The following is a 68,012-nucleotide window of genomic DNA, read 5'->3' as shown; positions in this document are numbered from 1 at the left end:
CTGTCAAAAAAAGGAGATAAGATTGGTCTGGCATGACTTTTTCTTGATAAACCCATGCTGGCTACTACCAATTAACTCATTCTGTTCAAGGTGCTCACAGACAGAGCGTTTAATAATCTGCTCTAGAATCTTCACAGGTATTGATGTCAAGCTGACAGGCCTGTAATTTCCCGGGTCTGTCTTTTTTCCCTTCTTGAAGATCGGGACAACATTTGCTCTTTTCCAGTCTTCTAGCACAACACCAGTACTCCAGGGCATCTCAAAGATTAGAGCCAGAGGCTCTGAAATAACATCTGCAATTTCTTTTAGCACCCTGGGATGCAAGCCATCTGGCCCTGGAGATTTGAAAGTATTTAAGGCAGCTAGTCACCTTGCTTATTTAATATATATGCAGAGTACATCATGCGAAATGCTGGTCTGGATGAATCACAAGCGGGAATTAAGATTGCTGGGAAAAAGATCAACAACCTCAGATATGCAGATGATACCACTCTAATGGCAGAAAGTGAAGAGGACCTAAAGAGCCTCTTGCTCAGGGTAAAAGAGGAGAGCACAAAAGTGGGCTTGAAGCTCAACATCAAAAAAACTAAGATCATGGCATCCGGCCCCATCACTCCTTGGCAAATAGAAGGGGAAGTCATGGAAGTAGTGACAGACTTCACGTTCCTGGGATCCCAGATCACCGCAGACTGTGACAGCAGCCATGAAATTAAAAGATGCCTGCTCCTTGGGAGGAAAGCGATGGCGAACCTAAACAGCATGATAAAAAGTAGAGACATCTCCCTGCAACAAAAAAACGCAGCTAGATGTTCTCTAACCATTTTCTTACTTACTCTGGACTGGCAGTTCCTCCTTCCTTCATATATCCTGCATTCTTCAGTTTGCATACAGCTCGCCTCACGGTTAAAGACTGAAGCAAAGTGAGAGTTGAGTAATTCCACTTTGTTTTCATTCCTTGTTAAGGCTTGACCGTCTTCCCCTAGCAATGAGCTTACTCCATCCCTGTTCCTCTTTTTGCTCCGAACATAGGCATATAAATTTTTCTTGTTGTTTTTAGCATCCCTTGCAAGCCTCAGCTCCATCTGCGCTTTAGCCTTTCTGATACCATCCCTACAGATTCGATCCTGCTTCTTGTACTCATCCTCAGTAATCTGACCCTCCTTCCATATCCTGTAAATTTCCCTTTTTAGTCTCAGCTCTTCAGAGAGTTCCTTGTTCAGCCACCTCAGCTTCATTACCCGTCTCCCACCTTTATTTCTTACCGGTGTCACGATTGCCCTGGTGGGGTGGGCTAGGCAAGGCACAGAGTATCCAAAAACACAGGCTGAGGTCAGAGCACCAGATAGGCAGAGAAACAAAAGCGTTATCCAAAATATCAGGTCACTTGCACAGTAAGGGTTACCGGAGATTGGCAGTCCAAGATGTAAAGCCGAAAGCCGTTGTTCAGAGTCAGGTTACACATTCCAAGGTCAGGGAGCCAGAAGAACGATGTCACGCAGTCTGGAGTCAAAAAGCCGAGGGAGTCAAGCAGAAAGTCAGGAAACAAGATGCAAGGTCCGAGGTGCAGCGATTCAATCATGTGATCAGTTGCCAGCATGAGGTAGGTAGTGAAGAGGGCTTACTTAAAAGCCCATTCTCTGTGTTCCTAATTGCCGACTGATTACAGAGTCCTGGCTCCAGTTAATACTCTGGACTCAGAGGACGCCTCCCATGCATGTGTGCTTCCCTGCACCGGGTTGTCAAATCCTGTCTCCTTTGGTCTCTTAAATGAGCTACAGGTGGAGGGGAATCAGGGGGTGTGGAGCTTACGCTTGGCTCTGCAGGAGCGGCTCCAGGTGTGTACCCTTCTGGCAGTCGGTGCTCATCCTCCGCAAAACTTATGTCCAGGGGTGCAGGGAGCTCTTCCTTGGATGTGGAAGGTGCAGAGTCCCCGGGATCAGGGTTCACTGGGTCGGGCGGCACGGTGGGCATGACAACCGGAACAGTTTGCGATTGTGCCTTAAGCACTTCATTTTTCAGCATCACTCATCCTTCCTGTGCAGATTTCCCCCTCAGCATTTTCAGCTATGGGATCCTACCTATTATTTCTCTGAGTTTTTTGAAATCAGCTTTCCTGAAGTCCAGGACACGAGTCCTACTATGTCCTGGTTTTACATCCTTCTCTATGTCAAATTTCAAGCTGACATGGTCACTATTCAAAGATCCCACAACATTCACTTCATCAAACAGTTCTTCCCTGTTAGTCAGGATTAAATCTAGGATAGCAGATCCTCTGGTTCCCATCTCCACCTTCTGAGAGATGAAGTTGTCTGCAAGATTATTCAAGAATCTGCGGGATGCCCCATGTCTCGCAGTTAGATTTCCAGCAAATATCTGGATAGTTGAAATCTCCCATAAGCACTACATCCTGTCTCTGAAAGTTTAGCAAGCTGTTCGACAAATGCATCATCCAGTTCCTCCGGTTGGTTTGGAGGTCTGTAGTATAAACAGAGGGTGTTTATACTGTAGTATAAACAGTATTTGATACTGTTGATTAGCTCTTTATGAATTGGTTTTATATTTATTTTGTTTTATGTATTTTAACCTTTTGTGTAAACTGCCCTAAGCCTGTTTTGGCGGGGAGGGTGGGGTATAAATTGAATAAACAAACAAATTATTGGCAGATCTTATATGCTGCTATGCTGTGGTTTTCCCTGAGGCAGAGAAGGCAGATGGAGTGCTTGTCAATATAAGTCATCTTCGCAGAGCAAGAGGAACATTTTTTTGAAGAAAGACATCCTTTTTTAAAAAACAAAGGACAAGAGCTAACTAGGAACGTTCTCAAGGTGGCAGCAAAGAGAGAATTGAGGGAGGGAGAGGGGCTCCTCCCAGGAGCACAAGACCGTTAAGCAGGAAAATAGCCCAAAGAGCTCTGATTGGAAGGGGCCCCTCCTGTTCTGCACAGAACAACAACAATGAATTAGTTGTTAGTTTTTAAGGTACCAGAAGACTCAAGTTTATTTTTGCTACCTCACTAGGTTGTTTGGGGGGTGGGGATATGAACACCATCCCACATTCCTGGAAAGGTGGGTTACTGAATTGGAATACAAATAAAATTCTTCATGATCTGGAAATTGTCCCTTAACCTATACAGACCAGGGGTCCCACTCCCAACCATTTTTGAACCTGCGGGCACCTTTGGAATTCTGACACAGTATGGTGGCCAGCACAGCGCTAAAATGGCTGCTGCTTACCTTCAATAACACCGTGAAGGTTTCTTGTCCTGTGGTGGCAGCTGCTGCCAAAGCAACATTTTTAAAAATCGGCACAGCCAATCAAATCTCCAGTGGCCATTCAGAAGCCCTGCTGGGCAAAAGCCCCACCTGGCCCTGCCCGCTTTCCAAGAACACTTGACGGGGTACCATTGCACCCTCAGGCACCACCTTGGGGAATCCTGGTATAGACTATCCCATGCTCTGCAGTTGTTTTTTAGGGATGGGCCTTGACTCAGTGGTAGAGCACCTGTTTTGCATGCAGAAGGCTCCAGGTTTAATCCTTCATCTCTCCGGTTAAAAGGAACAGGGAAGAGGTGATGTGAAAGACTGCTGGCTGAAACCCTGGAAAGCGGCTGCCAGTCTGAGTAGACAATACTGATGGTGACAGAACAATGGTCTGATTCGGTATAAGCCAGCTTCCTGCGCGTCAGAGGTTCTGCTTTGCAGTCCTCTTGTTCTGAGGTTAAGTGGGCACTACAGACCGGATCAAGCTCTGAATGTCCACCCACAGTAACTTGCCTAACACTATATTTGCAAACTGTGTTTGTGTGTTTGTCACAAGCCTCTGAGATCCTCTCCCTTGTGGACTTTTAGGAGTTATCTTGCTTTTATTCTGTTTTTTAAGGCACAATCTGGTTTTATGTTGGCTTTAATGCTTGAAATTATTCTATTTTAGAATCGCTGATTTGTTACTTGCCTTTTTTTTTTTGGCAATGATTGCTTTGCTGCTGTTTCTAGCTCATTTTTTATTTGTATCCATTTGCTAGTATAAAAGTGCTCTGTGGCCATTTACACAGAGAGGCAGGATGTTAATATTTTAAATAAGGGAAATAAGCAATTGTTACTTTTCCAGGGCAGGCACAGCAATTCACTGGCAATTGGACCTAGTTTCAAAATTATTTTCAGCCTGCAAGAGGGAAGTTAGGGGAGAGGTAGTAACTTTAGACCATGGTGGAATACCAGCATGAGGCTGCAAATACAGTAAAGTTGTTGTGTGTCTCTTCTGGATTTGTGCTGGTTAAAGAACTGTAATTTGACAATCGATTCTCAGTGCACTTGTAGCACAAATGCATCACAGTAGGTCCTCCTCTGGAGGTTTGTGTCTCAATGCCTGGTGTCTGCATTACTCAGACATGGTTTTATAACAGGAGACATGGTTTTGCTGCTCCAGAAGCTCATGATTTGAGGTCACGGAGAGATACGTCAGGGTTGTTCTTGCATCTGCTTCCTGCACCAAGAGCCGCCGGGCTCTAATACTGGACTGACAGTGCTGAGGGGAATAAGCAGGCCCTTGCTCTCCTGCCACAGACAAGAACAAGCTCAGAGAGCGAGGATGAAGTACCAGTTTAACAAATCCATACGCCTTCCTCAATTTTGAGTCCTCAGTGGTGGCTTAAGGGTTGGTGTGCCCAGAGAACATCAGGCTGTTGTGCTTTAGGCTGACTGAGGCTCCTGGGAGACCCGTAAGAGCCGACTGGATCTGCTGTAAGAGAAATCCCTCCAAAGCACCTCCAACTGAAATGAAGCAGTTGGGGCTCTACTCTGCTGTGCGATGCCCCCAGAGCAGAGTGGAAGGCGCATGTGGGATTGCACCCTTACCTCTGGAAACACCCTTGCAAATAAGGAAGGGCTTCTGCAAACACTGAGCCCTGTTGCGGAAACAGCAAGATCAGAGTCCAGTAGCACCTTTAGAGATCAAGAAGATCTCCAGGGTATAAGCTTTTGAAAGGCAAAATTCTCTTGGCCGGATACTTGTATCTAATGAAGGGAGCTTTAAAAGGCTTATTACCCTGGAAAACCTTGTTGTTCTTTAAGGTGCTACCGGACCCTCGGGTCTTGCTCTTCTAGCGCAGACCAGCACGGCTACCCACCTGAAACCACCCTCTTGGGGAAAGACACCGTCGCTTTGCCATTTCTCCTCCAGAGCTCCTGCCTTTCTGAAAAGGGTGCACCGTAGATCTCCATCCTCTGCCCTTTATACATGGCTCTCCCCATCTCCTAATTCCCTTTCCGTTACCTTCAAGAAGTCCAATTCAGGTGGGTAGCTGTGTCGGTCTGAAGCAAAAGAACAAAGTTCGAGTCCAGTGGGACCTTTAAGACCAACAAAGTTTAACTCTGGAATGTAAGCTTTCGTGTGCCTGCACACTAGAAATAAACTCTGTTGGTCTTAAAGGTGCCATTGGACCCAAACTTTGTTCTTCAAGAAGTCCTTTACTCACGAGGAGCTGGTGTTTAGCCAGTTGCCTCCTTAACACTGATCCCTCCGTGGCTCCGCTCTGTCCTCCACCGCTTTCATCTTCTGCCCCCCCTCTCCCCAGCTGCTTCCGCTCCTCGGGATCTGGCCAGATGGGGACAGCCCTGACACCCCACCCCGGTAACATGTTCAACTCTCTATTTGGCAAAACGTTCATTTAATTTACAGTGTAGTAAAGGTTACAGGTAAAAAGCCAAACAGTGTGAAAAGGCCTATTACACAAATGTACAAACTTCTGTACAGAGAGCCCCCACAGCTTTCATACCTCCCACCCTCCCCACCCCTCCCTGTGCCCCCTTACCAGCCAAGACTGGCTTCAGAAATCTGAAAGTTAAAAGTCTGCACAACCCCTAGGGAAGCTGAGCGACCAAGACCAGCAAGGGATAGAATCCTGCAAAATCACTTAGAACGTCTTTCTTTTGAAATCTTGCAAGAGGGAAATGAACCAAAGCTGAACTGCTGTCAACCCCAGTTGTTATCCTGAAGAGGCAGTGTGGCTCCTCTGTGAGCCTGGGACAGGTAAAATTAAAAATAAAATAACCAAGATTATAGAGGTTGTGAATGATACCACGGGAGGATCGAGTACTAAAGCTCACGAGCCACTGGCTACCACAACCTAAAAAAATAAAAACATTATATGACCGTACAAAGAAGAAATAGCTCCAACTTCACAAAGGGGCCTTTATGTACACCATAGGAAGAAATAGACAAGAGCAGACCTGGGAAGGGGAGACTTTGAGACTTCATCCATTCCAGATCTCAATATAATAGAAAATGCTGTCTCCATCTGGGGAGACAGCAGGTGTGTCGTATTAAACCCCCCTCCCAAATATCTGTTCAGCTTGACAGTATAAGTGACAAGAGGTATAAGAGACAAGGGTAGCTGCTATGCTGCTGAAACCCAGGGCACAACCTGGCTGGGTTAATGCTGTTAAGTTCCATGGATTTCCACTGGAGAGGAGTGGAGCGCACTGAATTCTCCTGCTGGAATCAACCAAGCAAAGAGCTCAGCTTCTGCATCTGCCAGGGCGGCAAACTGCCAGAGATGCTGGTGGCATCGTGTACGTAACTATAAAGGAAGAGCAAGGCAACCAGACAGCGTGGTTAACAGGAGGGGCCAAGTCCAGATACGGAGACACCTTTAACAGGATGGTAACACAGGACTCCGGGACCAAAAGAGCACTGATTTCATATGTACTTACACAATATACAGGTCTGGAACAGCTGCACAGTCTACGTTTTGGATTTGGAATGCGTCCCCCAAGTTGAGCCTTCTTCCTACTTGGCTGATAAGGAAAGTGAAAACCGTAGCACAGTGCCCGTGAAGGAGCTGCTTTAGCCTTAGCAATGTTCCCACCTGACAAAATTGTGTGTGTTATGAATAGCGGTCACCTGACCCACTTTTCTGTAGGGGGCTGGCTTTGAGATTAGCAGAGAGAGGTTGCTACCACACAAAGGTTTGGTTCTGCACCCCCCCCAAAAAAAAAAAAACCCACAAAACCCCCACAACCCTGCAACTTTTTTTTTTTTTTTGGTTGTCAGCCCGATATTGTTTTGTGGTTCTTCACTGTCTGTGTCTTCCCATGCCTTGCCATGTGTTTCCCTAAGCCTGCTTTGGTATGATAGATCCAGAAAGATCATGTGTGAAGCAGGGCTTGGTCACCAGTATGGGCAAGAAGATGCAGACTGCTCTGCACCCTGCCGTCCGCAGCCGGCACCGTTTCTCCTCAAGCTCGCCCCTCCCACCTCTGGGCTTTTGGATCCCTTTGTAAACTGGTGATAGGTGTATTGTCATAGTGTTATTACACTACGGTGAAACGCCTACAACTGATTTTTAAACCGGCAAGAGCTCTGGCCACTGGGGATGGCAGGCACAAGGGGAAAGCACGGAGAGCCCCTGGGATGGGACCGCCACTCCTGCCCGTGCCTCTATGTGCACACTGGCAACGAATGCCCAGATGGGAAGCCATCCTCGGGTGGAAGCAGCCAGCAGCCTGAATTCTTCTGTGGAAAACCAAAGGCAGAGCCAAATTTGTTATCGAGCCAAAGCAGCCGGCTGGTCCCGTCTGCATCCCAAAGCGTAAACCCCTCCAAAAAGCTGAGGGCTGCTGCTGTGGCATCTTTTGCCTGTAAAGGAATGCTCTCAGGATCTCACATTAACACATCTGACAGGTACGCTCAAAAGTGAAATTCCTTCGCTTATCCCTTTTGGTGCTTTCAGTCCAGGACACCTGAGTAGTGGTTAATCTGTTCCATCCTCACATCCTGTTTCACCGTGCCTCCTGTCATTCAGCAGCTGCAGCATGTACCTTGGCTACAAGAAGGTAGACTAAAATGCATTTTGCTGATCCTGAGATAAAAAAGGAATTTGCTTTCTCTGACTTAAAGGAAGCTGATTCAATCACAGGCCTGTTTTCAATATTGGCCTGCTCTACGCCTTCTCCGGAGGAAGGGAGCTTTGCTTGAGAGCGGGGAGGTGGAATGTGGCCTGGATGCTCACACATTCTATCCACAATCAAATCACGAATGCTCTTAACGGTGCATCGTCACCCAACGGAGCGCCCCTCGAACCCGCAGAGAACCTCAGAGCAAAACTAACCATGGAACTAGAAAGGCTGGGCTAAAGAAGAGAAAAGGGCTGAAAGCGAGGCATTGAGGTTCCACAGGCAGTGAGAGATATATTTGTGGACTCCTTTGCTTCTTTTGTAGACATCTGTAGAACAGTTTTGAAGGTCGATCTTGAAGGGAAACTCAGCCCCGTCTCTTGGCTACAGCGCAGTTAGGTCCCGAGCCTGAAAGATGCCTGCGGCACGTGCACAGTTCGGTTTGCTGCTCCCTTAACTCACCCCCCGGACACGCACGCACACACCCACCCACCCAAGCTCTCTCTCCGCACTTCAGATCAAAAGAGAAGGGGTGGGCTTCTTGCCTGGCCATGCCTCTTTCGCATACTTCTTTTTCTTGGGCTCGTTCACAACTTCGGGATTAAAGACGGCTGGGTTGGGAGCCGGGTTCATGGCGACTGTGGACGGCGCAACCGGAGTCAAGTCCACATCGGGGGCGAGGTTAGGGTAGGGCATGGGCAGGCCCCCGATGAGCGCCGTGCCGTGGATGCTGTGGGCCTGGGCGCCCGTCTCGTTGTGAGTCGGAGGCAGACCGCCGTACAATCCTCCGCTGTAGGGGAAGTTCTGCATGCGCCGTGTCATGGACTCATCCGTGCTCAGGGAGCCCGAGCTGTCCAGTCGTTTTTTCTGTAGTCAGAACAAACATTGATTTAATAGAAATGATCTAATATCAGAGGCATCCTTGCTTAGCCCCACCCACAAGTAAAACCTGCCAACAGGGTTTGAAAGCAAAGACTTGGCTCTGCCACAGAGTTTCTGTGGACGGGAGGGTTTTTGTGCACAGAGTTTAACTTGCTCGCCTCCCCTCCTGTCCTGCTGTGGTCCAGAACACCCCCCCCCCTCGCCCTTGAAATGCTGTTTCGGGAAATCCTCAGAAATGTGCTCCAATGGATCCAAGCTAATTGGCTACCTGCGCTATCGGACCCCCTCAGAGGTTTGTTGCCTCTGAGCATGGAGATTTCATCCCCTCGTCACCCAACTGGCCCCCGCATTCACCTAATCCGATCTCCCATGCATTCACCAAATCCCCTTTGAACACTGGGGCCATCGTCCTGCGACAGAAAATTCTGTAAGACAATGATGCACTGTGTGGAGAAACACTCGGCCTTTCTGTCCTGAATCTCCTGCCATAAACTACGTTGAGTTCAAGCAGTCCTGAACCAGCATGGTGTACAGTAGAGGTTAAGAGGGGCGGACTCTAATCTGGAGAGCTGGGTTTGACTCCCCACTCCTCCTCCATGTGAAGCCTGATGGGTGACCCCAGGCCAGTCACAGTTCTTCCAGAGCTCTCTCAGTCCCACCTACCTAACACGGTGCCAGTTGTGGGGAGAGGAAGGGAAGAAGATTGTAAGCCGCTTTGAGACTCCTTAAGGGAGAGAAAAGCAGGGTACAAAAACCAGCTCTTCTTCCTCACCACTAAAACCATATTTTGTCCTTCTGTAGCAGCAAATCTTTCCCCTCCCCTCTACTTAGCAAAGGTTTGTTCCTTTCCATTAAAACAAAAGGTAGTGATGACTGATGAGACACTTTGCAGAAGGAAGCGTAGGGCTGAGTAACACCCAAAGAACTAAAAGCCCCTTCTTCTGAACTTATCTCTGTGTGCTGCAATGCATTAAGGGGGATTTTCCAAGGGCTGATCTTTCCTCTGTGTCACACTCGGATCTCTGCTTTGCAAGAACAAGAACCACTTCTGTCAAATTGGGTCCCCTCCACCCCAAAACTGCCAGAACTCAATGGAAACTCAGACTAAGGAAGTTGTTTAACAACAGCCCCGCCGTGCTATTAAAATCTTTCCACCCAGTTATATTTTTACTTTCACAAGTGCTCTCTGCAAGGTTCTCGTTGCTTAGGGAACTGATGGCTCATTTGCAGTGGTGCAAGAGATCCTTAGAGCGCCAACTGCATTACCATCGTAAACCAACACTTTGCATTAGAGGCAGAAGAGAAAGAGCAGTGGGAATGTTAGTGGGGTAGTTGCACAAAATGCAATTTAAGGGGGGGCTGCAGGTCAGTGGTCCAACACCAGCTTTGCATGTGAGACAGCCCCAGGTTCAATCTCTGGCGTCTCCAATTAAAAAGGCTGCAGGTAATAGGTGCTGGGAAAGAACTTTCTCCTCCTGAGACCCTGGGGAGTGGCTGCCAGCCTGAGTGGGCAATTCAGGGCTCAACACGGAAAGGGCCATGGCTCAGCGGCAAAGCATCTGCTTGGCATGCAGAAGGTCCCAACTTCAATCCCTGGCATCTCCAGTTAAAAGGATCAGTGACAGGCAATGGAAAAGATCTTTGCCAGAGACCCTGGACAGTGGCTGCCAGTGAGAGTAGTCAATACTCAGGTAGGTGAACCAATGGTCGGACTCAGTGTAAGGAAATTGCAGATACTCATAAAGGAGAGGAGTTAACACCCAGTTGCAGAGAACGTTTTATATGCAAAAAATCCCAGGTTCCGTCCAATGGTAAACTCAACTGGATCATGTAGCTGCATGAAATTGTAAAATTAAAACAACAAAAACAAAAAAACTCTACACAACAACATGTTCCCCGCAGAGCTCGACAGAACAACATTTACTGGTAATCGTCGGCCCAAAAGACAGCTGCTTAGCCTCGGCCAGAGACAGAGTTTTTTCAGCTCTGGCTCCAGCCTGGTGGAACACGCTCCCAAGTGAGATCAGGGCCCTGGCGGGACTTACTACAATTCTGCAGGCCCTGCAAAATGGAGCTGTTCCACCAAGCCTTTGATTGAGGCAGCAGTTGTCTAATTACATCAGCCTCCTCTGCTCTAACCCACCTACGCTGTGCACCACATCAACCTGTACAACAGGTTGGGTATTGGGCCCATTTACTAATACGCCAGTCCTCTCGCCATCATGTAGAAATTAGCTGGGTTTTAGATTTTAATTGGAACTATATGGAAATTGCTTTTATTTGTTTTACTGGCTTCCTGAAACCCACCCTGAGCCCGCTTGCAGGGGAGGGTAGAATAGAAATCCCATAAATAAACAAACAACAAAACCATGCTAAGACAATCCAATGGTGTCTCTGGGTTCTGGATGGCACAACTAGATATTTATTTCCTTCATTTATGCCCCCACCTTTCTCCCCAGTGGGGACTCAAAGCAGCTGACATCATTTTCCTTTCCCCAATTCTATCATCACAACAAACATGTGAAGTAGGTTAGGTTCGAAGCGTGTGACTGGTCTGAAGTCACTGAGCAAGTTTCAATGGCATGCTGGGGATTCGAACCTGTGTTGCCCAGATCCTAGTCTGACATTCTAAATCATTCTAGACACCAAAATGAACCCAGCTGTCCCAGTGAAGCTGGGATTTTTAAAGTCCTTAGTGTGTAATTTGCAGCTGGACCCCCCCAACTCCTCCCAAACATCTTTCCTCAAGGGAAATCTAGTGGGGATGGGGAAGTCAGAAAACTGGCTCCCAGAAGAGGAGGGTGGGTGGGGATCCCAACTCCTTCCCTTCCAGGAACTTCGTCTCTGGGTCCCAGCAAGACTATGGCAAGGAGTTGGAGGCGGGGTCAGAATGCCAAGAGGCAATGTTCCGAACCTTCCACTCCCCACAACTTCTCACTGCATTCCAGGTACCTGGTGAAAGACTGCAGAAGGTCGTCGCCCCCACCAAGATGCCCTAAACCTGCTTTGGCAGGGAGGGCAAAGAAAGAAAGAAAGAAAGAAAGAAAGAAAGAAAGAAAGAAAGAAAGAAAGAAAGAGAGAGAGTGAGAGAGAGAGAGAGAGAGAGAGAGAGATCCCAGTTGGATTACAGAGGCTTGCATTTGCAAACACTAAGACCTTTCTCCATGACATCCCAAGAGCTTGCAAACACAACTCTAAGCCCCTGGGGTGCAACAGAAATATTTCCTGTGGAGGAGGAGAGGAGAGGAGATTGGATTCCTACCCCACCCTTCACTACCCAAAGGTGTCTCAGAGCGGCTTACAAACTTCTTTCCCTTCCCCTCCCCACAACAGACACCCTGTGATGTAAGTGGGGCTGAGAGAGCTCTTGACAGAAACTGCTCTTTTTCAAGAACAGCTCTTATCAGAACTACAGCTTGCCCAAGGTCATCCAGCCAGGTGCAAGTGGAGGAGTGGAGTCTGTGCACTTAACCACTACACCAAACTGGCTCTCAGGAACCGAACTGGGGCGGGAAGAGACAGAATGCCACCTCTCAGCCCAGAGAACAACTGTGAAGATGCAGTCTGATCCACCAGCCCCCTGGTTATGTGGGCCATAATGGAGCCAGGCACCATCATTGGGGTAGCCCATTTAGCAGCAGTCAAGATTCCTTATGGTCCACCTATGTATTGTGCATCCCTGATTTGGGGTAAAGTAACAACACAGGACAAACCATTCCTTCCTCGTAAAAATAAATAAAATTCTCTAAACATCTGTCCACTTTGTTTGGTGGCTCTGGCATTTCACATACATTTCCCAGTTCAACTGCAATCCTTAACACATGTCTTTACCACATTTAATTGAAGTATGTTCCAAGAAAAAAAATGCGTATTCCTAAGTAAATGTGAATGGTCCAGGCTAACCCGATCTCATCAGATCTTGGAAGCTAAGCAAGGTCAGCCCTGGTTGGTACTTGGATGGAACACCACAGAGCCAGGCAATGGCAAACCACCACTGTTCATCTCTTGCCTTGAAAGACCCACGAGGGGTGGTCGTAAGTCAGCTGTGACTTGATGGCACTTCCCACCACCAAATTAGGACTAGGCTGCAGATCTCCAGTTTACACTGATCTAGCAACAGCAGAATCCAAACGCAAAGCACAAACTATCCAGATTTTCAGTCTTGATGGCTTTCTAAAACACCAGCGTACCTTCACTGGAACAACTGCAGTCTGTACCATGTTTCTGAAACGTCCAACAGAAGGGTCCACGTCCTCTGTATGGGTAAAGCGCATTAAAGCACAATAGTTACTTTGTGAAATGGGTTATGAAATGTGCATTCAGCCCTGAAGAAGTTTTTAAGGCAAGGGGGGAGGTCAGAAAAAGGGAAGTTTACTACCAACAACTGACTTATTCAGCAACACTTCTGTGTATTGACACCTTCAGCATTGACTCTGACACTGCCTGACCCATACAGACACCTTACGGCAGTCTCAGTGCAAAGGAGAAGAGGCTCTCTCCCTATTCTCAGCTTGTATTTTTAAAACGTCCTCGAGGAAGCTGAAAGTAGCCAGAGCTCGGCAAAAGAGGTTGCAGTTCTCAAAGCCCACAGACCCCACCTCCCACCTCCCCTTCCTGCCATCTTCATAATCCTCCCTCATCCTCTTCCCTTTTGCCTCCGTGGAAATCTCGCCCTACGTGCCAAGCAAAATGGTCTGGCATGCCACTTTTGACACACGTGCCCAGGGCTGCCCACCTCTGCTCTGTATCAAACATGACTTTGTCTAAGGACCTGACAGGATAGGAAGAGGAATACTGGCGGAGGGGCACCACCATTTTCTAGCACTGGGGTCCCCAATGTTGTGCTCACGGCCGCCATGGCACCAGCCAATACCTTTTGCTAGTGCACACCAAGAGTTTTTAGGGAGTGAGTGGGGCCCGATGGGGCTTTTGCTCAGCAAGGCTTCTGACTGAGCACTGGAGACTGAATTGGCTCCGCAGATTTTTAAATATGTTGCTTCGGCAGCAGCTGCCCCCACACCACCAGGATCTTCACTGTGTGACTGAAGGTAAGCTGCAGCAGTCATTTTGTGGCTCTGCCCACCACACTGTGTCAGAATTCCCACAGGCTCAAAAAGGTTGGGGACCCCTGCTCTAGCTGGTGAAGTTACTGGTTTATGCAGGGAGGTGCCTTAGAAAAGATGGGGTTTTGAAAAGTAAGTAGACAGGCTTGATGGAAACCTTCATGTATGACTGACTGTAGTCAATACCTGGAAGAAGAATCAAGAATGGATCTAAAGTGTTAACCTGGATTGATGATCTCATCGTCATCACTGAACGATACTCTTGAGCTCTTCCGTTTTCGTTTTGGTCTCTGGATATCCAAGTTCCCTTCTTCTATGGTTAACGTGGAGATCCTCTTGTTGTGGGCTGTGTTGAACTCCGTCAGGTTCTACAGACACAAAAGATGGACTGTCAGTACACAGTACCACCTTAAGGCTACATTCCGTTTTTCCTGAATCCCACAAAAAGAACCGAGAATTATGTTAAAAGGACAAAGGTGGTTACAATGCTGGGAGAAGGCCAGGAGGGCAGTTAGCAGCCGGTGTCCCCTGGCTTTGCTGAGGGCAAGAGGCCCATCTGTAACTAGACACAGTTTCACCCAGAGGGATCTAGAAGAGTTTGGCCATTCTTGTCAATCTCTTGGGGAGTGGCTGTGGCTCACTGTGGAACATGTGCTTCACATGTAGAAGGTCCCAGGTTCAATCCCTGGTATCTCCACTTAAAAGAACGATACAGTAGGTGGTATGAACGACCTCTACCTGAGACCTTGAAGAGCTGCTGCCAGTTAAAGTAAACGATACTGACCTTGATGAACCCATGGTCTGATTGTCTGTATAAGGCAGCTTCATTTAAACACAGGTTGCATGCTGCACAAAAGCATGTGCAACATTTTAAAGGCCAAGTTACCTCCCTTCTGGTGCTGCTGATGCTGCAGCTTGATGCTGCAGCTTGATCTAAGGAAATCTTCCCATTTCCTTCTCGAGACAGATCTGAGAAATGGCATTAGTCAGGCAGGAGCCAGTGGAATGAACTCTGTGTGCATAAGGTCTCAGGTTCAATCCCCAGCACTTCCAGTTAATGGACTGTACAAGATCAGAGTCAAGATAAGCACACTTGGTATGTTCATGAGAGAACGCTCAAGGTTAAGGAAGGGAGGGGTTGAAACTAGCATATATTTTGCTCATAAAATGTACCAGGTTCAGTTCCTGTCATCTCCAGTGAAAGCGATCTCAGGTAGTGGGAGCTGGGAAAGATCCTTCACTGCCTGAGATTCTAGAGAATTTTTGCCAGTCAGAGGAGACAACATACAGGGCTATCTGCACCAGCCATCTGCACCTGGATTAGGGAGGTTTCAAGGCCCGTTTAGGTACTCACGTCTAACTCTGTCTCCTCTTCAGGTAGGCCAAGCAATCCCTTGAGCTCATCGTCCTCGGTGGACATTTTCTCATCTCCTTTCACTGCGGAGGGCAACGTCTGAGGCTTTTCTCTCAGAGTGTAGGCCCGCGTAGAGGCGCCGAATGAAACCGTCGAGTCAATGGGAATCTGCTGTGGCTTGTGAGGTTCCAAACGAATGTGACCCAAGAACGTGCCATGTGCTGGACATTTTGGGGAACGAAAAAACAACAACACACACAGAGAAAAACCATTAGCTATCAACATGCTTCTTTAAGCTTCATGGAGAGTTGTTTTACTTTACTTGATTGGGAGGAGGGGAGATTCTTTTGAGCCACTGCGGTTGAAGTGTTGGATGTGAATCCCGGAGACCCAAGTCTAAAGGCCCATTCTGCCATGGAAGCTCGCTGGGTGATCATGGGCCAGTCACTCTCTCCCTCTCTATCTAACCTATCTCACAAGGTTGGCTGTTGTAAGGATAAAATGGAGGGGGGCAGAATGACATTGGAAGCCCCGCATTTGATCCCCACAGGGGAGAAAAGACGGATATAAAGACCTAAATAAATAAAGGTTACTGTCTCTCTCGCTGTAGCACCCCTTCAAAGACATTGCTCTGTTACCTACGGGACAGGCCCTTAAAGTAATCCACTTTATTCTCCACCTTGGGCCATCCTACAGTGTGGTGTTCATTACTGTGTCTGCCCCACTCCTCCAAGGCCAAGGTGGCCCTCTGATAGGAGAAAAAAGGACAAGAATATACAGAAATACGCACAAGCAAATACAGCAGTGGTGACACTTGCTTGGCAGCTTTAAGCCCTGTTAGGCTTTGCACCTTCCTTTGAAAAGCTGCAAGGTGGTGTCGCGAGCCCCCAGCCCGGGAGCTCAAAGTATCTGAAATGTACCCAAGTCATGTAACTGTGGCCCTAGTGATAAAAGCCTACAGTCCCCCAGAAGCCTGGAGGAGCTTGGAGATGTTGCAACAACGGTTGCCATGGGGAAGGAAGATGTCACTTGGAAATGATGCACAGCAGGGAGCTACCTCAAGGGCATCACCTCTCCCTCCAACTCCCATCCTCCTCAGCCATGGGAGGTGGGAGGTGTGTGTTTAAGGCTTTTTAAAGAAGTGAAACGCTGGCCCGTGTTTGTTCGTTACTTGAATGCAAAGAGAAAAGACACATGCTCCTCAGAGATACAATTTTAACAATCCCCTCTACTGCTCTACCCCCCCCCCAAGTTGATTATCGACCAACTTACTGCTGTTGAGATCTAGAAGAAAAACCCTTTTCAGATGTTTGTGGTAGACCAAGGCAGCGTGGACTCGGGAGCAGGATTGGTGGTCGATGGTGAAGTCACACAGGTCAGGGTTTCTTCCAAAGAGATAGTATTTCTTCTCGTCAATTATCAGTTTCTGAGACAAGACATCAGATGACAGATGGCAACGTTAAGACTCCTGCATTTTTGCTGAAACCCAGTAAAAGTGTGGAGCCAAAAACCTGAAAGAACCTGGTACCAAACTGTAGCATATCACCCAGAGGAGGAGAACAGAGAGAGACTGCATCCTACCCCAGAAGTCTGAGGATACCCCAAATGGATTAGATGAAGCTGGAAGTGAAACAGAATCCAGCTAGTTTGATGGATGGAACTATCTTTGGTACAATTTCTGCATTTCATACCACATATACTATTCAAACCAAGAACGGAAACACTAGTTGGAAAACACCTTCAGTAGCACAAATGAAAACAAATGCTTTGATTCAGTAAGGGCAATGAAGCCTGAGTTCCTATGTCTCCCTTGGCACAACCCTGGAAAGCCCAAGCCAAGCCAAACATTTTATTTATTTATTTACTTCTTTACCTCTCACCCTTCTCCCCACTGAAGACCCAAGGCGGCTTACAGCATTCTCTTCTCCATTTTATCTTCACAACACCCCTATCAGGTAGGTTAGGCTGAGAGGGTGTGACTGCCCCAAGGCCACCCGGCAAACTTCCATGACGGTGGGGATTTGAACCTGGCTCTCCCAGATCCTGGTCGAAAACACTCTAACTGCTACACTGGCTCAAATATGGATGTGCAGCTGTCTAGACAGGATCCATCTTTGTTTGCATAATACTATTTTAGGTCCTTGCAGTGGCAGAATATCAGGCTTTCATCGGAGTCTCACAGAAAAGCAGTAACATGAATCTTTCTGGGCCTTACAAAGAATAGTAACAGGACCACTGTAAACTCTGCTCAACTGAGACTAAACATCATGGGACTAAACCTAACCCTGCTTATGGGCTTAAATGGCCCTGTCTTTTGCAAGACTTGCAGGTGGCTCCCCCCAACCCACCCCATCACAATTTATTCTGCCTTCTCCTTTCACAGCTGCATGTTTTCTTCATTAGATTCCTGTAAGGCAAATATTCCCTTCCATTATAACCAAGGCACTGGCATCCTACAATGGCTACATTGCAATTTATAGTATGAAATTGATGGCTTAGGCTACACAGAATCACACTGCAACTCTATTTTATTTATTATTTATTTATTATTTACATTTATATCCCGCCCTCCCCGGAGACTCTAACAGTGCAATCCTATACAGAGTTACTCCAGATAAAGCCCGATGATTTAAACTGGTTTTGACCAGGGTAACTGCAGAGGAATGGGCTGTCAACTACTCATGCAAGGCTGTAAGCCTACATACTTGGAATGAAGTCCCGTTCAAAGAGAAGGGAGTATGAGTCGATTACTGTGCAAAGAGATGGAAATTCATTTCCTGCTAGGAAGAGAGAAAGGGCCATTGGTACTTACCAAGAAGGGTCCTTCTCCTCTGAGATAAGGAGGACATCTTGCTGGGTGTTTAGGGAGGCAGGAACTAAACTTCACTTCCTGTCCTCTTGGTGGGACACGCCCCTTCAACTCAGTTTGGGAACTCCAAGCAGCAGTAATAACTGAAACAAACTTTAAACAACTGAATCAACACGTCTTAATTGCAAAATTGCAACCTGTTGGCATAGAAGGAGCAAAGAAGACAGGAAGGACTTCTTTACATAAGAGAGAACAGTGTTAGAGAAAGGAATGAGAAAAGGGGAAGAGTGACGATGACGTGGGAGGGGCCAAGATGTCTTCCTTATCTCAGAGGAGAAGGACCCTTCTCGGTAACTACCAATGGCCCTTTCTCCCTCTGAGAGGAGGACATCTTACTGGGACCTCCCATAGCAGTGTCCTCAGTATCTGGGTGGGTCATCATCGGCCTCTGTCAGGACCTGTTGAAGGACTCGACATCAGCTGAGTCAAAGACATTAATCCTGTAGTGCCATATAAACGTGGAAACGGAGGACCACCTGGCTGCCTTGCAAATTTCTTCTACAGTGGCTTGGCTAGAAAAGGCTGCATTAGTTGCTGCACTTCGGATTGAGTGAGCCATTATGCCAGGCAGAGGAACCAGCTTCTGTGCCCTATAGGCCTCAGCGATACAGGACTTAAGCGTAGAGCTGATGGTGGACTCAGACATTTTACATCCCTTACTGGGCGGAAAGACGGAAATAAAGAGTGATTCCGACTTCCTGAAGCTGCCAGTACGGTGGAGATAGGTCTTCAAAGACCTGTGAACATCCAATGTGTGCCAAAGTTTTTCCTTTGGATGGGATGAATTTGGACAAAATAAAGGGAGACAGAGCTCCTGTGATCTATGGAACCGAGAGTTCACTTTAGGTTGAAAGGTAGGATCTGTGACCAGCACCACTTTGTCCTTGTGAAAAGCACAAAACCTGGGGTTAGCGGAAAGAGCACTGAGCTCTGAGACCCTACAAGCCGACATCATGGAGACTAGAAACAAGGTCTTCATTCATAACCACTTGAGGGAGACCTCCTTAATAGGCTCAAAGGGATGCTTAGGTCGTTGATGACCAGATTGAGTTTCCACGTGGGGAACCGATGAGATGTTGGCGGATCCTGAAGTGATGCTCCCTTAAGGAAGCGATGAATGTGTGGATGTCTGGATAAGCCCCAGCCCTTAAAGGTAGGTAGGACTGTGGATAGGGCCGCCACTTGTCTGCGTAATGTTGATGCCTTTAGGCTGGAATCATGCCCATCTTGAAGGAAGGCTAGGATATTCCGAATGTGAGGCTTAAGAGGGTCGATCTTCTTCCTCTTGGTCCATCTCACGAAGGCTTTCCAGGTGGTATTGTAGATTCGGCAGGTGGATTGCCGTCTAGAGGCCAGCATGGGATCAGACACCTTGTCGGAGTAGCCTAGTTTGCGGAGGCGCTCCCGCTCAATCGCCAGGCGGTCAAACGCAGCCAGCTTGGGTCTGAATGCCAAATGGGTCCCTGGGACAGCATGTCTGGGTTCACCAGCAGAGGTAAGGATGGTCGAAGGGCCAGACTTTGAAGTTCGGAGAACCACGGTCTCCTTGGCCAATAAGGAGCCACCACTATGATTTCCGCCTTTTGTTCCAATATCTTCCGTAGAAGCCTTGGGAGAACTGGAGTTGGTGGGTATGCAAACAGAAATCCGGGAAGCCATTGAGACATCAGTGCGTCTGTTGCTTCCACTTCCCGGTGGTAGAATCTGGTGAAGAACCGCTGGACCTTGAAATTGAGTGGGGACGCAAACAGGTCCACTACTGGGTGACTGAAATGTTCCATGATGAGTTGAAACAAATTCTGCTTTAGGGACCATTCCCCCTCTTGTAAGCGGCATCGACTGAGCCAATCCGCTTTGGTGTTCAGGACTCCCTTTACATGCTCGGCCTTGACGTAGGCTATGTTGAGTTCTGCCCACTTCAGCAGCCTGGAGGTTTCCTGGTGAAGTTGTGAAGATCTGGAACCCCCCTGGCTGCTTTCGCAGAGATGTTGTCCGTCCTGATCAACACGTGTCGCCCGGCAATCTGGGGTTGGAAGTGTATCAGAGCTAGCCTGATCAGCTCTAAAAGATTGATAGGTAAGCTCCTTTCCTCTTTGGACCACTGACCCTGCACTGGGGTATTGTCCAGGACAGCACCCCAACCCTGAAGGCTGGCATCGGTGACAATTTGTTTCCAATCTTCGGTGTGGTATACCCGGCCACGTCTCAGATTTCACATGCTAGTCCACCAGGATAGGCTGGGTCTTCACCTGATGGGACAATCTGATGGGAAGCTCCTCTCGGTTCATAATCCTGACCTGATGAGGCTGCAGGAGTTGTTGGAGAGGTCTCGCATGCATGTGGGCCCATGGCACCGTGTCAATGCAGGAAATGAATAAGCCCATCAGTTTGGCGAGAGTCATCAAAGAGGATTGCTTGCTCTTGATGACCTGATGACAAATCAGATTGATCTTTTCTGCCTTGGAACTGGGCAGAAACAGGCAGTTCTGTGTCGTGTCTATGATGACCCCTAGGTGTTCCAACGACTGAGATGAAATCAGACAGCTTTTCTCCAGATTGACTAGAAATCCGTGAGCCTGCAGGCAACTGATGGTTTCCTTGATCATCCAGATATGGGTGGACATGGACCCCCTTTTCCCGTAACAAGACAATGGGGTGTATTACGGTAGCATCTTGGAAAATACCCTTGGGGCGGTAGAGAGGCCAAAGGGCAGGACTCTGAATTGCCAGTGTTGATGGTTGACACAGAATCTCAGGAAACGTCTGTGTCCGATGCAAATGGGCACATGGAGGGTATGCCTCTGTGAGGTCGATAGACGCCAGGAACTCTCCCGGTTGGAGGACCTCCATGATGGATTGAAGGGGTTCCATCCGGAAATGTCTTAGTTTCACAAACTTGTTTAGAAGTTTTAAATCCAGGATGGCCCTCCAGATGCCATTTCTTTTCGGAACCGTGAAGAATATCGAGTACACTCCGTGTTCCCTCTCGGAAGGAGGAACTGGCTCTATGGCCCGAATGCTGTAAAGGTGTTGTATAGCGTCCATGGTTCTGAGCATATTGGTTGGGTCACACACACATACATAGACCTTTATTGGCATAACACAGCAGCAAAGAGAACAATGAAGCAAATAGAAAATAAATAGCACGAAGTAATGGATTATAACAATTTACCCCATGCTGCACCAACAAGGAATCATTTTTATAAACTTCTCGGAAATAATAGACTCAGTTGAGAATATAGCAATTCTAAAAAATACAAGGGGGTTAAGGTTTGTACGCCCCTACTCTAAGCTTCCAAACACAGGCTAAGAATTCGGCAACAGACAAAGTAATTGCCGGGGACTTATCAGACAATAAAATGTTAAGATCACTGTTAGTCGGGTTCCTTGTGGTAGGTTGTTGTTGTTCAGTTGCACAGTTGAATCCGACTCTTCGTAACCCCACGGACCAGATCACGCCAGGCCTTCTGATCTTCCGCTGTCCTCTGAAGTTTGCTCAACTTCATGTTCGTTGCATCTATGACACTGTCTAACCATCTCATCCTTTGCCGTCCCCGTCTTCTTTGACCTTCAATCTTTCCCAGCATCAGGGTCTTCTCCAGTGAGTGCTCCCTTCTCATTTGGTGGCCAAAGTATTTGAGCTTCAGTTTCATTATCTGGCCTTCCAGGGAACAGTCAGGGTTGATTTCTTTGAGGATTGACTGATTTGATCTCCTTGCAGTCCAAGGAACTCTCAAGAGTCTTCTCCAGCACCATAGTTCAAAAGAATCTATTCTTCGGCGCTCGGCCTTCCTTATAGTCCAACTCTCGCAGCCATACATGACTACTGGGAATACCATTGCTTGGACCATGCAGACTTTTGTTGGCAGGGTGATGTCTCTACTTTTTATCATGCTGTTGAGGTTCGCCATCGCTTTCCTCCCAAGGAGCATGCGTCTTTTAATTTCATGGCTGCTGTCACAGTCTGCGGTGATCTGGGATCCCAGGAACGTGAATTCTGTCACTACTTCCACAACTTCCCCTTCTATTTGCCAAGGAGTGAAGTGGGGACTAATCAGATAGCTACGCATAGTAGAATATTGAGGACAATGTAGAAGGATATGAGCAACTGAATCAGGTTCACTATAGAGACAATTGCATAAGGGAGCGTGGAGAACAGACTCCATAGCTCCCAGCATTAATTGTTTGGGCTTCCATATCCCAAATCCTCCTCCGTACCACCTGCAAAATAGCTGTTTCACCACAATTGTACAGGGAGGCCAAATCAATTCCCATGGTTTTGATTTTCTCCACTATAATTTGTGACCAAGTAGAAATATATGGGTCTGCAAGAAGCTGAGCAATAAGGCTGTTAGGGGGTGGTTGGGTCTTTGGCAGTTGGTGAGGGGACATATTGATCTGGTGGATTGGTCTGGAGCTCGATGGAGTAGCCCTTAGAGGTAACTTCTCGTGACCAGTTGTCTGTGTTTGAGTCGACCCATTGTTGATGGAACAGTAGGCATCCCCTGAAGCATAGTCATGTTTTGGGAGCTTTGTTGTCTCTGCCAGATTTGTCATCTCTGGGAGAGAAGTACTTGCCTGATCGATTTCTTCAAAAGTTCTGTCTGTTGGTTTCCCAATTAGACCTTCTACTATCTAATCTGTAGGAGGGTCTTTGGCCACGAAAGGAGAAATTTCCGGAGCTCCTGTAGTCTGATCTGCCCAGAGACTTGAACATAGCTTTTTTCTTATCTTTAGTCTCGATGAGAATCTTGTCTAAAGAATCGCCAAATAAACGATCACCCTGAAAAGGGTAAGCAGTAACAATAGTATTTGCGTGTAGGTCCGCCTGTCACGTCCGGAGCCAGAGGATTCTTCTTGCTGCTACTGTGGAGGCCAGAGCTCTGGAAGAAAAGATCATGGCATCCAAGGTGGCATCTGCTGAAAATGAAGAGGCCTGCAGGAGCCTATTGGCACCCTCTGCCAGACGCTTGTTAGAGTCAGAGATGAGTTGTACCATCTTTTTACACCAGGCTATGGAAGCTCTCACAACGACAGTGGCGGTGGCTGAGGCCCTGATGGCCATGGCAGTGGCCTCGTGGGCTTTTCTCTGTGCGAATTCTGCTTTTCTATCCAGGCTGTCTCTCACCATGCCTTCTCCATCCTCCGAGAGCAATCCTGAAGTCTGGAGCACAGTTATTGGAGCATCCACCAGAGGGACCTGCAAGAGCTTATCAGTAAAGACAGGTAAAGTATACAATTTCTTAACATTAGGGGGGCAGTGTTTGTTAGCCATAGGCTTGGCCCACTCCTTTACTAGCTGTTTTTCTAAGAACTCAGGAAAGGGAAAGACTTTCTGTGTTCCAGGAGTTCTGGGAAAGTAATCCTTACTTCCTCTGGGTCTAAAGTCATCAGAGCCGCTAGGATCATCTGGTTTTGGCTTAGGTTGAAGCTCTAAGGCAGACAAGGTCTTTTTAAAGCAAATATTGATAGCCCTCATACTTGAAAAACCTCATAGAAGGTTCAGGGACCTCCATCTCCTCTTCCTCCTCCTCATCGGATAGGAATTCTCCTTCCTCCCTATCTCCCAACTCAGTATCCTCAGCCTGTGAAGGATCCCAGGCATGGCAGTCAGGCATAGCAGAGAGGTAATCCTTTCTAGCAGCCTTGGTGGGCCAGTGAGGTTTATGTTCCTCAGGACAATGGTAGACTGGGTCCCCCTGGGCAAGATGGCCTGGGCAGGAATGTGAGGGGCCTTGACCCCCATCTCCAGTGGAGGAACCCTGATGGAAGTTGGTAATTTCCTCTCTCATAGCCTGTCTAAAACGCCATCATAATTTCCGGTGTAAAAATCACGCTACCGCCCCTTTCGGGGTTACTCACCAGTAGTCCCGCTGGCGTATCAGGTGCTTGACTGGGGACCTCCGGCTCAGTTTGGGTGTTAGGAATGTAGGAGACATCGGTAGCCTCCGTTGCCTGGCTTATGGAAGCTGCTAAAGCCGCCCCACAGCCTTCTGTTCTTCAGGGGTTCTCCTTCTAGCGGCTGTAGCCAAGATGGCGCCCGCTGCGTGCTCCGGGTCCGGAGGAGGCAGCCGCTTTTTGGCACGCTTTTCTTTTGGCGCTGTTAAGCTCTTTGCGGTGGCTGAGGAAGAAGCCGCGGCTTTTCCTTTGTTCGTTTGGCTCTTTGGGGTGGTGGTGGTCTCTCTCTCTTTCCCCAAAAGGAAACCATCTGAGCCATTCCGACATGCTCCAGCCGGGCGTCGGACGGGCAGAGGATTGCCGGAGAAAGGGAATAGAGTAAAGGAGAAACCAGCGTAGGCAAGAGAGGAGAGAGAAATCAGAGGCAGAGGAGGAGAAAGAATTGAAAATGAAACCAAAGGCACGAGTGCCAACTTCATGCTGCTCTCCCTATCGAGGCAGGAACAAAACTGAGCTGAAGGGGCGTGTCCCACCAAGAGGACAGGAAGTGAAGTTTAGTTCCTGCCTCCCTAAGGATAGGGTGGGAAACACCCAGCAAGATGTCCTCCTCTCAGAGGGAGAAAGGGACCTCAACATTTAACAGTGGATTTAAATGAAGGTACAGCTAGCATATTTGCCACTTTCACTTATGTCTCTTACTTCACACATTTCCTAGTGCAGAAGTGTTATGAATTGAACCTAGAATCTTAAAGATTTCTTGCGGCAAGCAACAAAAATAACCAAGAACACCACCCCATAAAATCATGACCTCATTTGGCACCTTCAGCTTCTGTCAGATCACACTGTGGCTACTGTGAAATCATTCAACACGCCCCCCCACCTCCCACTATTACAGCACAACTCCAGCTGTGCTGAGACCAAACACTATGCAAAGAAATTATGTTAATGTGAATTAAGCTACATAAGGAAAACATTCAGAGCATCTGGCTGCAGCTTTCCAGCGATGACATGCTACTTGGGTGGCAAGATGGGTCCAAGTTGGGCAAGCTTCCAGAAAAGGCCTAGGTATCAGTGGGCACGCGGGTGCCAAAACACTATACTTTTAAGCATTACTTTCCCCATGGTGCTGCTGCTGATAAAATCACAAAGAACTTGACAAGGGGAGGAAAGTAGGAACAGATAATCAGGAATGCTTCACTGGTGTCCAAGATCTAAAAACTTGTCTGTGCCTCTGAGCTATAACCCAGTGTGTTCCTTTGCACACTCGAGCTTCATCACTTCAGGGCTTGATTTAATGTCGCACTTCTTGGACCCAGCCATCACTAGCTACCCCTCTGAACTCTAAATGAGCACTGGAGGAGAGATGGCTTGGTTAGTATCAAGTGCTTCCTGACAAACTTTGTAGGGATGAAACTCATAATTTGTACACAAGAAGCTGCCCTATACTAAATCACACCCTTGATCAATTATGGCCAGTACTGTCTACTCAGACTGGCAGCTGCTCTCCAGGATCTCAGGCAAAGGTCTGTCACATCACCTGATCCTTTTTAAACTTGAGATGCTGGGGATTGAACCTGGGACCTTGTGCATGCCAAGCAGATGCTCTGCCAGTGAGCCACGGTCCCTCCCCAACTGTAGCTGCCAATCAGGGTGTGACAGCTTTCAGGTTTGCAGTGCTAAAGAGCAGATCTAACTGCTTATAGTCCAAATCGTGAGACCATGTGAAGAACAGGTGGTGAGAGATACAAGAAACATTATCCATCTCCCAAGAGTTATTGCAAGGATGGTTGAAACATAAACTTAGATCCAACATGGCAACAGGTTTACCTATAGAGTTTGCCACAGATGCTCTGAGCCAGCATCAAAGAAGAATACACCCTCTAAATGTTGCTCGCTGTGTTTTATGCTTCAGATGGGTAGCTGAAGCAATTAACACCAGAAGTATATTCCTCTGTATCGATTTTCATACCTCAATAAGTTTGTCTCCTTTGACTACATCCAGGTGTAGTCCTGGTGGAGGTTTTCCTGCCCTAAGTGAAAAAAAGGAACAAGTTTTGTTTAGGAATGGTTGAAAGTAGCCTTTGTAATCCCTGTATCTAAAGTTACTATGACAACAAAAAAACTTCTTTCTTGACTGGCAGGCATTTCAGCTCTCACTCCTGCTTTTCATTATGAGATAAAATAGTAACTATTTAAGCTCCCCCACCCCGCAATGTTTACTTATACCCTGCCTTTCTCCGGGAGACTCAAGGTGGATTACAAAATATTTTTAAAAATGCAATAAGAAAACACAAGAGATCTAGGAAATGGTGCAATAGGAGCAGGGTAACAAAATTAGAAAACAATGGAAACAATAAGACATGACATACCAGAAAGGCCGAAGACAATGTAGTAAAAGAAGATACATACAATACACAGTGCAATCAATTATAATCCTCTTTCCTTATAAAATCACCCTTCTGAACCATTCCATTATTCTACAGCTCTATTCTGATATTAGGTGGGGGGGATAACTGGGTGTGATGACTATGAAATGTGGAGTTCCAATGCCAAACCTCAGAGCTACTAGCTCCTCAGCTTAATTGGAATGCTACATAAATCACTATCTTTGGATGCTGCCACTCACAAGCTAAGCTCTGCACAAACCTTAAGAGAGGAATTAAAGACTTTAGTGACATGCATCTTTTGGCAACACCACCAATTATTATTTATCCCTTTGGCAAATTGGGGGGGGGGACGGACCCACAGGACTGTGTCTGCCAGTACGATGATATTTCTGTATTGTTCAAGAATTGTGCTATTCCTCCCTCCACATACATATGTACAGAGAAAATCACGTCTTTTTCATTAGGAGGATCAAATTCCACTGACATTTCAGGAGGTCTGACAAGTTCTCATCTGTTGTGTTTTCCCATCACTCCTTACCTCACTAACAGAACTTAAACTGGCTGTCAGAATTGTTTCCTGGAGAGGGGTAACTCTTCTTGCATAGGGCAGAAAGAAGCAACCAGGTGTGCAACCCCCTCCCATCTCCTTTCCTAGAAGTGGGCATTTGCTTCTGTTGAAAGCAATGGTATAGGGTGGTAAATCTCCCAGAAAATTTTTCCAATGGTATATTTTTCCATAGAAAATTTTCCACCCCACATATGTAAATATAGTCTGTTTACATTTGTCAGAGCTGTTGTACTGAAAAGCAATTATGCTAGGTGGGCTAAATGTGGAATATGAAGCATGGACAAACCTCAGTAGTTGTGCATGGTCCAGGCTTGTACATGATGGTATCTGCCTTCTTTTGCTAACGTTATTTCAAATTTGCTAACATCCTTTAAAAGGTTATCTTAAGTCGGAAGTGACGTGACAGCACTTAACACATGCAACATTCTTTAAATATTTAAATTATTTATTTAAATTCAAATCATGGGTTCATTTTGTGAGTGCAACAACTATTAGTGCAACTACACACACTTGTGACCTTTAACCTAAGGTGGAAAAAACTGCATGCAAAGTTGTAGGATAGGTACACTGTGGTGCACATCCTAAATCTACACACAAACAGGGAAATGCCACTGCAACTCCAGAGAGTTGCATTCCCCCCCCCCTATTTTGGTCAAAAGGCCCAATCTGAATTGCTATCCAAATTTTACCCTTCAACTACATAAAGATATTCCTGTTCATTATCTTTCCTCCAAGATATGTCACAAGGCCAAAATAACAGCACAGTCCTAAGCAATGTCACATCCACTGACATTACTAGGTTTAAAAGGTGTCACTCTGTTTAGGACTACACCACTAGAATGTATCTAATGACAGCTGTGGAGAATGGAGGAGAAACACTTCCCAAAAAGTAACAGGTTGGCTCTAGCTCATATAGGAAACCTTTCCAATAACACTACATGTAGATGTAATTATTCAGTTGCAAGGCAACAACATTCTTCTCAGGCTCTTTTGACAAGCAGCATTTATTTTTCCCATTCGCAGCCACCCTTTTTAACTTCGCACAGGATGGCACAAGGAACATGCTTTCTGGCCATGCTCAGAGGCACACTCTTTGTGCTCACATCACATCGATCTCTTAAGGTGTAAGACACATGCATCCTGCACATGCTCGGGGGTGCCAGCTTGGTCTAAGGAATATACATACTCGGAGGCGCCAGTATGGTTTAAGGAATACAGTTTGGTCGAAGGAATTCCCATGCTCAGAGGCACCAGGTGGCGTGAGCAATACATACACTTCCCGTGCTCAGAGACACCTTTTAAAATTACTCAGCGTGTGCAAAGGCAGAGGGCGACAATAAAAAACAGGTTCAGGGGCTGAAGCCAGGCCGCCTATTGGCAAGCCCCCTCTTTTCCCCCTCAACCAAAGGGGGTTGCAGCAGCTACACTCTGGCCCTCCCGTACTAATGATATTCCTGTTCCCTCTCCTCAAGAAATCCAGCCCCCTCAGACTTGGCGAGCACCGTCCCCGCTCTCCACGGCCACAGGGCCCCCACCCTCACCAGGTCGGACAGTCAAAGAGAGGGAGGCTCCCGCCGCCACCGGCAGAGTTCGCGTTCGCCGCCATCTTGCGACTGCCCCCATTCACTGGGCGCAGGGCATGCTGGGAAGCTGGAAGACCCGGCGGAGGGGGTTGATCCCAGCATGCCTCGCACGGAGGTGGGAAGGGGGAGGGAGGAGAGGCGGCCGCGGCGGGTCGATGGCCAGGAACGCGTCTCGAGCGCGGAGTCATGGCAACACTGCAAAAAGAGCGGGAAGCCGGTAGGAAGAAGGGAGGGAGCGCTACGCTGCGCTTTTTCTGTCGTTCAGCGTTCGGTTCTGTCAGCATCGGACGCCGCCGCCATTTTGGCGGCCGGGCTGGTTGACAGCGAAGCCAACCAAGGCTTGAGATTCTGTGTAAACAGTGTTCGTTGTGAAAGAGCTTGGGAGGGTTTCGTTTTGTTTTAAAGCGTCCAATAAAGTTTAAATGCCGCTATTCAAAGTGTCCACACGCAAAAGAAGGATCTTTAACAGAAGTCCAGGAAAAGGGAAGTTTAGCTCTTAGAATCACAGAGTTGGAAGGGACCTCCGGGGTTTATCTAGTTCAACCCCCTGCACGATGCAGGAAATTCACAAATACTTCCCCTCCACACCCCCGGTGACCCCCGTTCCATGCCCAGAAGATGACAAAAATCTTTCCGGATCACTGGCCTGGAGAAAATTGCTTTCAGACCCCAATGTGGCCACCAGCATTTCCCTGGGCGTGTAAGAAAGGGCCACAAGAACTAAGCACTGATGCAACCCTTCCTGCCCTCCCTCTCATGATCTGCCTGAGTCCACAGAATCAGCATTGCTGTCAGACGGCCATGTAGCCTCTTTTTAAAACCCTACAAAGGAGGAGAGCCCACCACCTCCCGAGGAAGCCTGTTCCACTGAGGAATCACTCCGTCAGGAAGTTCTTCCTAATGCTTAGCTGAAAATTCTTGATTTAATTTCAACCCTTTGGTTCTGGTCCAACCTTCTGATTCAACGGAAAACAACTCCACATCCTCTATAATGGCAGCTCTTCAAGTACTTGAAGATGGTCATCATATCACCTCTTAGTCGCCTCCTCTCCAGGCTAAACATACCCAGCTCCTTCAACCTTGCCTTGGTCTGCAGACCCCTCTCCATCTTCATTGCCCTCCTCTGGACACGTTCCAGCTTGTCTATAACCTTCTTAAATTGGGGTCCCAAAACTGAACACTTTGTGTGATCTGGACACTATACTTCTGTTGATACAGCCCAAAATTGCATTTGCCTTTTTAGGTACCGCATCACACTGCTGACTCTTGTTCAGTGGATGGCATACTAAGACCCCTAGATCCTTTTCGCACATACTGCTGACAAGACAAGTCTCCCCCCATCCTATAATTATGCATTTGATTTTTTCTACCTAAATGCAGAACTTTACATTTACCCCTGTTAAAATTCATTTTGTTTTAGTCCCGTTTTCCAGCCTCTCCTTTCACCCAAACAGGCATCTTGTGGCACCTTAAAACACACACACACTTTAAAAAATTAGCATAAACGATTGTAGCCTGTGGCACTTTTGCTACAATACAAGCACATTAGCCTTTAAAATGCCACAAGACTCATTTTTGCCAGCATGGATTCTTGTATGCAATTACTCCAGACTGAGTTGATTGAAACCAATGGGTTCAGACCGGAGTAACTGCACAGGATTGCACTGTAACATACACAGCTACTCCTGTGCAATTCTCACACATTTCCCAAAAGGCAGAGCTGACAAATTGCCTCAGGAACACATACCACAATACATTTACCATTACAGTGCCACTGTTATTACTGTGCGGTTACTGTGCATGGCCCTGTATAAAATACAAGAGGAGATACTGCCTTAAATGATACAAAGATGACAAGTTGAGAGTTCTGTGCTCCTCCATTTTACCCTCACAATAGTGAGAACGGTCAGGCAAATAGTGAGCTGAAGGTCACCTAGTAGGGATACCAGCTTTCAGGTGGGGCCTGGGTAGCTCCCAAATTACAGCTCATCTCCAGAATGCAGAAATCAGTCCCCCTGGAGAAAATGGATGCTTTGGAGGGTGGACTCAATGCATTGTACCCCACTGAGGCCCTTGTCCTCCCCAGCCCCCACTCTCTAATCTCCAGGAACTTCCCAACCTGGCGCTGGCAACCCTACTCCCACTCCTTGCCAAGGGCCGGTGTGTGTGTGTGGGGAACCTGGCAATCTTATCACCCAGCAAGCTTCTACAGCAGAGCGGGGATCTGAAGCTGGACCTCACAGATCCATAGTCTGACCACTTCACCACTGACCCATTTAATTTCAGCTTTAATTTTGCTAGAAAATGAGGGGCTGGGCTCAAGGATCCACAGAAGAGAAGAGACATTGAAGCAAGTGGCCCAAGCCACACATTTCTACCTTACAAGCTACCCCCTGATGGAAGTTACTATATCTGTAACACTTATGACGCTACATAAAAGCATTTAATTTTCCCTTCTCCTGTCCCCTAGCTAAATTTGAACAAGCAAAAGAAGACGACAGCTTGTCACGTACTTTTAAAAATGTTTATTGATAAGTTAAATAGAAGGAATGATGGTAGTCGTAGTGCAAAGAAAGATGTGCAACTGAGGGCATCGTTCTCCCACACAGACTTTCACTTTCACAGTTTAGTAATTTACATAAGGGAAAACAGGAACAAATATAAATGAGTGTGTCAGTAGAAGGAAGTTGCAGGTTCTTGAATATAGGACCAGCAACTTGTACATCTCTTTTTTGCCAGTTACTTTGAGGAGTAGGACTGGACTGAAAGTGCTCTATTTAACAATTCCACCAGTACATCAGTTCAGTCAGACTCTCACAGCCCTGCGAGAAAGCAGCTTTCTGTTTCAAAGACTGAAATTTGGTAGCTAACCACAAAATGCATACCCCCCCTTACTATGTTATCTGTTGAAGCCATTATAGGCTTAGTGCTTTGTTTCCTACCCACAGTAGTATTTGTTCCAAGATAATCTGAAGTCACATTCATGAAATATCTCTAATGCATGTGGCTAGACGCATACACTGAGAACAGACTCAAGTGGCTCTACAGTCCATCACCAATGACAATTTCACTAGGAAACAAGACATTGGAACACACTGCTAAAATGATTCAGTGTCACCACAAACATAGCACAGGGGGAGAAAACCAGTTACCAGATATATTCTTGGTCTCAAACCCAGGTGGCCTCAATGTTTTCTACTGTAGCATTTAAGAGAAAGAGGGTTGCCTTTTCCCTTGGCAATTTAAAAGCCGAGCCCTACACAAACAATGGTACGCTTAATTTTGAGTGTCGTGAAGTTGGTCTCCCCCCCCCCCCCAAACTACCAGCTCACAATTCTGCATAAAAAGCTGCTTCTGAAACATGGTGAAGTTTCAAAAGCGACCAGCAATGGGGTGGAGGAGCTACCCTTTGAAAGAAACTCGCCTGTATGTGCCTACCTGAAGTGGCTGTCCGTATTGTGTCTAATTAATCAGTCAGAGACTTAAAATTGCTGGGTAAGTGAAAGTTTGTCCTTGTTGGAAGTAGTGCATATGCAAATCACTTATAAAAGGAGCACAGACTTAAAAAAAATCATATCTGCACATGTCAGTTAAACAAGGTCATAGACTCTTCAACACTTTACATTCGGGACTGCATTTAGTTTATATAGTACAGAAAACAAAAAAAACCACAAGATCAGTTACATAAAATAGTTTTACACAAACTGATAAATACTGTCGTCAGAGTTCACCAAGTCCAAGAACTATTTTTCTTCATGTTAGTTTTTATATAGAATAACTAGAGGAAAACTGGTTTGTGCTCCTTCGCATCTAGATCACTTTGTTTCACAGGCTTGTCTACTTATTTTCCCCTTGAGTGCTGGGGGGAAAATACCCGACAACACTGCAGTTAATCCAATTCTACTCAGGGACTTCATTTTGTTGCCTGCCAGATGACAATGCCCAGGATTAGGGAAACCACAACAAGGCCAACAATCAGGATGCAGATCTTCTTACGAGATTTTTTCTATTAAGAAGGGGAAAACAAACAAGAAAAGCCATTGACGCCAAGAAGGTAGTACCAGAATAAGAGGTTCAGTTATTAAAACATCCACAATAGGATGCACTGTACATGGGATGGATAAGAGAGAACACTGTCTCCCTCTCCCATAATATTAGAGACTTGGGAGCACCCAATGAAATTGATGGACAATAGATTCAGGGCAGACAAGAGGAAGTATTTCTTTACTCAGTGAGTAATTAAATTGTGGAGTTCATTGTCAGTGGACACAGCAAAGATGGCTTTAAAAGGGGATTAGACAGATTTATGGAGGAGACATCCATCAAATAGGTCCTAAACATGGTGACTAAAGGAAACCTCCACAGTCTGAGGAAGTAATCTGCTGAATACCAGTGTAAGGAGCAGACAACATCAAAGACTCTATGCCCTTTGTGTCAGCCCTCTGGAGCAACTGGCTGGCCACTTTTTGAAACAAGATGCTAGACCAGACAGACCACTGGTCTGATCCAACAAGGAACCTCTTGTGTTCTTATAAGAAGTATGATGCATTGGGACACTGAATGAGTAGGTATTTCTTGTTCCATCCTGATAGGATTTGTTCATCTTTAATTCAGGACCTTTGTGCCAACAAACGTCCACCAAATTGGGATACAATAATTGTAGGGTTACTATACCTCCAACCTGCAAGAAGACTATTTCAGGCCTTCTCATACACTTGAAAGTACACATAGTTCAAACAAAGAACTCTGGCGAGAGCCCCTATAAAAAAGCTAAAGGGCAGCCCATTTCAAGAGGATTCCCTAATTCTGTGTGATGGAAATGTAAAGCAATGCTCAGATGATTTGGGGGGAGTAATCTTTACTGAATCCACTAGCCCTACCCCTTGACTTCCCTCAACTGTAGCCCATCTCACCAGTTCTCATAAGCCACACCCCCCAGGACCCTACAGGATGCTGTAACAAATTAGTCCTATAGTTCTGTAACAAACTGTCAACCAGGTTTATAGAAGGCATGTGCATAACAACATAGGAAAAAAGGCTTGGGAATCTTACCCCCTTTCAGTTCACACAAAAGCTACAGAGCACATCTTTTCTGGAAGAGAACAGCAAATGTCTGCTCCCACTTCATTGTTCTCCCCTCCCTTCTTTTCAAGTGACAGTGCAGTTATTTTGGCAGCGGGGTTCACTGGGCAGGTGGGAGGTCATGCAAACGTTACCTGATAATACGAAGCTCTCTGTAGCTGTTCATTCGCATTTTCCACGTGTACCTCTGCATTCTCTATACTCGATTCTATGCTGTCTACAGGGGAGAAAAGCAGACTCTTCAGAAAGCCAGACCACAAGGAGGTCTTACCACAGAATAACCTGCATGGTCAGACTCAATGGGATGTTCAGAGATCTGCACACATAATGTCCTGTGTTGATAGTTTCAGGTGGGTTAGGAGTAGAAGAACAAGATTCATGTCTGAGTAGAAGAGCAAGACAAGTCCAGTAGCACCTTGGAGACCGAGGAGATTTCCAGGGCATGAGATTTCAAGAGTCAAAGCTTCCCTTCATCAGATATCTGACAAAGATATTTGGTCTCCCAGGTGCTACTGAACTCGAGTCTAGATAATCTCCTGTGGTTTTGCTGCTTCTCCCAGGACAACTTGCAAAATGATTCTCCCCTCCTCCGTTTCTTCCTCCCAAAAAAGGTAGGTTAGACCGAGAGGGTGTGACTGGCCCAAGGTCACCCAGCAAATTTCTGTGGCAGAGTCGGAGATGTGAACGTGGGTCTCCCAGATGCCAGTCAGGCACTCTAACCACTGTGCCACTCTGGGTACTGTAACCCAGTGGTGAAAGAACCACCACTTAGCAGTAATCATACAGAAAAGGCTTTTTGCCTGCCCCATCTCCACTTGCGCTGACACAAGAATCCTCTGCGGCTTCCTCGTTGCTCAATGGACAGAACTCCCCCCCTAGACACACACAACTTATGAAGGTGTTGGAAGGGGGACAAAATGCAGTATGAAACATTTCTGTGAACCCCTTGAATCCTGTTGAGAGTCCACTCCAAGTCCACACCCCAGAACACTGGAAATGAAGGGCCGCCGCTGAAGGGACAAACATTAACTGGCATCTCACTAACCGATCATGTCTCCTTGATCGTGGATCATCATAGCCAAATCTTTAAATATCTGGTTCACGTCCAGGATATCTGCCTGAAAAAAGGAGGAAGATGATAAAGATTTATTATACTTGTCCCCTGTGTTTAAGCATTTTGAATTGGCTGTTCTTAACATGTCTTATCAGAATGCTGACCCTCTGGCACAGTACACAATGCAACATATTGTGGGAGGACAGGAGGGGCTCACACAGGACTGGCCGAAATTGACCTCACCTTCAAAACCCAGGTGACCCTCTACACCTGTCACGCATGGGCACACATGGATACTGCCTTCTACTGAATTAGACCATAGGTCCATGAAGGTCAGTATTGTCTACTCAGACTGGCAGTGGCTCTCCAGGGTCTCAGGCAAAGGTCTTTCACATCACCTACTGCTTGGACCTTTATAACTTGAGATGCTGGGGACTGAATCTGGGACCTTCTGCATGCCACGCACTTGCTCTTTCACTGAGCCACAGCCCCTCTCATATGGTCAAGTAGCATGCATTCGGCTAAGGCTCTAAGGTCCTCACCTCTAATTGTCTGATGGCCGTTTCTCTCTCCTTAATTAGCTCAAGGTCTTGTTCTGTTATCACATCCTCTTCTTGAGACTGCATCTGATTCCACTCTTCATTGCTTTGGGAAAAGGGATACACAGGATACATAGTCTGTTCCTCCAACTCCAGCTCTACTTTTGCTTGACTGCAAGATTATTTTTTTTGCTAAGACCGTGCTACTTAAAATATCACTCAGATCCAACTTGATCATAATTCTCAACATGGGCGTGCCAGTTTCACAAGCATAGGGTCCTGCAATTGCAGAGTCTTATGCCACCAGTAACTACATGCCCTTTTGCTCCACATCAAAGAACTACCTGTCAAAGATGGGAGTTCATTAGAACTTCTTTGGAGTTCCCTTCAAAAAAAAAATCCCCTTTTATAGATATATACTTATCCTGTGTATTTATCCTCAAGTGTCTGATTGGCATGAGGAGGAGAAAGATGAGCAGATTGTCAACAAACTGCACATGGCTCAATTTAAATGATATATTTGGCTGTCTTTTATCCCTGTTCCTTTCATGGAAGTTCCCTTGTCCAGATGCCCACCCCTTGACTTCTACATCCTGCACCTGCTACCCAGAAAATATTGGAAGGGATTTTCCTTCGGTGTCTCTATAACACCTGTGTCATCTGTGCATCCAGTTTCCCAAGACTGTGGACACGATCCTGGATTGTGGATGGCAGCAAGACGATCCAATACATGTGTGCACCTTACACTCTATAAAGACATCACATACACCCTCTACCTGTGGTAAGAATTCCACCTCCAAAGGTTTTACAAATTTCAAGATACTGTTGAAACAGTCCAGAAGTCAGAAACAGCATTTACGCCCAAGCGGGACCATCTTGTTCTGAATCACATGTCAAAACCCCACATGCCACAGGAACCAGCAGTGAACACAACCAAATACTGTTGCGTTATTTTGTTATCCACCCATGTTTCCAAGACAAGTCACATGATGATGGCTTTTCCATTTCAGAGGTCAGATGAAAAGAGTCACCTTGAAGCAGCAGAAGTTACCTGTCAAATGAGACCAGCTGCTCATCCTTGTTCCTCTCCTCTGCCTGGAAAACATAATTTGGCTATCATCAGACACAGTGAGAAAGCAAGAATTGTTACTGCAGCTGAAAGGCATACGGTAGCAAGCAGGTCCTTACAGTCCCCAGCACACTGTTCTGGAACCCCATAGATTTTTAAGGAACAGAAACCTAAGTTATGGCTAGTAGGAACTGGACTAAATCAAGAAACACGCATGAAGTTGCCTTGTACTGAATCACACCCTTGGTCTATGAAGGTCAGTATTGTCTACTCAGACTGGCAGGGGCTCTCCAGGGTCTCAGGCAGAGGTTTTTCACATCAACTACTGCCTAATCTTTTTTAACTGGAGATGCTGGGGATTGAACCTGGGACCTTCTGCATGCCAAGCAGATGCTCTATCACTGAGTCACAGCCACTCCCCAAAACCCTCAAAGAGACCAAGTCTCTGATACATATCAAAGCAGAATCACTCCCTTCTTCCACCCCAGGATCGATATAATCTAGATCACTGTCGCCCACGAGCAGAAAAATCCTGCAAACGGTGTATGTTTTTCTCTGCATGAAATACACTGTAGGAAATGTAGGAAAGATTTAGCTGAAGAACTTACAGAGAGACGGGAACCAGCCCTTGCCCGGGCAACAGTTTCTTTCTCTTTCTCAGACACTCTTCTCTGCACCGCTTGGAAGTTATTTAAGGCAGCGGAAAAGTCACTCATTAAACGCTCCTTCTGAAGTTTCTGCTGGCGCTACAAGACAGAATGAGGACCGTGGTTTATTGTGGTAAAGGTAAAGGTAAAGGTTCCCTTGCTCGAAAGCCAGTCGAATCCGACTCTAGGGTTGCGGTGCTCATCTCCGTTTCAAAGCCGAAGAGCCAGCGCTGTCCGAAGACGTTTCCGTGGTCATGTGGCCAGCATGACTAAACACCTTGGCGCACGGAGCGCTGTTACCTTCCCACCGAAGTGGTACCTATTTATCTACTTGCAATTTCTTGCTTTCGAACTGCTAGGTTGGCAGGAGCTGGAACTAGAGACGGGAGCTCACTCTGTCATGCGGCAACTCGGGTCTCAAACTGCTGAACTACTGACCTTCCACAGCCTGCAGTTCAGCGTCTTAACCACTTGAGCCACCGCAGCTCCGTTTATTGTGGAGCACTCCACAATTTTAAAAAATCTGTATCCTAGAGGATGACATTAGTTTAAATCCTTCCCCATCCATTCAATGAACTATTTTTTACACACACACACCCATATAGTAAGAGACCATAATATAGTCTGCACTTCTCAAGAAGTGTGTTGTCATACTACTCTTCTTCCACCATTCTGCCTAGTGTCCCACTTGGGCCAAACCGATACAAATGGTTGAGATAAAATGGAGGACCTATTACATGGGTGCACAGGGCATTCCTTAACAAGCAAGGGATGGAAGTGAGAGGGCAGGAATGAAAACACAGCGCCCCATCCTCGTCCATCCTGGCAGCAGCATAATCCACGGACAAAAGACTCCACATTCAAATCAGCACCAGTCACTGTCGTGAGCTCCCATGCTATGCTCATCTCTTCTTCCCAGTCACCTGGAAAGAACTCCTTCTCCCCAGATCAAGAAGAAGCCTAGGTCCATGAGGTCCCTTGGACAGAGAGGGGGGTCCATAAGCCACATCTTCAGTACACATTTCTGGGTCTCTACTGCTGCTGTTCAGGAAAATCCAAGGACAGAAATGAAACAGACCAGAACAGACTAACTTATTTCTTAAAATACCTATAGCCCACCTTTCCTCTAGGCTCAAGATGGTGCTATTGGTTTTTGTTTTTTTAATGAGGTAAATTTAATGGTTTGGGGCATTTCTCCCCACCTCTACAAGTATCCCATCATTGTTAACTGATGCAGAAGTGTGGGAAATTAAGAAAGTCTGAAAGAGGTTGGGAGGGGTGCAAGTGGGAGAGGGGCAGAGATCACAGTTGTGATCAGTTGTGCTTACAAATGAGCTACAGAGCTTTCCCAGGATCCCTGATTCAGATGGCCCAAGTTAGCCCTCCCTCATCAGATCTTGGAAGCTAAACAAGGATGGCCCCGGCTAGTACTTGGATGGGAAGCCACCAAGGAAGTCCAGAGTGGCTATGCAGATGCAGGCAATGGCGAACCACCTCTATTTGTCTTTTGCCTTGAAAATCCTGTAGGGTTGCCGTAAGTCAGCTGCGACTTGACACCAGTTTCCACCATCACTTGCCTAAGAGTACCTTTTCACAGCTGACTGGCACTAAAGTTTTGTGCGGAAACAGAAAGCAGAGCAGAGCGCCCTCGTGTGCCCCTGTAGGATATTACAAAAGAAAGCTGAACCAGGATGTCTTTGGAATTATTTTTGCAGAAAGGACGTGGTCTCTTCCTCAAACTGCACTCCCACTTATTCTGCATAGAGACATCTAGAGGGCTCTACTTGGCCGTGCTTACAGGTCAATGCATTTTTTTAATGCCAAGTCACAGCTTACTTATGGCAACCCCATGGGGTTTTCAAGTCAAGAGACGTGGATAGGCGGTTTGCCATTGCCTGCCTCTGTTATCACGACCCTAATCCTTGGTGGTCTCCCTTCCAAATACTAACCGGGGCCAACCCTATTTAGCTTCTGACATCTGATGAGATTGGGCTATCCAGGTCAGGGCGTCAATGTATTTAGGACCATTTATTTCCATACCTGCAATCTTATCTCCCAACAAGTCTTACCATTTGGTACCCGATCAAGTAATTCTTGGTCTTAAAAACTCTGCCACAGACTGCATGTGTGTCAGCTGGGCAGCCCAAGATACTTCAACTGTTGTGCCTGCTTCTAGGATTTCAACCCCCTCCACAGTATTCATTATTTTATATATATTCCTCCTTTCTTTCTTCTGTGATGGACCTCAAGACAGCACACGTAGGAGGTCTCCCCTCCAAGCCCTGACTGGTTCCAGACCTGCTTAGTTTCAACGAGGTTGTTGCATCGTGCACTTTCATCTGGGAGAATGACAGAGCTTGCTCCAACTGCCAAGCTAGAGGCATACCCACCGTGGGCAGATACCAGCCTGCATTCAGGGGCACAGCAGAGATTATGCTGAGTGCTGGGAGACAGGTGGCTTGGATAAGGGTTGCCTTTGGAGCTTGGAAGGGAGATTTTCCTTTTCCTTGTTTCGTGTCCAAACAAGCACTGAAAGACTCATCAGCCATATTGTTGTTTCCTTACTTGCAACAGCAGAGACAGATGCAGAATTAACCCCCTCCCCTCAGAGCACCAAGGGAAGAGGAAGGGCAAGAGAAAGATGTGATTGACAGTCAAATTCTACTCATGGCCAAAAAACAACTAACCAAAATAATCCCCCACCCCCACCCCGTCTACAGGGCCAGCCCATGGGTTTGGGGCACCCTAGGCAGGCAACTTTGCCCTGCCCCTTGGCATCTCAGGGGAAGCCACCCCACTCCACCCAGCCTCAGGATAGCTTGGGAGTGCTTGGTGCTCCTTCAGTTCTGGGAGAGACTGGCACCCTGGGCAACTGCCTAGGTCTGCCCATTGTCAGTACATCAGATCATTTACACAGACGCAGCAGGACTCCCAGTTCTAAGTGCACCTTGTTCACACCTTGCTTTTGCTGGATATTCTGTACCATCGTCCACTAAATGAGTTTCATAGGCCGATTCCCCACAAGCAGCTGTGCCACCCTTGCTCTTCTGTTTCCCGCACTCGCATTGGTCAATTTCACACTATTCGCTGCGCAGCTGCATTTTGACCCGCAGCTCCCCCCGATTTCTCCTGTGTCTTCTCGATCTCAAAAAACAAGGAACAAAAAGATGTGGGGGAAATCGGAGGGAGCTGCGGGTCAAAATGCGGCCGCACAGCAAATAGTGTGAAATTGACCAATGCAAGCGGGGGAAACAGAAGAGCGAGGGTGGCACAGCTGCTTGTGGGGAATCGGTCATGGTCTTCCCAGATGTTTGCAAGCAACATGAATGCTGTTGAGACAAGGACAGTTTTTCTTCCGATATACACACACACAAAATATCCTAGCAAAAATACTCGCAGACCTGTTCCAGTGAAGATAAGGGGAGCGGCAGGGAGCCCAGCTCCTTCAGGTACTCATTGGTCTCCTTGGCAAGCCGGTTTGCAGTGTGCTGCAACTGTTGCCTGTGAACAAAACACACATTGTTTGCTGAATACACAAGAAGCTGCCTTATACTCAATCAGACCATCGATGTCTACTCAGACTGGCAGCAGCTCTCCAGGGTCTCAGGCAGAGGTCCTACTGCCTGGCCCCTTTAACTGGAGATACCAAGGACTGAACCTGGGACTATCTCCATGCAAAGCTGAAGCTCTGCCATTGAGCCACAGCCCCTCCCTGCTTTGGCTCCCAGGCTCTACTGCCAGAAACTTTAATCAAACAGGAATGATGCAAAAGCCAATGACATTTTTTCCTTCTCTTGTTTCTGTGCTGTACTATGATGTCCACAGGAGTGCTGTTTTGCAGGCCCAAGTCATCAATATCTCATCCTTTCGAATGACCAAGAAGGACAAGAAGATACAAGTGTGTATGTACTTGGACAGCTCTTTACAGGTTTTATCCCCCCACATTTTTTTGTTGGTGGGTTTAATCCTTCTCTGCATATTACACTGTCCCCCCCAACTGCTATTGGCTCCATGGAAGGGGGAGAACTGGCACATACTGTATTGGGGAGGGGCTGCGGCTCAGTGGAAAAGCCTCTGCTTAGCATGCAGAAGGTCCCAGGTTCAATCCCTGGCATCTCCAGTTAAAAAGGATCAGGCAGTAGGTGATGAAAGGCCTCTACCTGAGACCCTGGAGAGCTGCTGCCAGTCTGAGTAAACAATACTGATCCTAATGTTTGATTCAACCCAAGGCAGTTTTGTGTGTGTGTTCATGTGTGACACTTACAAGTATTTTGCCCATTGGGCAAACAGTAGCTTCAGGAGAAGGCATTTCAATCAGGAAAATGGTATATAGGAGAAGGGCTAAACCCTCCTCTAACATGACTTTTGTCTTCTCCCATTCACACCTTAACCATGGACCTCTTTCATTGGGATTACGACATTCCAAATTCTCAGTCTGACTTTACCATGACATACACCTTAAGGACCGCTCAGGTGGTACTTACAAGTTTTCCTGAAGCTTGCTGGAGTCTTGCTTAGTTCCCAGTTGGCTCATCAAATTCTTTATCTGAGAAGCTGCAAGGGCAGAATTGGAGACACGTTACTGCTTTCCTCTGAGCAAAACCCCCCAACAACCTGGCCATGAAAATGACACCTGACTGTCATAGCCTGAACCCGAACATGTTAGCTCCAAAAGCAGTAGCAATGGGATGTTCGGACTATGTTTTATTTTACAAAATTTATACTCTGACTTTCTGCTCTCATAAGGGCTACCAAGGATAAAGGTAAAGGTTCCCTTGCTCGAAAGCCAGTCGAATCCGACTCTAGGGTTGCGGTGCTCATCTCTGTTTCAAAGCCGAAGAGCCAGCGCTGTCCGAAGATGTTTCCATGGTCATGTGGTCGGCATGACTAAACATCAAGGCGCACGGAACGCTGTTACCTTTCCACCGAAGTGGTACCTATTTATCTACTTGCAATTTCTTGCTTTTGAACTGCTAGGTTGGCAGGAGCTGGAACTAGAGATGGGTGCTCACTCCATCATGCGGCACCCGGGTCTTGAACTGCTGAACTATAGACCTTCCACAGCCTGCAGTTCAGCGTCTTAACCACTTGAGCCACCGCAGCTCCAACCAAGGATACATTTATTTATTTATTTGTCAGATTTCTACCCTGCCCTCCCAGCCTAGTTAGTGCATTTTTATCCTGCCTTTTCTCCCTTCCTCTAGTTTATGGAATAGAGAAGGTTAGTTTGAAAATGACTGGCCCAGATTTTCCCAATAAGTGTCACGGTGAGTTGGGATTTGAACCCAAGTCTTTCCTTCAGCCTGACTACTATGCTGCCATAGCAGAATAATGTAGTTAGAATGGTATCTGTTTATATTAGTACAGTCTTATTAGTTCTGTACCTTTAAGATAGAGCATACCAGGAACTGTAGTTTTAGAAAGCTTTTAGGTCAGGTGTTCTAGATAGCCTTCCTGATTGGATTGTAATGGGTGCCTTCTGGAGTAGTTGCAAGCCTGGGAAAAGTTTTATTAGTTTTGTTCCATTCCCTTTGTTAGAGGTTTTTCTAGCACCAGCCAGATGTATAGAATCACCTCTTTTCCACCACTAGTCAAAGCAATGGACTAAAGGTCACTGTGGACAAACTCTATCAGCCATTCATCTAAGGGACATGAGTCTATTAATGTGGATGCATGAGATAGACTAAAATCTAGTTTATTGGGTATTTGACTGTGTGTTTGGATCACTCTCCTCAAGGAGGCAGTTTCCCAGGCCACTGCAGTCAGAGGATATTACTGCCCTATAGATACTTCTACAATGGGAGTTTTCCCACGCAGCACAAAGGTATCTTTCAATGAACTGGTAGCGATTCATCAGCAAGCCCACACATCACAGCAACCTATTGCTATGATTGAAGTTGTTTTTCAGTAATTTTGTTTCTATGCTTAAGAGCTACTTTTGGAAATCACTGTGCTTTCTATCCACAACGAGGGGGGAGAAAACGCAGAACAGCACAAAAGTTTATGCTTGCATTTTGGCGCCTGGTTTTAATACAGGTTTCATTGGTTAGACGGCTTTAAAAGGAGATTTGACATATTCACAGATGATCGGTCCATGAATGGCTACCAGCCACGGTGACTACAGAAAACCTCCACATCTCGGGGCAATCTTGGAAAACCAGTGCTAGGAGGCAACACCAAGGGAAGGCCTTGCCCTCTATACCCTGTTTGGTGGGCCCCGCCATCATACAGCAGGTAGGTTACACAGAGCATACCCAGAATACAAATGGCAGTTTACTGACACTGCTGGTATGGAACAGGATGCTGGACAAGATGGACCAATGGTCTGATCCAGTAGGGTGCCTATAATGTTCCTTTGTTCTGTACAAATAATCAACTATTTGAAAGGCAGAAAGGAAGCAAGGAGAGGGACAAAGGACAGAAGCTGCACCATCCACCTTTGAAGACTGTTCCGATTCAGATATCTATATAGCTCTTGAGTACATTGGTCTGTCAACAGTTATCAGAACACAGTAAGTTCTCTGGGCGATTAGCAGGTTGTTCATAAGCAGCTCCCTGACAGTCGCTGCTTGCCTTTGCCAGCTTGGGATCTCGCCTGCAGTAGCTCTGTGCCTGGCTGTGTAGTAAAACATCCCCAGGGAGAGTTGGGATGATGACACACAGCAGCAACACCTCACTTTACAGCAGACACATAAAGGACACTGGCCTGCTCACCTGTGGTGAGTACGAATTGCCTCTAGGTGATCACAGAGAGAAGCTTTACAGAAACTTGTTCCCCCCGGTCCAACAAAAATGTGTTGGATCCAAAGCTGGCCTTCTGCTCAGGGAATAGCCAGTTTGGGGTAGTGGTTAGGAGTGCAGACTCTAATCTCTGAAAACCAGGTTGGATTCCCTACTCCTCCACATGCAGCTGCTGGTGTGACCTTGCATCAGTCACAAGTTCTTTCGGAGCTGTTCTCTCAAGGGCAGTTCTCTCAGAGCTCTCTCAGCCCCTCCTACCTCACAGGGTGTTTGTTGTGGAGAGGGGAAAGAAAATGAGATTGTAAGCCGCTCTGAGACTCCTTAGGGTAGTGAAGGGTGGGGTATAAATCCAATCTCTTCTTCTTCTTGGAATTAACTGTAGGGTCAGATGGGCTAGTAAGTGGTTTTACAGGCCAGCAACCCTGACTACAAGGTTGCCTTTAAAAAATGCAGATAAAACCCAACACATCTGAGAGAGTTAAAGATACAGTCAGAAAAAAACAAAAATCAAAAGCCAACATGGTGTGACAGTTGGGGTGTCCGATCACGGTGCGGGAGACCTGTGTTCAAATTCTCCTCTGCCACAAAGCTTAACTGGTAATTCTGGACTCTCTCAGCCTAACATGCATCAAAGTTAGGTTGGAGAAAACTGGAGGAGAACAGAATCACGTATGCTACCCCAAACTCACTGCAGGAAGAGCAGGATAAAGAAATGTGACAGACAGATAGATATTTTAACTCCCAGAATAAATTGAATCAATTTCACAAGTTTTTTCATCATCTTTCACACTAGGTGTACTTGTCTGTTGTTCTGAGTATTGCTAATCTATATGGATAGGCCATTCAAAGCAAAACGGATTAGATTTATTTTTTTGGGGGGGGTCTTTTCAGATCAATCATTCTGTGAGATCGGTTATAAGATACAGGCACAGATAAGAAAAATAGGTGGGGGATACACCACATAACCGAGTCAGCACGATTCAGAAGTACGATGGACTCCAGCTGTGTGCTGAAATTGGACCAGTTTTGGTTAGCTACATCAGTGCAGGGCGGGTGTGCAAAGAAGAGGGCTAGAATTCAAGTAGCAAAGCCTTCTCCAATTTGGAGAATTCGCTTCCCAAAAAATATTCCTTACAGTTTCTTTCTTAAGGGCAGTTTTTAACATGCTGCTTGCGTAAAATGGAAAAGTCATGGGGGGAAAATACCCAGTTCCCGTAACACCACCCTGTATAGGAAGTAGAAATCAGCAAGAGTCCAATAGCACATTAAAGACTAACAAAATTTGTGGCAGGGGATGAGCTGTCGTGAGTCACTGCTCACTTCTTCACCTGTCCTTAGTTACTACATTCTGTGGAAGATCATCATTTTAAGTTAGAAACTGCTAACTTCGTTTGTGCTGAAGAATAGCGAAAGAAGGCGCTCAAGAGGGATTCCTTTCTTGTCTAGCATCTGCTGGATACAGTCGTAGTCACAGAGAGGCGAGACCTGTAAGGAATATCTGCCTAACAAGACTTAAAGTTTTTCAAAGGCTTTGAAGGGTGTCACATTGCTTACGACGGCCCTGTAAACATCTTGCCGTGAAAACAACCAATGTTGGCAAAGATCTGCTGTAGCGAGCAGGAGCTGTTATTGCCAGACTTAGAGGAAACAGCTGCCCTTCCTGAGAGCATTCGAAAGGAGGGTGGGTGGGAGAACAAGTCTTCCAACATCTATGAAGAAATTCAGCCTTGCTTGCTTATTTTGAAAATTGTGTTCTTCTAGCTCAGGGGTCCCCAACATGGTGACCATGGGCGCTATTGGTGCCCACCAACCCCTTTTGCCCAGCAAGGTTTCTGCTTGGCTGTTGGAGATTCGATTGGCCATGAGGGGTTTTTAAAAAACGCTGCTTTGCCAGCAGCTGCCACCAGAGCATGGGATCTTCTCTGTGTGACTGAAGTTAAGCTGTGGCAATCATTTTGTGGCGGGCTCTGCCTCCTGCAGCAGCAGCCATTTTGTGGCTGTGCCCACCATGCCATGTCAGAATTCCAAGGGTGCCCACAGGCTCTAAAAAGTTGGGGGGCCCATTCTAGCTGCTCTAAAACTTCAACATATATTGTTCAGCTGCTTTGTTTTTTTTAATTATACGATTTTTATTAGGTTTTCCCTATTATATATGACATTGTAGGAAAAGAAGGCCATAGGGAATGGGATAAGACATGTAGGAAAATTCCATCAAGCTTATACAATAGCTGTTACAAAGTTTCCATCTTAAATCTTTGTTTCCAGATCTCTTTCATGTATATAATTTCAAAAGCTAATATCGATTAATCAAGTCGCTAAAGTCTTCTATTACGATTCCTGGAAAAAGTACATGTTCTGCGCAGTTCAAGTTAGATTTATCCCGAGTTTATAGTGCTTATACTATTGTTCAGTTGCTTTGGATGGTGGTGGACTGCATTACTTTTCATTGCTGCTAGAACCGCTCCCCACCGAAGTAGCCTTCACATTGCTGTACTGAGGATTTTGAAGAAAAGGACCAGTCAGTAGGTAATGGTTTTCTCAGCTGCTCTTCTACCAGGCCTGTAGACAGGGTTTTCTGGTTTGTGGGGCACCTTTTTTTTTTTTGGTGAAGCAGCTATTATGCTTATAGTTATAATAATTAGCAGCAATTTGTTGCAGTTTGCAGTTCCCGGCATGGATATGGAAAGAGCCAACAGGTAGGGAGGGCAGGGCTGGTGAGATCGCGGGGTGCTGTTGATTCCAAATAAGGCTGATCAATCAAATCAACATTGGCAGGGCAGGGTGATTTAAATGGAATGGATTTAAATGGGAAAAATAGCAAATAAATATGATTTCCTTGAATGAAAAGTTGTAAGGCGTGGATGGTAAGTTGAGGGCATGGCCATGAGATACCCACCGTGGCTATGGGCTAGTCTTCTACCATGTCCACTAGACAAGGTTTTACTCATTAGTTTCTTCTTTGCCCCAGGAATTAAATTACCTAGGGGCAGGACAAGAGGGCAGAAACAGAGTGCAGCTTTGTGATTCTTTAAGGACATAAGAAGAGCTCTGCTGGATCAGACCAGGGATCCAGCTAGTCCAGCATCCTGTCTCACGCAGTGGCCAACCAGCTCCTCTGGTTCCCAACAAAGAGGGCATAGAGGCTGGGAAATACCTGGAGATTTGGGGGGTGGAGCCTTAGAAGGATGGGGTTTGAGGAGGGGCAGGACTTCAGGTGAAGAAGAAGAGTTGGTTTTATATCCTGCCCTACACTACCCAAAGGAGTCTTGGAGCGGCTTACAGTCGCCTTCCCTTCCTCTTCACAGAACAGACACCCTGTGAGGTAGGTGGGGCTGAGAGAGCTCTGAGAGGACTGAGACTGCCCCAAGATCACCCGGCTGGCTTCATGTGGAAGGGTGGGAAATCAAACCTTGTTCTCCAGACCAGAGTCCACCGCTCTTTACACCAAGCTGGCTATTGCCTGGAGAGCAACTGTAAAAGCTTTTATTTACTCATAATCCACCTTTCTTGCTGAGACTCAAGGCAGAGTACAGAGTATAAAAAACAGCGTAAAAGGAAAACAGTATAAAACATACAACAAGGAATGTAACAACTCATAGGGTTGCCAGCTCTGGAGATTAGGGTTGGAAGGGTGGGGATGTCAACAGGGTATAACACCATAGAGTGTGCCATTCAAAGCAGCCGCATTCTCTAGGGAAAGTGATTTATGTCATCTGGAGATCACTTGTAATTCCAGGAGATCTCCAGACCCCACCTGGAGGCTGGCAATCCTACTTTAGACAGTGTAGCACAAACAAGACAACATACACAACAAACAGCATGGCAAACTACGAAGCTATTATCTTTGCTACACATTGTCCTACTCTCAGTTGCTACCTGTAGGCCCCTGCCACACGGGGGGGGGGGATTGCTGCGGGCAAATGGCGGCTTTTGAAAGCCGCACCAAAAGAGACACGCGGCGGCGGGCTCACACAGATCCCCTGAGCCGCTGCGCAGTTGCTTCCCGGTGATGGGGAAGGGGGGGGGGGAGCCACGGACGGGAGCGCGAGGCAGCCGGCTGCGCATCTGTGCACATGCGCAGTTTGGCTGGGAGCCTCGATTGCTCCTGTAGACGGGTGCGCCGGCGATCCGACGGCCACGCTTGATGCAGCGTGTCAGGTTGGTTCTACCTTTTACTAGGTTTATTTTTAGTGCGTATTTTAGGCCTAAATGGACGGATCGGGGACGGGTGCATGCTGATTCCCAGATGTTGCGGTGAGATCGCGCCCGTTTGCTGCGTCCCTGATCCGTCCCTCTTCTGGCCCAACACCTCCCGTGTGACTGGGGCCGTAGTCAACTAAGAAAGAAAGTTACAGGTTGCAACTGGGCAACGGGAAATTGGAAGCACAGCATAGACGTACTTTCCTTAACTTGATAAACAGCCCTTGATAAGGTCTGTAAATGTTTCACTGTAGAAATAGCCGGTTGGTATCAAGATTAGCTTGTTATGGAATCTCTCCCAAGAGCTCAGAACTTTGACTAGGCCATGTATGCCTTTTTTTAGTCACAATTCTGACAAGTCACAGTTCTGCAAAGCCAAATTCTGAACAAATTAAATAGTTTGCATGCACTTACACTCGTATTTGTTTATTTTGTATGGTTTTATTCAGCTTCTGGAAGTTCCACCCAATATCCATAACCTGATAAACACCAACTAGAGGCCTGCAGGATTTGATTTGCCACGTAAAGTATGGAAGACGGCTAACAGAGTACGAACAGGCTTTGGCAGTTGTGCAGACCTGTTGTTTAAATGGGGCTAAATACCGGGACCCAAATGCGATTGTGGTGCAGCCCGCCAAACTATTTTCCATCTGTCACAGGAATGTGAGCATCGTGCTTTCCAGGGAGATGTGACAGAGCTGTTTGAACTCTCCCCAACTGAGACTGAGTGGATTGAAAATTTAGATATTAGTATTTAGTGAGATTTCTCAATTGGTCTGCATACCCGTTGTATCAACTTGGATATGTATTTTATATTATTATATGCTTCCTGTGTGTAACTCTGCCATATAATAAATAAACAAATAAGTCCTCCTCACTCCCTCCACTGATGCTTAAGCTTTCACTGGGCATTGCTTTCATCTTTTCAAAGCTATCTCAGCAGCCATTCAGCTTTGGAAATGGGCTTGCAAATAAATGCTTGCCTGTGGCAGGTAAGGATCCCCTCCAGATAACCAGGAAGGAAATTCTTTGTCACTGGGAAGATGGAATTCCTTATTTACCTTGACCCTTAAGGACAAGCTACATGATGTTTTTGTACCTTTTCAAATGCAGAAGTGTTTTCTGGGGAAGGAAACAAGTAGGAGTAAAAGTCTGGGCAAGTAGGCCTCTTGTGTGCTTGAATCAAGATCCTAAAGGACACTTTTCCTCCCTGAAAAGCACTTCTATGAACATAAGAGAAGCCATGTTGGATCAGGCCACTGGCCCATCCAGTCCAACACTCTGTGTTACACAGTGGCCAAAACCCAGGTGCCATCAGGAGCAGGGCCAGAACCCTCCCACTGATGCCCCCCCAAGCACCAAGAATACAGAGCATCACTGCCCCAGACAGAATGTTCCATGTGCACGTAGTGGCTAATAGCTATCCATGGACCTCTGCTCCATATGATTATCCAATCCCCTCTTGAAGCTGTCTATGCTTACAACCACCCCCACTTCCTGCAGGAGTGAATTCCACATGTTAATTACTCTTTGGGTGAAGAAGTACATCCTTTTATCTGCTCATCAATTTCATTGAGTGTCCACAAGTTGTTGAATTGTGAGAAAGGGAGTGACCACGAGTTCTTGTATTGTGTCAAAGGGAGTGCCCACGAGTTCTTGTATTGTGTCAAAGGGAGTGCCCACGAGTTCTTGTATTGTGTCAAAGGGAGTGCCCACGAGTTCTTGTATTGTGTCAAAGGGAGAAAAGGACTTCTTTCTCTGCCTTCTCTATCCCATGCGTTATTTTGTAAACCTCTATCATGTCACAAAAACTATATGCTACAAGTCTCAACACTGGTAGAAGCAGAGCCTGCTGTGTAGTAACCCCCCCCCCCCCAAAAAATCGAGTTCCTTATCCCACAAGTTTCAATTGGCTACATCTATTTTAAATTTTAGGAGGGAGGATGGCATGGTACAGCCCAATCTCAGCAGCTCTCAGACGCTAAGCCGGGTCAGTGGATGGGAGACCACCAAAAAGACTCTGCAGAGGAAGGCAACGGCCAACTACCTCTGCTTCTCACTTGCCTTGAAAGCACCTTGCCAGGATTGCCTTACATGCGTATTTTAAATTTTACAAAGCAAGCAGTTCATCTTGCTATTTTTTAGGATTTGTGGTACCTCTAAGACTAACAGTGATGTTCCACCATACATTTTTGCGGACAAAAGTGATACACTGGAATAATGGTTTATTAGTCTCTAAGGAACCACTAGACACCCATTTAGTTTTTGCTACAACACATGAACTCCTCTGCTTTTATAAATAGCATTAGTTGCCGCTGTTATTTTTACAAACTGCATTGCCTCAGATATCTCACAGTCCATATTTTACTGTTTTAGCTGTGAGCTTTTAAAGCGCTAACCACTCTGGCAGCTCCCTGAGCCAGAAAGCAAGTTGCAAATGAAGCCAGGCCACAATCTGATGTGTCCTTACTTGGAAGTAAGTCCCACCAGAGTGGCAAGGATTACACAACAATGAAACATGAAGTGGGCACACACGAGGGAGCAGGGTTGTAGTCCCATACACAACATGAAGAACCAACAAAACACATGCATATAGAATAAACACAGGTATCTGCAGAAGAGAGATTATATGCGATTATCCCCTTTTTTAGGATACACACCCGTTCACACCTTCTCCTTACACGGAAGTGTATTCCATGGGGACAATGCAGAACGTGTGAATTGGCACCAAAACTATTAATAATCAGGAATCATTATCAGTTGGGGGAGAGGGTAGGATGCGTACCAAGGGGCGAAAATGCACAATGGTCCTCAGCCCCTCGAGGGTACAATGGGAATGTTGGGGGTCAGGAGGATCCAAGAAGGGATGAGGAAGTAACAGGCGCGGCGGGTGTGGGGGCAGGGAGGAGCTGTCAAGACACTCACTGCATTGTGTCAGGCGCTGTACGTTGGCGCTGCAGGTCTGGATAATGCTGCTGAAGTCCCGAGGCGGGGCCGGCACCCCACCGGGCCGGTAAGTCTCTAGCGGACCGTACGACATCTTTTTTTTAAAAAGCGGATCCCGGAAAGCGAGAAATAAATCAGCACAGTCGGGCCGGGCCGGTGATGATAATGATGCCGCCGCCTTAATCACCACGCATGCGCAGTTCTGACGAGCCCTGCTTCAGCCGTCCCTTGGCTGCGCATGCGTGCAAGGACCCCGAGATGACAGATCCGCTTCTTGTCCTTGCTGTAGACGCCCGCTGAGTACGGTTGAGAAGCGCATGAGCAAGCACGCCCCCCCCCAGGGGATGGAAATGAGGGTGGTTGTCATGGCGACAGGAGGCCGTTCTGCGAATGGCCGGGCCTAGGGTTGCCAGCCTCCAGGTGGGGCCTGGAGATCCCCCGGAATTATAATTGATCCCCAGGCAATACAGATCATTTCTCCTGGAGAAAATGGCTGCTATGGTGGGTAGACTCTATGGCCTTGTGCCCTGCTGAGGTCCCTCCCCTCCCCAATCCCCTCCTACCCCAGGCTCCACCCCCAAATTCTCCAGGTGTTTCCCAACCCAGAGCTGGCAACCCTAGCCGGGCCTAATTCAGATAGGGTGCTGTTCCAAGGTCCCGTCAAGTGGTGAAAGCCAAGTGGTAGAAGCGCCAGTCGTCTTATTTAGTTGTTTGTTCAGTACACATCTGTATCCCATCCTCCAAGGAACTCAGGGCTGTGTTCATCCCTCTCCCCTCCTCCATTTTATCTTTACAACAACCCTGTGAGGTAAACTAGGCTGGCAAAGATTGGCAAGCGCTTTAGGGTGCTGAAGAAATGGCACTCAAGAGTCTTGTTATGGTGCTTTGAGGAATCACAATTTTAATGGTGTTGTTGTTGTTTTAAAGAGGTGCCAGAATTCTCAAGAGGGATTCTGTTGTGGAGTGAGGATTCAAACCTGGGTCTCCCAGACGCTAGTCCAACACTGACCACTACACCACACTGGATCTCAGATTATGTTGGATAATTTGAAAATGTGGGATATAACAAAGTAGGGCTGGGGGCAATGGTTCATATTGGATTTTCTGTCACGTGCATAACATTTTTATTTTATTTAGAAAATGTCTGTGCTTGATGCTGTTCCTACAATCAGAGGGTAGATGTGTGCATTATACCTAGGGTTGCCAAATCAGTTCACCTGGAGAACATGCCCACTTTGAAAGGTGCACTCTGGGGCACTGTAGTCCCTCCCCTTCCCAACCCCCCCACACTCCTCAGTTTCCACCCCCAGAATCTCCAGGCATTTCCCAATGCAGAGCTGACAACCCTAATTATATCCAAATGTATTTTCTAAAAAAGAAGACATTTATTGATCAAAAAGAGGCATACGATAACCAGAAATATTTCAAACCATGAGTTCTCACTTGCTGACAGTTTATAGACTATTCACTGTTAAAAGCACATGTAGCAGTGTTAAGAGCAGTGAAACCAGAGATGGTTGTTTTTTTAATTAAGACTTTTATTGTTTTCACACACAAAAAGTTAGCAGGGTAAGCAGGCCCCATATAGCCCACCCCCCTCCCCATATGTGTTCTATTAGCAGAGAGAGAGAGAGAGAGAGAGAGAATATGTAGGGCAGGAGTGTCAGTTAGGAAAGTAAGGTGCAACATTATGGATTCAATTAAACAGGGAATAAAGGTGAGGAGATATCATTGCTCAAATAGGTACAAGAATTCATGCCAAATGGAGGTGAAGGTTCCGGGAGCTTCTCACCTCTTGTTTGTACAAAGGTCTAACATATCATTGACCCAGAGATCTATAGAGGAAGATACTTGAGATTTCCAGTACTGTAAAATTATTCACTTAGCAACTAAAGCTGCCTTTTGGATCCAAAACGTGGTATTTGGAGAGCACCCATGGAGTTGGTATGTATCCTAAGACTAGATTAGTGGCTGTGAAGACTAAATTAACAGCTAATGTGAAATTGATCCTGGATATAACCTCCTGCCAGAAATGGGTGATTTTAGAGCAATTCTAAAAACATATGAACGAGGTTAGCTCCAGGCTTCGGGCAGTACAAGCAGGAATCATTCCCAGTGAGACCAATGTAATAGAATTTATTAGGGTACCAGTACACTTGCAAGAGAGTTTTTTGATGGATAAGCCTTAGTCGTAAATCTAGAGAGGCGGATTTAATGGCTTTTAGTGCAGTTTGCCATTGGATCGGTTGAACTGGAGTACTCAGTTCTAGTTTCCACTTCAGAGTTTGTTTAGTGCACCTCACGTGGTGTCTGTTGTGGGGAGGGAAAGGAAAAGGGATTGTAAACCACTCTGAGACTCCTTTGGGTAGTGAAGGGTGGGGTATAAATCCAATCTCCTCCTCCTCCTCCTCCTCCTCCTCTGAGTATGGAGAGGAAATGAAACAATGGAAATGAAATGACGTATCCTTGCCCCAAAGGAACATGTAACACCTTCTGACAAGTGGAAATCCTGCTTTAGATAAAAGTGGGAACACTTAGTCCAAGTGAAGATCAAGAGGAAATGGGAGTTATCGGATTGTGAAGGTGGATTGCCTATGGTGCGCCTGCCACAGTTTATTTACTATATATTTATTTATTTGCTTTATTTATATCTCACCTTCCTCCCCAATGGGGACCCAGAGGCGTTTAGATTGTTTTCATCTCCTCAGTTTTATCCTCACAGCAGCCCTGTGAGGTAGGTTAGGCTGCGAGTGTGTGACTGGCCCAAGGTCACCCAGTGAACTTCCATGGCAGAGTAGGATTTGATCCTAGTCCAATAGTTTAGCCACTACACTGCATTGGCTCTCCAAGTTCCTGGGACATTCTTCAAAGTGGAGGATGACCCGGGCACATGTACAATGCAAACACTTCCCTAGGTATAATTTGCCTGATGATGCTGTTTATCACAAACCTGATGTTTAAAAAGCAATGCAACGGATTCCAGGTATAATATAATGAAAATGCCATTGGAGTTTGATGACGCATCCAAGAGGACCCCACTTCAGAAAGGGTTTCATTTCAGCCTTGTACGTGGCTGATGAGATTCCACATCCTCTCCCTTTCCTCCAGGCTAATGATGTTGCCATCGCAAAAGAGGGGAGGGGGCAAAAGGGATCTTTTTGTTCCTTTTCTGTCTTCTATAGTGAGAGATTTGATGAGATGACAATCAGAAAGGCCTTGTGAGACGAGCCGGCTTTCTTGTGCAAATGTTCAGCCTTGATAATTTTTGCCTGTATTGTTGTCTGATTTCGCAGAAGTAACGTTGTCTCTGGATGCCTTTGTACACCCACCCCCCTCTGAGCCCACAGCAAGACAACTCCCATCTTAAGAAGCTCGCCGTCCTTCATTCAAAAGAACATTAGTTTGGCATGATAAGCAAATAGAATGAATAGCTTTCAGTATTCATATTGTTGATAATTTCTATTGTGCAGTGACATCCTGTATAATTGGGACTAAGAGCAATTGTAAGAGGAAAAAGTCCTATTAAAAATATCAAATGAAAAATATTTTTTTTGTGATAAAGCTCTAAGCACCATCTAAACAACAACAGTAATTGGGTTTTCAAATTTTGGAACACAATGTTGGTTTCTGATTGTTCATGTTCAGGGTAGATTTCTACTTTTCACGTGTCTAGAGTGTGGGGAAATGACAATATTTTGTTGAAAAGACTTTTAAATATTCCTTTAAAAATCAAATATTAGAACTTGTGAAGATAAGATTGCAAATTGTAAAGTTTGAGGGTCTCATTTGGTTTTTTTTTAGAAAACTGGGGAAAATGTGGGGTTTTCCTCAAATTTTCTAGGAATGGGCCCAGTTAGAAATGTTCTTTTTGTAAAATGTACTCAGTGTTTTACTGTACATTTTATAGACTAATATTTTTACTTGGTAGCCATCTTTTACCCATTGTACTGGGTTGTGATGTGCAGACTGCTAAGCAGGTCAGTGCTTAATCTTGGATCTGATAATCAAATGTCATAGGGTTCCCTGTGTCACACCTACACAGGCAGTCAAGGTCCCTGTGATGAAGGCCAAGGCAACAGATGTTCATATTTGGGTTGGGGGGAGAAAAAGAGAAGACTGCCTGACCCCGACTCTTGACCCTACTGGTTGCAAGATTCAAATAACAGGAAGTGGGCTGCACGTCCTTCAGGTCCGCTTGTGGCTTTCTCACTGTTTCAGAAATTTAACTTTGTGCCTGTGTGTGTGTGTGTACAGGTTTGTTTTTTGGAGCTGTCTAATAGGATGCATGCATATGTGTATGAAAAAGAGGAAAATGTGGCTGGGTGCTTTGCTAGCAGCGGCAGGAGGAAGCAGCAGTGCAGGGAACAGCAGAGGGCTTTCTATCCTGGTTGACTTTCCTTGCAGGCCACTTTCTCAACCCCTTCTGTTAGCCAGAAAGCATCCTTCTGCTGCTATAAGCATCCCATGGCAGGTATTAATTAATTAATTTGCTTATTTATTCATTTATACCCCGCCTTTCTCCCCAATGGGGCACCAAAGCAGCTTACATCATTCTCCTCTCCTCCATTTTATCCTCACAACGACCCTGTGAGGTAGGTTAGGCTGAGAGAGCGTGACTGGACCAAGGTCACCCCGCAAGCTTCCATGGCAGAGTGGGGATTCAAACCTGGATCTTCCAGATACTAGTCCGACACTCTTGACCACAACACCACAGCGGCTCTTCTAGCCTGTAAGGCTCTCAGGCCAGCTTCACCGATGGGAGGAACAAGGAGATCAGACTGCAGGTGGAGAATCATGGAAGGTCACATCTGGAATGTTTCCTATTAAAAAATATCCCTGTAAATGGAAAACCAACACTTCTCTTCCTGCTGTGCTAGCACAGGATTAAAAAAATTAAAACATAATGTAGGAGCATTCAAGATAGGATCTACCACATCACCTGTGGTTTGACCCTTAATGGCACAGCTGAATGGTTACACAGCACCCTTTGCAAAGTAATAATTCCCAAGGGGTTGCCCTGTCTATCAAAGCAATAATACACAGAAAACTTCAGGCACCTTAAAGAGTTACCAGATTTTAATTCAGCATAAGTGTTCATGGACTGGCACCCACTTCATCATGTGCTGTGAGTGGAATAGAAGAGGACTTTAGTCTGCATATGCTGGAATAAAATCTTGTTAGGCTCCAGTTCACCTTTGCAAAGTGTTGCTTGGTCATTGAAAGGTTGGGAAAATAAAACTTCATTTAAAAAAAATATTTTCTCAAAAAAAGTGGGATACAAAAGGGAAGATGGGATAGAGGAAAATATAGATTCATCAAGTTTATCAAATATTATGAGTTGTTACATACACCAAGTAAAATCAGATGTATTTACATATTTCAAATATAAAAGCAGACAATAAATGTTAGCAGGGGTCTTGTTGTAGAAAAAGAGCTGCCGGAGCTCATTAGCATAACTCATTAGCATAACTTATTTGCATATGCCACGCCCCCTGACATCACCGGAAGTGACAGAAGGCCACACCCCCTGACATCACCGGAAGTGTGTCAGAAGGCCCGGCTACTTACCCTCCTGCTTCATCCTCATTCCCAAACGGAATGAGGATCGAAGCAGAGGGCGGGGTAAAGAAGGGGGCGGGGCTTCACCACGTGACCGCCCCGCCCCCTAGAGGTTCTCTTCCGGAGCTCCGTACCTGAGAGCTCCCCCCCGACTAGAGCCCTGAATGTTAGCGATAATCCGTTAACAATAAAAGAGATTACATCTTTAACAGTTGAACAAATATTCATTCTTAAAACCTGAATATTGTCTTCATTTTTAGAGGCTTCAATCGGGCACCAGGGGGCAGCATTGCCCCATTATGCTGTCAAAGAGCACACAAGACTTTCTTTAAGAGTTGTGATGGAACTCTGCTCCCTTTCTTTGTTTATTTGCTTTTACTTCTTGTTTTACAGAACAGCAGAAGCCTGGTTTCGGAGCAAGCCATTTTCTCCGGAAAACATCTGTTGCTCTAGAAATGCACCGTCCAGACTCCACAAATGAAAGGCATCACCCTTTCCAGTAAGCAAGACTTCTTATCCGATAAAGCCTATAATGCCTCAGAGATCACCTGCTCCCTGTATGTTCTATTTAACCCCTTTAAGGGTCTCATTGCACGTTACACGGGAGGTCTGCGATTAGCAGTCCAGTCCTAGACAGGGGTACCTTTCCAAATCCATGATCTTTGAAAGGCGCAGACACTGTTCAGGATTACACTGGAGAGCTCTCCAGAGATGGGGAGAATCTGGATCGGCCCTAGGGCTGCCGGCCTCCAGGTGGGGCCTGGGGATCTCCCGCTTTCACAACTGATTTCCAGCTGACAGAGAACACCCCTGGAGAAAATGGCTGCTTTGGAGGGTGGACTCTATGGCATTGTACCCTGCTGAGGTCCCTCCCCTGCTCAAACCCCACCCTCTCCTGGATCCACCCCCAAAGTCTCCAGGTATTTTCCAACCCAGACCTGGCAGCCCTAATCGGCCCTGTGATGCTCAGGGAAAGGAGGCATTTAACCATCCCCTGCTGTGCATTTCCCTGATGGACATCACGCACGCACGCACACCCAAGAAACCGTGAGTTGCCATGAGCCATGATAGAAGGATAAGGATGGACAGGATAAAGGAACTTGTCTTTCTTTTCTCTACAGCTTCTGGTAACAGCTTAGTAAAGGGTTTCTGGTCAGGGAAACAGTGCAGAGGGAGAAGGGATTAACCCTTCCCCCAGCACTGGGGTTCCAAAACAAATAACCCACGGTGACTTATTAATTACTCAGTTTTGCTTTTGTTCTGCTTTTTGGCAAAGAACCAGTTGCCAGAGCAGCTCGGTAGTGGAGAGTGCTGTCAAGTCACAGACAGTTTAGGGTGACCCCCATACAGTTTTCAAGGCAAGAGGCGAAGAGAGAGGTGGTTTACCACTGCCTGTTTCTGCGGGGCAGCCCTGGACTGTCTCGGGGGTCTCCCATCCAAATACTAACCAGGGCCTACTGACCCTGCTTAGTTTCTGAGATTTGACAAGATCAGGCTAGTCCGGGCCATCCTGGTGAGGACCTGAAGCAGCCTACACCAGCTTAAAATCATCACCACAAGCATTGATGGAAATATACAAAAAGACAGAGGTGTGGTTCAGAGGCAGAGCATCTGTTTGTTTGTTTGTTTATTTATTTATTCAACTTCATATACTGCCCTAACCCCCGTAGGGGTCTCTGGGCGGTTTACATGAAGGGTGCTAGTCAGAATTTTAGCCCTAACTAAGGCCACATTTTCCCCAGGTAGAGGTAGATGTCTCTTTATTCCGGTCTGGCTGGCTTCCTTCCCGGCGGTATCGAGCTGTTGTTCTTCTGGCACATTTTTTGCGATCCGGCGCGCCAGCGGCGTCCTCCTCAGGTCCCGGCTATGTCCCTTTTTGGCTCCGCCGTGCCCTCGGGTGACGTCACCACGCACCTCCTGCAGTACGACAGTCGCCTGTTGTTCCCGCTGCCAGCCACCAGGGATCTCTCCTTCCGGCCTGCTGCTCACTGCTCGCTGCTCGCTGCCGCCGCGTCGCCATGTTGCCTTGCTTCCACCGCCGGTACTCCGCCATCGCCGCCGTCTCCGTCGCTATTGCTGTCACCTCCACACACCTCGCCAGAGGAGGGTGCCCCCCACCCTTCTAAGGGTGGGTACCCATTTATCTACTTGCATGGATGTTATGGCTGCTTTCGAACCGCTGGGTGGGCGGGAGCTGGGACTAGGGTCGAGAGCTCACCTCGACCACGGTGGGTCTCGAACAGCCATAGTGGCTGCTCGAGTGATGTTAAGGCAGGCATTTACTGCCTGCGCCACCGCAGGAGGTTCCAGGTTCAAATCCAGACATCTCCAGTTAAAAGGATCAGGTAGCAGTTGATGTAAAAGGCTTCAGCTTGAAGCCCTGGAGATGGCACTGCCGGTCAGAGTGGACAATATTTTTTTTTGCCATCAAGTCACAGCTGACTTATGGCGACCCCATGGGGTTTTCAAGTCAAGAGATGTTCAGAGATAGTTTAGCCATTGCCTGCCTCTGCATCACAACCCTGGTATTCCTTGGTGGTCTCCCTTCCAAATACTGACCAGGGCTGAACCTGCTTAGCTTCCGAGATCTGAAGAGATCGGGCTAGCCTGGGATATCCTGGTCAGGGCAAGTAGACAAATCTGACCTGGATAGACAAGTGGTCTGACTCAGTATGAGGCAGCTACATATATATGTTTATACTTGGAGAGTAGGCCCTTAGGTGAACCTGGAATAGAAAGATGTCTGCTTTGCTGTTCTTCTTCCTTGATGTTCAAGGAAACACTGGGAAATCTGATCACACCGCTTTTCCACATAACGTGGACTTTGGCCCTCAGCTCAACCCACAATGTCCTTTAGTGCAGGCTTTACCATCCTCGTGCAAAGTCCATAGGATTTGGGCACATCTGACTTGGCTCCTTTTACACAGACGATGGCTCTTTGCCCTTAAAAATTACTTGACTGCAGGAATGGTTTTCTTTTTCTTGCACAACAAATACTTAAACTCATGAGAGGCAGATTTGGGAACAACCCTATGAGCAGGTATATTCAGAATTAAGTCCTCTTTTATTCAAGTGAGGCCTACTCCCACAAAAGTGTTTTTAGGATTGCAGCCCTAATCCCTCAGTCCATTTCTGGGTGCTTTCTAACGGTGGTGTTGGTGTTGGATTATATCAGTAGCAGAGTGCACAAAGGCTTACGAGCACAGCAGAGCCATCTGCACAGTGTGCGTGTGAGCAAGAACAAACGTTACACGAAACCACTTTATATTTGCAAACTAATATAAAGTTCTTTATTATAGGAACTTCATTTCTGGGCTAGTGTAGAGATAGGTTCTTTAATGTAGTCTAACTAGGTGGATGGAGATGCAGGAAAGTATCCTGCTCTCATGGAGAAGCCTGGCACAGTGTGGAGAGTGAGGGAGAAGCCAGAAGTATCAGAGAGAGAAGGAAAGGATGTTTATTGTCCCAGCCTATCTATCTCTCTGAGTCTCTTGTAGCCTTCCTCTGTAGTCTGAGGCAAGAGACAAAGCAAAAATCCTTCACTTCCAACAGGTGGAAAGTACCATCAAGTCACAGTCAATTTATGGTAACCCTGTAGGGTTTTCAAGGCAAGAGACGTTCGCATTGCCTGCCTCTGCCTAGTGACCCTGGACTTCCTTTGGAGGTCTCCCATCCAAATACCAACCAGGACTGACCCTGCTTAGCTTCTGAGATCTGATACAATCAGGCTAGCCTGGGCTGTCCAGGTCAGGATAATTTCTAGTGCTGCACATCAAGTCTTGCCTGTGGTGAGTGGTGCATGTGAAAAGAGTTACTGCAGGCTTGAAATCTCTTTGCTTTAGGCTTTTCCAGGGCTTTTTCCTGTTCCCCACCCCAGGGTCAGAGGAATAGGCTTTGACCCACCATGGCTCCTTACCTCTTGCTGCAGTTACCTTTAAAGCAGATCTATTTTAAATGAATGGTGGGGCTGCACATGATGCGCTCCCTGAGGTCTTGAAGCTGCTACATTCCCTGCAAGCCCCAGGGGCTGGAAAACACGACAATATTATATGCGCCGTGAGTCTCTCTGCAAGACAAGGCCTTTTCAGTTGTGAGAACCTTTCTCCTTCCTGTGGTTGGTTTGAATCTGCTTGGAGTTTTAAAATGCAAAGCACATGCAAAGCTGAAATCCTCCACCAGCAGACTGACGTGGTGCAGGCTATTCTAAGGCTTTTGCTACCTCATTCTCTTGCAAGTGTGATCCTTGTCTCACCCACTCCCTGTGGTGTTAGTTTTCTACTTGCAAGGAAGTGCTTATGTAAAACAGCATTGAAAAAAATGGGATTTCACCACCTGCGGTCTGAAGAGGCACACTCTAGCCTACAGCCTCAGAACTTCATTGCCCTTCATCTCTATCTCACGTTGTGTGAGCTGGGCGTTAGGCAGGGTTCAGTACAGCCATTTCACACCCAGCAGCTACCGAGATCCATTTTGCCTACTTTAAGGACAATGTTGTTATTCTAGTTTCTCTTTAACTGAAACAATCAAGCTTTGGCTTTGAAATCTGTGGACCAGACACCGCTGGCACTGTAAATGAACCTGGAAGGTGGAGTTGAATAATAGCGCAGAGGAGGCCTCAAGCAAGGATCTCCTTGGGGGGGGGGGGGGGGGGGGCTCAGGCAGGGCTCCACAGTGTGAGAATTAAGGCATTAAATGCATGCCTTCCCACTCTGTGTTTGTTTCTGATATGTGGCGGGCATGCCGCAGCCCTTCAGTCCCTTCAGTGGCTAAGTTTGTGGATGACACTAAGTTGTTCAGGGTGGTGAGAACCAAGGAGGACTGTGAGGTGCTCCACAGGGATCTGTTGAGGCTGGGCGAGTGGGCATCAACGTGGCAAATGAGGTTCAACATGGGCAAGTGCAAAATAGTTCACATTGGATCCAAAAATCCTAACTATAAATATACGTGGCAAATGAGGTTCAACATAGGCAAGTGCAAAATAGCATTGGATCAAAAAATCTTAACTGTAAATATACGTTGACGGGGTTCAAACTGGCGGCAACTGACCAGGAGAGAGATCTTGGAATCCTGTTAGATAACTCACTGAAGATGTTGACTCAGTGTGTGACTGCAGTAAAAAAAGCAAATGCTATTCTGGGCATTATTGGGATGGGGATTGAAAACAAATCAGCCACTATCATAATGCCCCTGTATAAATCTATGGTGTGGCCTCATATGGAATACTGTGTATAGTTCTGATCACTGCACCTCCAAAAACGTTATAACATTGGAACAGGCACAAAAAAGGGAAACTAAAATGATTAAGGGGAGAGGATGGAACACCTTCCCTGTGATGAAAGGTTAAAGAGGTTAGGGCTCTTTAGTTTGGAGAAAGGCGATTGAGGGGTGACATGATAGAGGTTTACAAAATGATGCATGGGATAGAGAAGGTAGAGAAAGAAGTACTTTTCTCCCTTTCTCACAATACAAGAACTCATGGATACTCAGTTAAATTAATTAGCAGTAGTACATCTTCACCCAAAGAGTAGTTAACATGTAGAAGTCACTGCTGCAGGAGGTGGTGGTGGCTACAAGCACAGATAGGTTCAAGAAGACTTGGATAATCATGTGGAGCAGAGGTCCATCAGCAACACTATGTCTGCAGCAGTGATTCTCTGTATTTTTGGAGCTTGGGGGGCATCAGTGGGAGGGCTTCTGGCCCCGCTGGTGGACCTCCTGATGGCACCTGGGTTTTGGCCACTGTGTGTCACAGAGTGTTGGACTGGATGGGCCATTGGCCTGATCCAACGTGCCTTCTCTTATGTTCTAATGCTGCCCATCTTCCTAAGCTCAGCCTCTTTGGCATATGAAAATGGCTGGAACCAGGTGGGTTTGAATGCAAGCCCAAACTGGGTAAAGTGCACCAGATGCATGGCTTTCAAACCAAAAGGATAAGACGGACTCTCTTTTTTTGTTTGTTTGAAGCTCAAAAGCTTTTTATTCGCCGTGTTCTGACAGCCGAGCGGAAAATGCCTTTTCCTGAACTTGGTTATTTATATACGGGCTGCTTGTGCTGGAGGCCTGGGTGCTTATTTGCAGAGTTACACTGCGCTGGCTCTTGCACTCTCCTCCTCCTCCCCCTCTCCGTTGCTTTCTATTCACTCAAGGAAGTTTCAGATTGGGGTGGAAGAAAATAGAGCCTGATTAGGATCTGCTGCAAGCATTCAACAGAACAAAGACATTTGTGTCCTTGTTTGGAGTTCATAAAATCCAATGAATATCTAATTAAGCCTCAAACAGCTCAGCCTTGCAGCTAGCCTGGTCCCCCCCCCCCCAGCACAAAAAACACGTGCAGAGCCTTGGAATGGGGAGGGTTGGGGTGCACTAATTGACTTTGAATGACTGGCCCAGAAACTTAAATGCAGGGACAGAAATTAGCCCATGTTGCATTCATAAAATTATTTTATTTGGGGGCATTTTCCCCCTCTCCTTTCCTCTGAGTAGTTTAGAGTAGCATAAATGGTTCTCCTCACCTCCATTTGATCCTCACAACAACCCTGTGAGGTAGGTTAGGCAGAGAGAGAGTGTCCAGCCCAAGGTCACCCAGGAGCAAGTCTCCTGGATAAGAGCCACAGAGGCTCATAGTGGCCTAGAAGTCACACTCTGTCTGCCATTCCCAGCGACATGGTGGACATTTGCATTTACGGGAAGCAGGGAGTGCTCTGCACATGCTTTGACTCACAGAGTTCCCAGCTCCGGGTTGGGAAATTCCTCAAGATTTGGGGATAGAACTCGGGGAAGGCGGGATTTGGAGAGTGACCTCAGCAGCGTATAATACCATAGAGTCCACCATCCAAAGCTGTCATTTTCTCCAAGTGAAGTAATCACTGTAGTCTGGAGATAAGTTGAAATTCCAGGACGCCTTCAGACCGCATCGAGAAGTTGGCACTTTCTTTTGGTTGGCAGTTTTTATGCCTACACGGAAAACAAACCTAGGCTCAAAAAGGTGATGTTTAAAAAATCTTAGGGAGAGGCAGCACTCGGTGGCACGCTGTTGTATTCCCCCCCTTTATTTATAGTCCACCTTTCTCACTGAGACCCAAGGGGAAGACTATCAATTACCAATGTGATGGGGCTAGGAATACACAAATTAGGAACAATGTGAACAAGAAACTAGCTAAGGCAGGTGAACGATAAATATTACCAAGGTAAAAGCAATGCAGTAAAGGGAGGTGATATCGTACAGTAATCGTCGCAGTGGACAGCTCCATGATAAAAATGCCCTCCTGGGCTGTTTGCTCTGCTACAGTTCTAATCTCTTTTTGAAAATGCTTTTTTGGACACTGCAGTCTTGTCCGTTCTGCGGAGTAGCAGACGTCACCTTGAACCAAGATGAAAGGTGGGATCAAAAAGCTTTAATCGATCAAATAATTAAATACATAAGTGGGAGGGCCTTCCTGACCTCCTCTGGCAGGCTGTTCCGCAACGTGGGAGCCACCACTGAGAATGCGCAGGAACAGGCAGTGCCTGATCTTATCCACTTGCAGGGTGTCACCTTTAGCGGGCTTTGCTCAAGTGAGCGAAGCCGCCGTCACCGCTTGTTATTGCATTATGATCTTGGAAGCCGATGTCCAGTGGTCTGCAGGAGTTATTGCTGAGCAGTCCTGGATGTTGCAAGAAAAAGAAAGTGCAATGCGGGGGCGGGGGAGGCGTGGAGTAAGAGGCTATAAACAAGAAACCTCAACTTCCCCCAGATGTCCCCCTCCTCTTCTTCCATGCATTGTGAACCTGCGATCTCTCCCCACCTTTTCCTAGCCCTTTGGATCGAAAGAAGATTGTAAGCCTTCTGGGACGATAATGTGGCCCTTCTGTTCTGTACAGTGCTTAGCAGGCTGTTGGCACTCTAGGAACATTCAATATTAATACCATTGGTCATAGAAGCAGGAACGGTATCCGTCAGGGACTGGTTCTGAATAGGTGCATAACATTCTTCCTTGGGCTACTCCTCTTGTGCATGTGGCTGAGGCAAAGGTAGCTGTATCATGTATATATATTTGGACATTTAAACACCGCCCTTTTCTCCCCAATGAGAAACCAATCAGCTTACGGCATAATTCTTCCCTCTTCCATTTTATCTTCAAACGATGTCCTGTGAATCAGGTCAGACAGAGAGAGAGAGAGAGTGTGTATGACCGAGCCTATAGGTTGCCCAGAGAGATTCAGTGGCAGAATGGGGATTAGAACCTAGGTTTCTGAGATCCTAGAGTGGCACTGTAGCCACTACATTGTACTGTCTCCAATAAGGCACAGGAATTAGCAAGTGCTGAACATTGTTTTATGTTGTTTGTATGCCTTGATTTTTCTTTATGTTGTGGGTTTTTCTTAATGGCTTTTCTTTATGTTGTAGGTTTTTTATGGCTTGTTTTTCCCCGTTGTAGGCTTAAGAAGTATAGAAATATAATTGAACGAATTAATATCTGTAAGGGATGGCATATGCTGAGACGTTAGCACCTGTGGTGAGTGAGTGATGGGTACTCATTAAGACCTGGCTGAGAGTCTTAAACTTGTTGATGATGGTAATCCAGCAACTTTCCATTGGATTCTCCCTTTGAAGCCCCTCTGTAGGAGAATAGTGACTTTCAGGTCAGAATGCCATGGAAGATTAAAATGTTCACCTACTGGCTCCTAAATATTGCGATTTTCCAGTATCAGATTTATGTCCCATTTATTCTTTTGCACAAACAGTGACTTGTTTGTCGAAGATAAAAAGTAAAAGGGCATATATTGCATTGGAAAATGAGCACGTGAATGAGCCCAAGGTGGTGCAAATGATGCTATATATACAGTTAGGAGAAGATTAAGAGGCAGCATTAGCAAGAGAGGGGTCACACATGAAGCTACTTTATCCTGAATCAGACCACCAGTGCCCAATTTTTTTGTAAAAGCCCTGCCACAACAACTGATAGCACAGGACATTAGGAACTCAAACACATGCCATATGCCAAGTTAGACCACTGATCTATTAAGGTCAGTAATATATTGTCTACTCTGACTGACAGTGGCTATCCAGGGTATCGTATCAAGGTTTTCCCCGCATACTACCTGATCCTTTTAACTGGAAATAGTGGGGATTGAACCTGGGGAACCTTCTACATGCCAAGCAGATGCTATACCACTGAGCTATCCTCCAAATCCTTGTGTGACCCACCCCCCTCGCCACCTGCTCATCTGTTCCTGAAAATACCGCCCCCCCCCAACAGTGTTGCAAGGGAAAAACGGGATTAGAGAAGCATGAGTTTCTCTTGTAATGTCTGATTTGATCCAGAGAGTGGCTTGGCAAAAGATGTGCTTGTCACACTGAAGCCCCAGAACGCCCAATGTGAGTGTAACTGTTCCTCTCGCTAACGTGCGAGGAACATCACTGCTGTCTCATTTCATGGCCCGCAGAGCCTCCCCACTAAGAGTCCTGGCGTGCTCAAGTACAAGTCAAAAGCAGCTTTCAGACAAATAAACGAAATGCATGATGTAGCCCTCTCCCTCTTCGAGTTTACCCCTCTCTGAAGTGCTTGAGCCCTGCCTAGCCCCCCCCCACATTAATTAGTGCCCTCTCGAGGAACGTGTCCTATTTACTCCTCTCTGCAGTGTTCTGACAACACTGGAAACAGCTGCGCAGTGCGCTGCAGTGCCAGGAAGGTAAAAGGACCTTTGGATCCATCATCTAAGTGATAGGTCAAATGGAAAAAGAGGAAAGTCAATTCGAAATGCTGTTTGAGCAGCCGCAGTTCAGAATCAACATGCCAGTGTTTTTCACACCCAAAGCTATTTCTGCTAATCCCAGGCTTGCTTTGCGGTGTTCAAACAAGAAAGGCGAGGGGGGGGGGAGAGCCCAGCTTGTGACCGTTTGAATCAGTCCCTGTTGACTCTCAATGGCCCTGTTCATACGAGATGTTTTGGGCCGGGAGTGGGCCGGATTGGAAGCGTAGCAAACTGGCGCGATCCCACGTCAACATCTGGCTGGCGTTGCGCTCCCGTCTCCGATCCGGCCCTTCCCCTGATGAAGCGCTTCAAAACTGAACCACCTACCTAGGTGGTCCATCCATTTGGTCCGCATCACCGCTGGCCGTGGGATCGCCGGCGCGTCTTGCCGACGGCGCATCCCCGAACTGCGCATGCATGAGCACAGTTCGGCAGCCTCCCCCTCCGGAGCGTCCCTTCCTCCCCGGCATCTGATCGTGCCGGGGAGCAACGGCGCGCGGTGCACGGGATCCGTGGGATCCCGCCCGTGTGCCTCTTTTTTGGTGCGGCTCTATTTAGCCGCGCTTTGCTGGGTGTTTTCCCTGCTGTGTGGCAGGGGCCACCGTAGTTTTTAAAAACAATTATTCAATTTATTTCCAATGTAGGGCTGCCAGCTCCAGGTTGAGAAACTCCTGGAGATTTTGGGGGTGGAGCCTGAGAAGGGGAGGTCTGGGCAGGGGCGGGACTTCAGTGGGGTATGATGCTATAGAGTCTGCCTAGTGAAACCGCCATTTTCTCCTGGTGAACTGCTCTCTGTCACCTGGAGATCAGTTGTAATAGGGGGAGATTTCCAGCCACCACTTGGAGGTTGGCAACCCTATGCAGATGGATCCCACTATGTGCTCAAGGCGGCTGACAAAGTTCAAGGTTGCATCAATGCCAGACAGAAACCAGAGAGCCAGTTTGGTGTGGTGGTTAAGAGCAGCAGACTCTAATCTGGGAGAACCAGGTTTCATTCCCCACGCCTCCACATGCAGCTGCTAGGTGACCTTGGGTCAGTCACAGTTCTCTGAGATTTGTTCTCTCAAGAGCTCTCTCAGCCCTCACAGGGTGTCTGTTGTGGGGAGAGGTAGGGAAGGAGATTGTAAGCCGCTCTGAGTGAAGCACGGGGTATAAATCCAAGACTTCTCTGTGGGCAACTGATAGTGTCAAGAGTCTGCAATAAGGATACTAAACTGAGGACTGCCCTTAGACCTTTGCTCTGCTGAGGCTGGGTTGGGAAACTCCTGAAGGTTCAGGGATGGAGGCTGGGGAGGACCTCAGTGGGGCACAACGTCAGGGAGCCCACCCTCCAAAGCATCCATTTTCTCCAGGGGAACTGATTCCTGCAGTCTGGAGATGAGCTGTGATTCCAGGGGATAGCCAGGTCCCACCTGGAGGCTGGCATCCCCAGCTGAGGCGCGGGTGTCCTCTCCATCAAGAGCAGGCATGGCCCAATTATGAGACGGCTACTCAGAATCTTGCTCAGTGATGCTTACTCTCAAGAAAGTGCTTTTAGGATGGCCCTGTAAGACAAGCCCTAAGCTATGTCAAGTTTAAAAGCATCACCGGGGGGGGGGGGGGGGGGGGGAGGAAATTTAAGCATTTTTGATATATATTTTTTTAAGTCAGAGGCCCCTCGTATTCTGAAGCCCTATACTGCAGTTTACTTGGTGGTGGGGAAAAGTGCCGTCAAGTCACAGCTGACTTATGGTGACCCTGGAGGATTTTCAAGACAAGCGACGTCCAGAGGTGCGTTGCCATTGCCTGCCTCTGCATCATGACCCTGGTATTCCTCAGAGGTCTCCCATCCGTCTTCTAGCCACAGCTTGCTTAACTTCCCAGACCTGATGAGGCCGGGCTAGTCAAGGGTTATCCAGGTCCAGCTTACCAGGTTACTTACCTTGTGCATAAACCTAGCTCTTC

General features: G+C 46.8%; 2 protein-coding genes across 2 annotated transcripts; both read right to left on the bottom strand.

Annotated features, from left to right (window-relative positions):
* Positions 1–8,331: 8,331 nt before the first annotated feature.
* PPP1R8 (protein phosphatase 1 regulatory subunit 8) lies at positions 8,332–28,536 on the bottom strand. The gene is made up of 7 exons (XM_015418633.1): positions 28,455–28,536; positions 25,928–25,988; positions 16,464–16,617; positions 15,192–15,412; positions 14,061–14,205; positions 12,965–13,029; positions 8,332–8,759 (listed from the first exon to the last, which is right to left on the bottom strand). Exons 1-7 carry the CDS (start codon positions 28,517–28,519, stop codon positions 8,406–8,408), a joined length of 1,065 nt encoding a protein of 354 aa, XP_015274119.1. The 5' UTR covers positions 28,520–28,536; the 3' UTR covers positions 8,332–8,405.
* Positions 28,537–31,055: 2,519 nt separating this feature from the next.
* On the bottom strand, positions 31,056–50,958 carry STX12 (syntaxin 12). Its single transcript, XM_015418635.1, has 9 exons — positions 50,754–50,958; positions 41,372–41,441; positions 40,289–40,388; positions 36,849–36,986; positions 36,223–36,266; positions 35,175–35,277; positions 34,624–34,696; positions 33,713–33,795; positions 31,056–32,502 (listed from the first exon to the last, which is right to left on the bottom strand). Exons 1-9 carry the CDS (start codon positions 50,866–50,868, stop codon positions 32,410–32,412), a joined length of 819 nt encoding a protein of 272 aa, XP_015274121.1. The 5' UTR covers positions 50,869–50,958; the 3' UTR covers positions 31,056–32,409.
* Positions 50,959–68,012: the final 17,054 nt, after the last annotated feature.

The sequence above is a fragment of the Gekko japonicus genome, unplaced genomic scaffold (genome assembly GCF_001447785.1).
Source record: "Gekko japonicus isolate JY-2015 unplaced genomic scaffold, Gekko_japonicus_V1.1 scaffold524, whole genome shotgun sequence".
NCBI lineage: Eukaryota > Metazoa > Chordata > Lepidosauria > Squamata > Gekkonidae > Gekko > Gekko japonicus.
This window is presented reverse-complemented; position numbering and strand designations above follow the sequence as displayed.

Bases quoted from the DNA above. Each gene is read 5' to 3' on its own strand.
- STX12 (XM_015418635.1), bottom strand. From the start codon at position 50,868: ATGTCGTACGGTCCGCTAGAGACTTACCGGCCCGGTGGGGTGCCGGCC. The intron at 34,697-35,174 runs GTGAGGACCTTA...TCCTTTTTTCAG, and splicing joins CGGCCATCAGACAATTAGAG to GCAGATATCCTGGACGTGAA. The intron at 32,503-33,712 runs GTAACGTTTGCA...CCTTCTTAATAG, and splicing joins AGAGAGCTTCGTATTATCAG to AAAAAATCTCGTAAGAAGAT.
- PPP1R8 (XM_015418633.1), bottom strand. From the start codon at position 28,519: ATGGCGGCGAACGCGAACTCTGCCGGTGGCGGCGGGAGCCTCCCTCTC. The intron at 16,618-25,927 runs GTATGAAAATCG...GTCTTGTCTCAG, and splicing joins AAGGAGACAAACTTATTGAG to AAACTGATAATTGACGAGAA. The intron at 8,760-12,964 runs GTACGCTGGTGT...TTCTGACTACAG, and splicing joins CTGCAGTTGTTCCAGTGAAG to AAAAAACGACTGGACAGCTC.